This window comes from Lynx canadensis, chromosome C1 (assembly GCF_007474595.2).
Source record: "Lynx canadensis isolate LIC74 chromosome C1, mLynCan4.pri.v2, whole genome shotgun sequence".
Taxonomy (NCBI): Eukaryota; Metazoa; Chordata; class Mammalia; order Carnivora; family Felidae; genus Lynx; species Lynx canadensis.
The window spans coordinates 17,338,698-17,404,624 of record NC_044310.1 but is presented as its reverse complement, the minus strand read 5'-3'; the positions used below and the strand labels follow the sequence as shown (position 1 = coordinate 17,404,624).

General features: G+C 47.6%; 3 protein-coding genes across 3 annotated transcripts in view; all 3 read right to left on the bottom strand.

The window, feature by feature from the left end:
• The window catches only part of ELOA (elongin A), a 16,512-nt gene extending 14,665 nt beyond the window's left edge, over nt 1-1,847 (bottom strand). The window contains 2 exon segments of the mRNA XM_030324592.1: nt 1,696-1,820; nt 1,823-1,847. Coding sequence (XP_030180452.1) covers nt 1,696-1,820; nt 1,823-1,847 — 150 coding nt within the window.
• Nucleotides 1,848-32,121: 30,274 nt separating this feature from the next.
• On the bottom strand, nt 32,122-36,632 carry RPL11 (ribosomal protein L11). The gene is made up of 6 exons (XM_030324958.1): nt 36,608-36,632; nt 35,685-35,835; nt 34,152-34,258; nt 33,790-33,921; nt 32,631-32,741; nt 32,122-32,200 (listed from the first exon to the last, which is right to left on the bottom strand). Exons 1-6 carry the CDS (start codon nt 36,611-36,613, stop codon nt 32,171-32,173), a joined length of 537 nt encoding a protein of 178 aa, XP_030180818.1. The 5' UTR covers nt 36,614-36,632; the 3' UTR covers nt 32,122-32,170.
• Nucleotides 36,633-38,471: 1,839 nt separating this feature from the next.
• On the bottom strand, nt 38,472-63,859 carry LOC115520518 (elongation factor 1-alpha, somatic form-like). The gene is made up of 11 exons (XM_032594572.1): nt 63,797-63,859; nt 63,271-63,378; nt 52,391-52,626; nt 50,625-50,662; nt 50,262-50,413; nt 47,089-47,268; nt 46,694-46,990; nt 43,122-43,272; nt 42,779-43,035; nt 40,782-41,016; nt 38,472-39,208 (listed from the first exon to the last, which is right to left on the bottom strand). The coding sequence occupies exons 1-11, from the start codon at nt 63,857-63,859 to the stop codon at nt 39,087-39,089; spliced, it is 1,839 nt and encodes a 612-aa protein (XP_032450463.1). The 3' UTR covers nt 38,472-39,086.
• Between the last annotated feature and the right edge of the window lie 2,068 nt (nt 63,860-65,927).

Below are 65,927 nucleotides of genomic sequence, written 5' to 3'. Positions count from 1 at the left end.
AAGACCAAACTGGCAGGGAGGGGGTAGAACATAATACTGCTTTAAGGTTTTAAACATCAGTCACAAACCTACAGTGTTCAGGAAAACCAGCTAGTGCTCGGAAATAACGACCACTTATTAGATGTCCACAAAGGGTTATTGTAAAAAGAAACTTGTAAATACGTCTGGCCACTAGGAACTGAAGCTGCAACAGAATATATACCATAAACTGAAAGCATTTACGTTTTCACAGATTCAAAACTAAGATGGCTTCCTGAGCCATACCTCTTTGAGCCAGGTATGCATAAGAAGTTAAAGAGTGGCCTGATGGTGAGCTGCAGCGTACAGCTTTCAGAAGTGGAGAAAAAAAGCCACCTCGGCCAGGCGCCAGGCTCGAAACAAGGCGAAGAGAAAGGAGTCCTTCAAAAACAATCAATCTGTAGAGTGGTGACTAAGACCTACCGAGCACTTCCTATAAGACTGGCCTTCCCCCCCCTGAGTGGAGTCCTAGGAAGCAGGTGAGCAAACAGACTCGGCAAAGAAGTCCCCAGTGTCCATGGCTGGGAAATGGATTAGAACCCACACGTTACGGCCACTTCATCTCCACTCCTTTCCTCCATTACTCGGTCTTCAAAAGGCACTCTGGGGCTCAGAGATCCAACTCAGGACCTGCACACTCCAGCCAGAGTGCTCAGGGGGAACATCTGACACCTAAGTGTTTTCATCAGTGGAGTTCAGTTTTCAAAAAATTCTAACATCCAGACACTGTCCCAGACTCTGAGAAGCGGGATAAAGTCGAGAGAGTGGGAGGAATGCATTTAACTTAAGAAAAGTGTCTAAAAACAAAACAAACCCCTGAAAACTCGCTGAGTGCAATTAAAAATGGTTGCCCATCGTGCACAGCAACGAGGAAAGGTGGCTCTTACCTTTCCATCAAGGCCAGAAGGAAACGAGCTGCTAACTCCTAACCTTTTTTTTTTTTTTTTTTTTTTTTTTTTTTTTTTTTTGGTTTGTTCCAATTGCAACCAAGTTCTTAGGCGTACCTGCAGCTAGGGGACGCGAGGTTTATTTTGTTTTGTTCTGAAAGGATTTACTGAGAAAGCGAAAAGGTCCGCGTTCTCGCATCAAGCCGGAGAGCCGTACGAACGTCTCTGAGAGACGCAGGACCCCACACCGAGCCCAGACGCCACGGAGCCAGCAGAACCGGCTCCTCCTCCCTCCGGACAAACGTCCGAAGACACTGAGCCATCGCACACATTTTCGCAGCGAGAGGGCCAGCTCCAGCGAGCTCGCCCCGCGGGGGAAAGCTGGCCCGGGCCGCCTCCGGATGCGGCTCCGGGGGGCCCCGGCCGCTCGCCGCGTCCGCCAGGAGCGCGCCCCTGCCGCCCGGAGCCCGCGGGCGCCCCCGTCCCGGGCCCGGGAGGCGGGGGACGCCGGGAGCAGGGGGGGGGGAGGGGGGGGGAGCGGGGGTGGGGTGGGGAGGGAGCCCCGGCCGGCAGAGGCCCCGCGCCCTCCGTGCGCCCCCCGCCCTCCGCGTGGGCAGCGGCCAATGGCCGCGAACTTCCCGACCCAGGCCGCAGCCCCCGGAGGGGCCTGGCCCCGGGTCCGAGCCCCCGCGGCCCCGGCCGATCGGGAAGGGGCCGCGCCCGGGCCCCGACCGTTACCGGGCCGCGCGCCGCGCCCAGCGCCCGCCCCCCGCGCTGCCCGCTCGCTCACCTTCTTCGGGTCCGGGTTCGCGGCCAGGCGCGCCTGCAGCTTCTCCACAACTTGGAGCGCCGACTCCGCCGCCATCGCTGTCACTGGCGCGGCCTCCTCGCCGGAACTGGGCTCGCGTCGCGTCTCGGGCCGCAGCTCCGCCCTCCGTGCATCCCGGCGGAGACGGACGACTGGCCCCTTCCGGGCCTCGGCGGCGGCGGCGGCGGCGGCGGCGGCGGCGGTGGCGAGCGGGGGGGGGGGAAGGGGGGGGAAGGGGGGGCCGGCCGGCTGCAGGCCCCGCCCCAGGGCCGGCCGGGCCCCCAGCTCCGGCTCGGCGGCCGCGTGCGGGCAGCTGGGCCGCGTGGGCCCGGTAACGCCGCTCGGGTCCTCGGCGCGCGGAGCCCACGGCCGACCGACCTCTCCGCCGTCCGGGCACCGCGGAACGCAGCCCCCGCGCCGACCCTGCCTTTAAGGGCCACCCTCGCCACGCCCCCGGGCCGTGAGCCACGCCCCGATTCACACCTGTCAGCGGTTCCGGGCCGGCCCACAGGGAGTCCGCCGAGCCGAAGGGCAGCCACTCCGGGGGGAGCGCGCTGGGTGCCAGTGCTCCGTCGGGCTACCTTAATTTCACCCTCAGCGCAACCCCATTTTACAGATGAGGGAACAGGCTCAGGGAAACCAAATTAACCCGCATGTGGTCACACAACAGGCAAGAGATGAAGCTGGAATGTAACCTGAATGGTTTGGGTCAACCGTGAGGGCACGTCTCTGAGCAGATCGAGGAATTGCGGGCCACAGGGAGAAAGGGATGTGTGAAGTCAAAACAACTCAGCTACTTGAGGTCCTATAGGCACCACGTAAATACATCCTGAATGAATGGATGAAAGGCTGTTTCCTCTGAAGCGAGTAGGGCCTGAATCAGACCCGCCCAAGACACCATCCTAGAAGCACTAAATTATAATCACTAACAAAAGAACAAAGACGGGCGCCTGGGTGGCTCAGTCGGTTAAGCGTCCGACTTCAGCTACATCATGATCTCGTGGCTTGTGGGCTGGAGCCCCCCGTTGGGCTCTGTGCTGACAGCTCAGAGCCTGGAGCCTGCTTCGGATTCTGTCTCTTTCTCTCTACTCTCTCTCTCTCTCTCTCTCCCCCCTTCCCCACTCGTGCTCTCTCTCAAAAATAAACATTAAAAATTTTTTAAAAAAAGAACAGGGAAACAGCTGAAAACGAAAAATATCAGCATTGATTACATCTTGTTTAATTAGATCAGATTAGTCCCTAATCCAATCTCCAATAGTAACTTGGCGATGTACTTAGTCTGACCTCTCACCCAGTGTGGGAAAGCCTGGAGATTCTTCCAGATCTCTCAGCTCTGGACAAAGGAGTAAAATTATATACATGTATATAAAAATACATATAAAATACATATAAAAATACAATATAAAAATATGTATATAAAAATATATATGTGTATTTTTTTCATTCTAAATTCTGAAAATGAGCTTTCATTCACTCACTATGCTGAGAAGCCCTCCCTACTGTGCTCTCACCACTTAGCTTGGTGTCCCTCCCTTTACAACTGATCCTTTTCAGGGTGTAGATAGATTGTCAATTTATTCTTCTATCTTGCCACTGGGATATTTATCAAGCACAGTAACCGACCTCTCCAACTTTAAATCTCTGCTGCCCAGCACAATACAGGTGATATCATCAGCACTGTATAAAAAGTCCATACAAGGGGCTCCTGGGTGGCTCAGTCGGTTGAGCGTCTGACTTCGGCTCAGGTCATGATCTCACAGTTCGTGAGTTTGAGCCCCGCGTGGGGCTCTGTGCTGACCAGCTTGGAGCCTGGAGCCTGCTTTGTACTCTGTGTCTCCCTCTGTCTCTGCCCCTCCCCCACTCAGGCTCTGTCTCTGTCTCTCAAAAATAAATAACATAAAAAGAAAAAAAAAAGTCCATACAAGATTAATGACCACCCACTTGGTGCCCTAAGACTCAACCGTGGACTGTAACAGAAAAAAGGCATTAAACTGGTGAGGAGACTTGGATTCTGGTCCTGGCCCTAGAGTCTCCCTCCTCACCACAGCAAATGCTTTACATTTTAAATTCCTTCCATTTTGAATGTAATGGTGTAATGGAAACAGGCCGATTCTTGAAGCAGAATTGCTGACTAACCGACCTGGCATATACTCGGGGCACATGGAACATACTGCGCATGTTACCTAGGGAGATCTCAACAACCAGACAGAAAAGAAACAAGACACACCGCTAAGGATTGCTGGAGAGGGGTGCATCCCACTCTCTGCCCCCTCTGTGTCTATGTCAGCCCGAGTCAGGCTTACCTGCACAGTAAAGAACTCTCACACTTGGCTAAATGAACACTTCTCTGATCAGTCAATTCTGTGTCCTTCGGATGTAAAAGAAAGTTTTTAACCGGCTCTAAAAATGGGATTCTCTGTATGTTCACTAGGGATTACCATTTGTAATCCTTGGTTTACAACAGGGTGTTTCACACCCAGAAGGAGTTCCCTAAGGTCAGAGGCTATTTTGTCCATCTTGGATCAGCGACACCTAGCACACAGGTGACATCCCATAAAGGGTCTGTTGAAACTGGACACTTATTAATAACTTCAGGCCAGCCCAGATTATCATCTGAAAACTTGAGGGGGAGTTCCTAGCTTTCTTATCTCTTATCTGCGCCCCCCTGTGAAAGGAATTAAAAGATCTATCTTCTTCTGGTCAGAAGGCAATTTAAGGCTCTGCTGGGAGAGACAAGATGGAGTCTTCTGCTAGGCACACTTTTGAGTTTTTACAATCAAGTATGGTTCTATTTTTATAATGAAAATAACTTCTGATTTTAACAGATTTTATTGTTTTTAAGTAACCTCTACACCCAACGTGGGGCTTGAACTTACAACCCCGCGATCAAGAGGTCGCACACTCTACTGGCTGAGCCAGGCTGGTGCCCCACTCGCGAAAATAGCTTAAAGATATTTTAATTTTGGAAAAGGGCAATCTCAGGCTGATTGGTACTCCAGTCACTTAACACACTGGAAAAACAAGCAAAAGAATAAAAAACGACCAACCATCTTGTCCTCAATCGCAGAAAAGGAGTCCTTGCCTTCCGTGGAATGACTCAGGTGAGGTTCCACGGGCTTGAACAGTGTGCTGAGAAGGAATACTGGTGGATGGAGGGCCTCCGTCTTGGACCTCTCCTGGCCTGTGCTCTGTCACTTCTCTATCTCACTAAGTAGGTGGCATCTGAGGTTGGTTGGATGGCGGGTGTAAAGGACGCAGGGTTGAGACTCAGTGACCACCTGAGTCCCACCCCAGCTGTCCCAATGCTAATGGAGGCTCCTGACCCAGTTACTTACACTGGCTGAAATGGTTTCCTCCTACTTTACAGATTTCTTGCGAAGCTTATTAATATGTTAAGCAACTGACATAAAGTAGGGCTTTTTTTCTTTCTTTTTTTTTTTTTAGCAGCAATTATTAGGAAAAAATCATTGCCTTGGTAAAGAGAATATTGTGTTCTGCTGTAAAGGAGAATATAAAACCCTCCATCTGGGCAGTTTCGTTCTGCCAGCTGTAGCCACTGTCTCTTCCCCAATGGGCTCATTTTTTCTGAATTGACTACATTCATCTTTGTTTCACATCCTTCAAACTGCTCAGTTGGTTATTTACTTAGGGATGGCATCTTCTTGGTTCGCAGGCTGGGTTCACCCTCCTCAATATCGCAATGCAAGCAGAGACTCCTAGATCCAGGGAAGGTCTGAGATCGAAATCCACACCTCTCATAGACTGCCGGGAAGGTGGATTAACTCTCCACTAACAATTTAAGAATACCGGGCCTAGAAAATTGGAGGCCCTTTGTCCTAACGAGAGCTGACTGCAGCCTTCTCTAATGCCCGTGGACAGCAGCCCACTGGGAATCTGTATTTACCAGGAAAAGAAGCTACCATAAAAATTTCTAAGTAACAAGTTATACTTTGGTATGTTTACATTATATGAATTTGTTAGACTTGTATCTAGGTAGTGACCTAAATGCCCTCTCTTAGCCCTTTATTTTATTTTTTGCTGTAGCTTTTATCACAATCTGAAATGACCTTATTTAGTGGTTCATGTTTTTATAATCTCTTCCCATTATGTAAGCTCCATGAGGCACCACTGTGGATAAACAGTATCTAGAACGTAGCAGGCACTAATAAGTATCGACAGAATTGAATGAAGATCTGCCTGGCAACACCGTTGTGTGGATTAAATGAGATTGTGCGTGAACACCACCCTGGCAGAGTGCTATCAACCAATAATGTATCTTAATTAATCCTCACTATACATTTCACAAGATGAGGACATTGATTACCCTATGCCCCCAGCCCCCAAAACTTAGAATGTGGTTGTGGTCTTCGCTGAGAACGCCCTTCAAAGGAAGTTGTTTGAAAACCTGTGAGCCAAGGGCAGTGAGCCTGGAACTGACAGTACTAGACAGTAACGAGAGAGAAAAGGAAGAAGGGAGGATAAGAGATACACTGATTGGATTAAGTCCAGATTGATTAAATTATAAATAAATAAACCCACTGGGTTAAGTAGAGATTAAGAGGCAGCACCACACAGGGCTGGAAGAAAGGCTCCTTGCCTTCTAGGTGGGTGACCCCAGCTCTGCCACTCTTACATGTGTCACCTCTCCACCTCAACAATCTCGTGAGGCTTTTGTAAGGAGGGAGAACCAAGGCTCAAAGAGGTTGAGCAACTAGCCCGAATGTGGTTATGTGACAAACCCAAAATGTGCTCTGCTCAGCTCCAAAGCCCACACTGGCCTGCGCACATGTCTAAATGCCTAGTGCTGGTCACCTCTCCTCCATCCCTGACTTACTACCTGACTCTGTCCAGCCCAGTTTCCCCATCTGTTAACTGAGGAGGGCTGATCAAAATAATAGTGATAATAACAATCCCAATTCTGGGCACTTCCAACATGCCAGGCATTATGCTAAGCAATTTGCATTAACTATCAATTTTATCCTTAATCCTGCATATAGATCTCATGTAATCTCCATTTCACAGATGAGGGAACTAAGGATTTGGACCTAACAGATGTGTGAGCAGCACAGTCAAAGCCATGTTTGTCTGGCCCCAAAGCTCAGGATTTCTTGATTCATCTTCTCGAAATCCCTACTGCCACGGACATTCTTGGGCTCTTAAATGATGTCCCCTCTGTCAAACTTTCCAGCTGCAAACTTCTCTGAGAGTTGCTGAGACCCCTTTTATTTGTGGACAGTTTTTAGGCAGAACATGATGGGCGACAAGATCTAGTTTCGTTTCCAGAACTCTTTTTATGTCAAATGATTTTCCCCCCCATTTCACATAAATAAATTTAAGTAACAAAGTGATTCTCTTCATAAAAAATCAATAGGGGGATGTTGGGTGGCTCAGTCGGCTAAGCATCCAACTTGGTTTTGGCTCAGGTCATGATACAGTTTGTGAGATCGAGCCCCGTGTAGGGCTCTGTGTGATAGTCAGAGCCTGCTTGGATTCTCTCTTTCCCTCTTTCTGCCCCTTTCCTGCTCATGTGGCAAGCATACATGCTCTTTGAAAGAAAGAAAGGAAAGAAAGAAAGAAAAAGAAAGAAAGAAAGAAGAAAGAAAGAAAGAAAAAGAAGAGAAGAAAAGAAAAGAAAGAAAAAGAAAAAGAAAGAAAAAAGAAAAAAAGAAAAAAAGAAGAAAGAGTAGGGAGAGAGAAGAAAGAAGAGAGAGAAAAAAGAAAGAGAAAGAAAGAAGAAAGAAGAAAGAAGAGAAGAGAAAGAAAGAAAAAGAAAGAAAAAAATTTAGGATACTTAGGTAGGAACTCCTGGAAGGTTAAAATCATGAAGATGGTTCAAGAATGACAGAAGTTTGAGGGTGTCTGGGTGGCTCAGGACTGTTAAGCATCTGACTTCGAATTGAGGTCAGGATCTCACAGTTCATGACTTCACTTCCACATCGGGTGAGCACAAGCCCGCCTTGGGAGAGCTCGAGTACTGGTTCAGGTTAGCTAAAGCCCCACTTCAGGTAAAACACGAGGCCCCGGGTGAGCCCCACTTCTCTCTCTCTCTCCCTCTCTGCCCCTTGTGGGATTCTCTCTCCCTCTCTCTACCCCTCATTCACTTGTGCCCTCTCTCAAAGAAGAAGAAGAAGGAGGAGAGTGAGAAACACTAAGATTCAAGACCCTTAGGGTAACATATTTACTTGAACCATATGAAATTGATGATATCTGACTATTTTTGTTTTGACCTACAGAAATGACAATTTCATATGGTTCTAGAAAGTCCTGCATTTTCTGGCCCCTGACTATGTTCCAGCAAAACCAACTGCTTCCCTTTGTCCTGCACACACCACTTATTTCTTTCCTCTGTGCCTTTGCCCTGAGCCTTGTCCCTCCACTTGGACATTCACACACTCTTGAGACTCGGGTCACCACCTTCGGGAAACTTCCCCATCATCTGTCCCCCAAGGCTAGTATGGTGCTCCCCCATTCAGTGCTTCCCTAAACACAGTCAGCTTGTCCGTCTGCATGTTTGCCTGTGAACTTCATTGTGGCAAGGACTTCTTTAAAAAATTTTTTTTTTATTAAATAAAAAATTTTTTAATGTTTATTTATTTTTGAGAGAGAGAGAGAGAGAGTGCGCGCGAGCAAGTGGGGGAGGGGCAGAGACCGAAGGAGACCCAGAATCCGAAGCAGTCTCCAGGCTCTGAGCTGTCAGCACAGAGCCCGATGCGGGGCTTGAACTCACGAAGCCAAAGTCGGATGCCTAACCGGCTGAGCCACCCAGGAGCCCCTAGGCCTTTTTCTTTTTTTTTTTTCTCGACCCCAATAGCCTCTGCCTGGTACACAACAGACCTTCACTTAAGCTGTAGCTGACCAAGTGAGTGAGTGAATGAATATGTACCCAGAAGAGAGGCCTAACTTCCTGGAGGGCCCGAGGAGGCTTCAGAGAGGGATCATTTTGATCCAGCTCTTGAAGGATGAGAAGGAAGGAATTTGCCCGGGATGAAGTAAGTGAGCGGCAGAACCTCCAGGGTGAGACGACAGCAGGTGTAAAGGGACTAGAGGTCTGACAATCTGCAGGACTGGAGGAAACAGAAGTGTGCCTTGAGCGGAGGGTAAATGAAAGAGAGCCGAGGGAAAAGGCAGTGCTCACAGTGTGCTCCCCCTTCCCCCCAATCTTGGTCAAGACACCCTGAAACTGATAAACATATCCACAAATGCTTCCAGTGGGTACTGATTACAAGGGTCGTGAGACTGGCCTCTTCTACCTTGAAACACAAAAGCTGGTCATCTGAGCGCAGGTGCAAAATCAGCCATACAGAACCACCGTGTTCAAACCCCTGTGACCTCCCTGCAGCCCTCAAGGAACTTACTCTCTAGAGAAGTTGCTGTGAAACCAAGAACCGAGAAACTGCCGCACAGGACAAAGACCAAGACCAGCTTGGTCAGCAAATCCCTGAAGACCACTGATGGGAGCAGAGTGGCCTGAGACAGGCAGATCGATTCTAAGTCAAATAGCGCGTTACATCCTCCCTGCCAGAGAAGAGGCCCGCCCCTCTGACCTGGCATGAAGGAATGCTAGTTATGGAAATAGTAAGAGCAAAGCTTAAACAGGAGACTTGGTATTATTAACAGAAGTGGGTGCTTTCCATGTTTTCTCATTCAAAGAACAGCCTTATGAGTCGGGTTACTACTGTCCCCATTTTACAGAAAAAGAAACTGAGGCTTGGTGGGTTAACAGAAACCACTGGCAGTGAACCCAGGTCTCTGGCTGTGAAACAATGTTCTTTCTACTTCACCAAGGAGAGGCTGCACTTGGGATCCAGCAGTGAAGGAGGTGAGGACCCTCTATGTCATGGGGGAAAAAGGCACATTCAATTAATTACAGGGATTAATGGGATGCACCAACTACCAAGGGAGCACGCACCTCTCGAGGCTTTTTATTTTCAGCCTCGTGTTAGGATAATTTCTATGCCGATGATTATCAGCGTTCCAATCTTGCCCTCTCTCAAGCTTCAATGCTCCATTCAAAAGACACTTCCCTAATCACCTAAAAGAATCACAGGTCCCTGAAGGCCAGCTAGTTCCTCTTTTTACTCTTTGGTTTTAGCAGGCAAGACACAGAAAGTCTCCCTCGGTCTGTTTTCTCAGCAAAGTGGGGGAGCTCTGCTTGTTGGATAAGCGGATAGCTAAATCGATAGTACTTGCGCCAAGAACTGCAAAATAAATCAAGGAATATCATGCCTTTGCAGTAACACTTGATTCATTCAACTCCTCACCGAGCCCCTGCTTTGCAGCACGGCACTGTGTTTGGTGCTGGGCCTCCTGAGATGTGCAGACAGTCCCAAGCCCGAACAAGAAGGTCAGTCTAGTGGGTGTGAGGTTATTCAAAAGAAAAATTCCATTAGGGAAGACTTAAATCTATCAACAACCAGAGGATGATCCAAAGGCTCGAAACAAAAGCTCTGTTGAGGAAGAGGAAACGTCTACAGATACACAAAAAGATGATCAATCTTGGTAGTAATCCGGGAAATGCAAACTGAAGCCGCGATGAAATACCAATTTAGGCCCAGCTGACTGAATTAGTACCTGCTGGCAATACCGGGCCAGCAGACCCGAGGTGACGGGACAGTAAACATGACCAGGCGCTGAAGGAGCACGGGTACAGCAGGCACTCGGTAAATATTTGCTAAGCCGAACACAGAAAAGCTGGAGTGGAGATAGCAAACTGGCAGCCGGTGGGCACATATAACTGGCTTCCATGTTTTGATTGCATCATGGTGTTTTACAAAATTGAACTCTGCCAAGAGTAAAAATCAGGAGATTTCACAACTTCTCTTGAAAAATGGTAGGATCCGGCAGCTCTGGCCAGGTCTCCACCGGATACCAGGTGCTGGGGCTGAGTAGCGGCAAAACCCTGCCTCTGGCCACATCTGCTCTCCCGCCCTCTGGCACTGGGACTGCTCTACCCACTTCAATGACCTCTGGCTCCGAAAGCACTGAAGTATGCTCCCCCTCAGTTGGAGATTTAATGGGACCCACTCTCAGGGACAGACTCCGGAGACTGGTTTACCAACTCTGCCATGGGGCCAGGAACTAGAGCCAGAGACCATGTCTTCAGCGAGATATTGACATATTATGATCCCAAATCCTGACACCCTTGCAGGGAACCCAGGCTCAGAGGAGTGAAGAAATCTGCTCAATGAATGGCAAAGCTGAACGTGAACTCAGGATCTGATGTAGCTAATATCGGGCAAGCACATTCACAGTCTGAAGCCCTGTGAAGCGCTGTGCGTGAATTCAATCATTTTCACTTCAGCCCCGTGAGACAGGAAGTCATGAGCTCCCCCTTACTTGTGACAAAAGGAAGGCACAGAAAGGCAACGACTTGTCAAAGGTCACACTGCTGGTTATAGAAGCAGCACTGGACTGAACCCCATGGCCTCGCGGTAGAGCCTGAACCTCGGGCGATGCCAGCAGGCCTGTGGAGCTTCCGGGGGTCAAGTCCCTACCTCCCGAATCTCACCAGTTTACTCTTTGTGGCCACCACTGTTCACAGGTTAGCGGCTCCTCTCAAAACACAAACATTTTGTGTTTGCCTTTAATATGAAAAGGGAACACACGTGCCATCCTGCAACGCGCTGTCTGCCTTCTAACAACTCACCATGGAGCACTTTCCTTATCAGTGTGGTGGTCCATTTCTGTGGACTTAACTGCAATTTATTTAACTTAGCTCCTTACAGACATTTTGGTTGTCTCCAGTTTCTCCTTGTTTTATTAAAAACGAACGTATTAAGCACCTTGTTCACCTAAATGTGTGCACTTGAATATTTCTGTAGGATAATTTACTAAACAATTTTTTTAACGTTTATTTATTTTTGAGAGAGAGAGAGAGAGAAGAGAGAGAGAGTGCACAAGCGGGGGAGAGGCAGAGAGACAGAGGAAGACAGAATCCGAAGCAGGCTCCAGGCTCTGAGCGGCCAGCGCAGAGCCTGATGTGGGGCTGGAACTCACGAACCGTGAGATCATGACCTGAGCCAAAGTCGGACGCTCAACGGACTGAGCCACCCAGGCGCCCCTATTTCTGTAGGATAATTCTAAGTAGAATTATGGGGTAAAGGTCATGTATACATAAGTTTTTGGTAGATGTTGTCACGTTGCCCCCCAGAAAGGCTGAGTGTACCCAGAATGTACCAACGTATGTTCATTCCCACCAACGCTGTATGAGAGCCCACGCTGCACACCCTGGTCTGCACTGGGTATAGTTTCCTGCTGCTTTCTCTGCACCACCCTCAAGAGCTGCCTCCCCGAAGGTGCCCTCTCATTTTTATAATCAGTGCAGTTTCACTAATATGATTACAGCTATAAAAGGAACAAAACAGAATCACCTATCTCTAGTGAAATGGGGAAGGAGGGCAGGAAACACACCAGAATGATGGTGGCGACTGGGTGCATGTGGGCACGAATCGATTAAACTTTTTCAGCATTTTCCAAATGTTTTTACATGAGTGTTGCTTAGATAACAGTAGGGGAAACTTCTCCTTGACGCCCCTTATTCCTGTACCCTTATTACTTTTTTGTTTTTTTTTAAGGAAAACAGGCTCAGAGTGTGTTTTGGGGACAGCATGGAGGAGTGGAGCTACAGACCCGCTACCCAGTGAGTCAGATTCTGTGGAAGAAGCGTCATTCCCCCCCCCGCCCCGCCCCACCCTGCCCCAATGGGACAGAATGGGTAGTGAAGAAGAAAGAATTTAGCTGGCGCTATACTCAGGGCCTGAGGCAAGGTGAAGGAGATTAGGGAGAGCCTGGGGCTTAACAGCCACTCAACTAATGTTAAAGTCACACTTAACATTCACTAAATTGCCCAGCCTGAGGTGAGGGGGCCCATCCTAGATTGTTATCCATCCACCCCCAGCCACCAGAACCTCCTGACTCTATCTTCCTCAACTCTCTCCAAATCTGCTTGCTTTTCCATTTCCTTGAGTCGAGGCTCTCATCCTCTCACACCCGGGTCATCAAATAACCTTTAACGACCAGCACCATAGGCACCCAGGCCCCATTCATTTCCTGTAGAGCTGTCACTTCAGAGCATTTCTAACATGCAAATCTGATTTTGGGTTAAAACCCTTCCATGGCTTCCTGTGGTCTGCAGCCCCGATTCTCAGCCCTGGCTGCACTTTAGAATCACCTAGGGAGTTTTTAAGATGATCCCAAGAAACCAAGTCCCCATTACGCTGAGATTCAGACTAACCTGGTTTGGGGTGGGTCCAGATGGTTAGTTTTTAAAACCTCCCCCAGGTGATGCTAACATGCAGCCAGGGTGGAGAACCACTGGGCTCCAGGATATAGGGTGCAGGTTCCTCTGTATGGCACTGGGGAACTCCAGGTCACTCCATCTTTCGGTAAATCTTTATTAACTACCTGCTATATACCAGACACCTTGCTGGCCTGGAGGTTAAGCGAAAGAATAGCGCTTAAGCCCTTCATGAAGCCTATGGCCTATCAGGGTCAATCCAGCTCTTAGTATTTTAAGCCTTATTCTGCCTCCTCCTACCTCCCACTCTGTTCTATTAGCACCACCCGAAACTTGCCCCTTTGTGGCTTACGAACATGCCACTCTCTCAACCCAAATTCCAGCCCTCAGCCTTCTGGCCTAGTTAAGACTCAGCTTGTGAACCACTTTCTCTGAAAAGGCTCGACCTAACCCCAGCCCTGGATCTGCCCTGATGGTCATCACCACCGCCCCTGCAGCTATTGTCACTGTCCATTTCATTGTCTGGTGCCTCACTGGACTGGGAGCCCCTTGAGGGCAGGGTTGGTGCCTAAACCATCTCCGTATCCCCAGTGAAGGTGCCAGTTGTTTGGTGAATCCATAAATGAATGAATGTGAATGACCCAGAGGAGAGTCTGTGTAAGAGATATCACATAGGGTGATAAATGGTATGAGCAAGTATGAGCAGACTGGACACCCGTTAGAGGAGAACCGCAGCTTTGGAAGCTTCATGAAGCCAAGTTCTGGATGGAGATTAAAACTAGGCAGCCCTGTCATCACCAGGTGGGCAGAGAGACAAACACAGTATCAAAACTGAGTGAAATGGTGATGGGGGGCCGCTGTCTTCCTACTCTTTGTGCGATGGAAATAACTGAGGATCTGTGTTCTAACTCGAACACTCGCGACGTGATTTTGGGTCAGGTCTCCCCCTAATCTATGGCTGGTGCAGGAGTGCAAACGGAGGCCCATACATGGTACGTCTGAAGGGCTGAAAGTTATAACTAACAAACCATTACCTATAGTTTCTATTCCACTCTCCTACTTTAATAAATACACCTTCATAAGACCTGGAAGGCTAGGTTTGAATTTGGAATTCTGGAGTTGTTGGGATTATGGCAGCACAAGGAAAATCAGCCCCTGGAACGAACCCACTTCTCTTCCCACCCGTGGTAGGCAGATAATGCCCCCTTCGCTCAAGACATCCACAGCCAAATCCCTGCAGCCTGTGAATATATTATTTCACACAGCAAAGGGGAATTAAGATTGCTAATCACCTGACCTTGAAATAGGGAGATTATCCTGGATATCCGGTGGGCCCAATACAATCTCAAAGATCCTAACAAGTGAAAGAGGGAGGCAGAAAGAATCAAAGATGTGACACACAGGCAGAGGTTTGAGTCATATGGATTACTGCTTTGAGGAAAGGGGCCACAAGCCAAGAAACACAGGTGGCCTCTAGACCCTGGAAAAGGCAAGTAAATGGATTCTCCTGTAAAGCCTCCAGAAAGGAGCTCAGTCTGGCCAACACCTGGATTATAGCCCACTGAGACCCATTTTCAGACTTCTGACCTCCAGAAATGTAAGAGAATACATTTGTGATAATTTTTTATAATAGCATTAGGAAACCAGTGCACTGCCCTAGGCTCTGCCCTGCACCACAAGGGCCTCTGGTTCACCTGTGGGGCCAGATCAGCCACAAATCCAAAGTCACACTCCCACAAACAACTGTCCTTTGCCACCCCTTGGGGCTGAGGTTACACATACAGTGTTCTTAGGAGGAGGGACCCATGGAAGAGGCTCTGGAGAGAGTAGGGGCTATCTGAGAAGGGAAATGTGGCGTTTGGGCACTTACTGTATGGTCTGGAAGAGGTACAGGCTCTGGGTTGGCACAATTTCTGGACCCCATGGCCTTCTCACCCTGTGAGGAGGTGCACAGCTCCTAGAGGAGGTCCAGGGAAGGGACCCTTTAATGCACAGAGCCCAGGATCCCACACGCAGCACTGTCATGGGTCCAAATGACTTTACTTCCCCAAGCCTCATCTGTAAAGGTCAACCACTTGGATCATCTCCACTGGGCCAAGTGTTACTCGTAGTGAAAGCTGAACGGTAGGTAAAGCAGCTAGCTGATACAGAGTAATCCCTCAGTAACATTAATCTCCTTCCTTCCTACTTAATCTCATGGAGTCGATGGGCTTGCCAATTAGAAATAAAATCCCTTGCTCGGACTTTTTGGTGGACTCCATTTGCTCCTGGGAGGGAACCTAAAATCCTTTGCAAGGCCCTGCAAACCCAACCTGCCCGCCGCCCCCACTCTGTCTCCTCCTGTGCTCTTCTGCACAGGCCCTGTGGATTCCTCAACTGCCCAAGGGCTTTTCCTGCTCCTGGCCTTCTGCAGTGTTGTGTCCTTCACACTTACCCACCCCACTTTCACCAAGCTAACTCTTTTCAGGGCTGATGTTACTTTGATTTTTTTTTTTTAATGTTTATTTTTGAGAGAGAGAGAGAGACGGAGCGCGGGCAGGGGAGGGGAAGAGGACGGGGAGAGGGAGAGGGGACACAGAATCTGAAAACAGGATCCAGGCTCCAAGCTGTCAGCACAAAGCCCGACTCAGGGCTTGAACGGACCTGAGCCGGAAGTTGGGACACTCAACCAACTGAACCATCCAGGCACCCCTTTCAGGACTTAGTTTAAATGCCATTCTCTTGAGGAAGTCCTCCGGTCTCCCCACCCCCGCCTCCCACCACTAACCAGAGCTATTTTCTCTTCCCACTCCGGGGGCACTCTCTGGGCCCTTACCATGACGGCTATCATATGACGACACAGGTTCCTTTTTTTGGTTAATAGGAAGATGAATATGTTTGTTAACTTTTCATTTCACTTTTTCCAAGACGGAGCCCCAATATATTACTTTTTTATTGTGGCAAATAGACACAACATAAAATTTACCATTTCAACCATTTTTAAAAACGTTTATTTATTTTGAGAAACAGAGAGTGAGCAGGGAAGGGGTAGAGAGAGAGAGAATCCCAAGTAGGCTCCGTGCTGCCTGCACAGAGCCCGGTGTGGGGCTCAGACTCCCAAACTGTGAAATCGTGACCTGAGCCAAAACCAAGAGTCAGATGATTAACTGACTGAGCCACCCAGGCGGTCCCATTGTAACCGTTAAGTGCCCCCTTCAGTGGCGTTAAGTGTACTCATTGTCATGCAACCAGCACCACTAGTCTCCAGAACTTTTTCATCATCCCAAACTGACAGTACCCCTTAAAGAGTAACTCCCCATTCTCCCCTCCCCTCAGTTCCTGGGAACCACTGTTCTACTTTCTGTCTCTATGAATCTGACCACTTTAGGAACCTCACATGAGTGGAATCGGACAAAATTGGTCCTTTCGTGACGGTTTATTTCACTTAGAGTAATGTCCTCAAGGTTCCTCCAACTTGTAACTTGTGTCAGAACTCACTCCTTTTTAAGGCTGAATAACATGTATCATTAGGGATGTACCACATTTTGTGTATATACGCATCCATCCATGGACACTTGGGTCAGTTTCTACCCTCTGCCTATTGTGGATAGCGCTGCTGGGAACGTGTGTGTCAAGTATCTGTTCTCCCGCTTTCATTTCTTTTGTGTATATGCCTGGAAGTGGAACTGCTGAATCAAATGGCAATTCTATGATTAATATATATTGCTTTTCATCCATCCTTTTACACTCTCCCTGCTCCCTTCCTCCACTACAGCCTTTAGCCCCATCAGGGGAGGAACCATGTGTGTCTTAATTCTGTCTTCATTCAGTAAGAGCTGGTGCTTCAGTCAATGTTTGTTAAATGAATGAACAAACGGCAACGATTTGGGTGAAGGGGAAGCCGAAGCAGATGGAAACAGAAAAAAGTGGCAGCAGTCCCCGACAGGTTTTCCATCCCAGAAGTCCCAAAGAGGGTGCCCACAAGGGCATCTTGTTTGCCCCAGTTTTTAACGTTTTCATGCCTTTTTGTAGGGCTCAACCTTCCTCTGGTCTTATACTTGAAGCTATTAGGAGGAATCATATAAAGGGAGCCCAAGTATCCTTCCTTCTCTTTTCTTCTTGAGGGAACAGGGCACGATGTGAACGCTGCTCTGAGTCAGAAGGAACAGGGTTAGAATTCAAGCTCCCTCACATCCTGGTGGTGACTCAGCCTGTCTTTCCTCATTTATAAAATGGGAATATTATATAATCCCTAGGGCAACTGTAAAGATTATCTCAAATATGTAAAGGGCCTGGAACAAGGAGGTGATGTCAATGAAATGTTGGTTCTCCTTAACTCCCTCTCTAAGTGCTGCCACACTCACCATGTGTGCTCAGCTGGATGGGCGTGATAAGCCGTCTTTGAAAGCCTTTATAGTTTTGATCACCATGGGGCAATTTCTAAAACAGAGACCAAAAGGAACTGTTCTGGAGTACAGAGGAATTCATTGTACAGCACGCTTTCTCTCCAAGGAGGCTCAGTCCACAATTAGAACGGAAAGAAACCTTACTATTCCCAGATCAGAAACCTTACGCACATTAACATGGAAAACATCTAAATGACGAGGATGAGAACACCTCTCAAGGATACACGGTGCTGAGGTTCACACAGCACTTCCACATATGTTATCTCTTTGGGGCCTGGCAGGAAACAGATGGAGAGCTTGAGGATTTGTCTAAGGATACACAGCCTGCATATGGCAGTCAGGTATAACGCAAAGCATTCAAGAGACCTGGGTTCAAATTCTGACTCTGCCATTGATTCATGTTGTGATTTCAGGCAAGATGAAGTAAATGAGACTCAGGTCAGAAGTAATTATTACTGAGACATATGACTTTCAGTCATTTGTCCTCCAAAGTATGGTATTTTACTTTTTTTTTTTTTTTTTTTTGAGAGACAGGAAGGAAAAACTGAATACACAGGGGAAAAGGCCAGCATCAAGTTCTACTCAAAGTATGTTTGAGCTTGATCTTAGCCAAAAAGCCATGAAGTGATACTCAAAATATGTTTGAAAGACCAGATCATTTAGACATCTCAAATATAATGTGTCTAAAATCAGACTATCAAACTCTTGGTTTTCTTTCACCTGCTCCTTTTGCAGCCTTTCCCAATGGGAAATCTAGGGTGAACCCACCAGTCTGTAAAATCATATGCTTCTAGTTAGATGGATGAGGTGTATTAAGATTTCACAGTCCTGGGGCACCTGAGTGGCTCAGTCAGTTGAGCTTCCGACTTTGGCTCAGGTCATGATCTCACAGTTCGTGAGTTCAAGCCACGCGTCGAGGTCTGTGCTGACAGCTCAGAGCCTGGAGCCTGCTTCCGATTCTGTTCCCTCTCTCTGTGCCCCTCCTTGCTCATGCTCTGTCTCTGTCTCAAAAATAAATATAAAATATTAAAGAAAAATATTTCAGACAGTCCAGACATCTTTTATACTGTATACCTGAAGGCCTTCCTTTGACCTTACTTTAATATGTCAAGTTCTCTCTTATAATATAAATCTTCAGGGCGTCTGGGTGTCTCACTCAGTTAAGCGTCTGACTCTTGATTTCAGCTCAGGTCATAATCTCACAGTTTTGAGATACAGCCCATGTTGGGCTCCGTGCTGGGGCATGGATCCTGCTTAAGATTCTCTCTCTCTGTCTCTCTCTCTCTCTCTCCCTCTCCAGCTCGTGTGCTCTCTTTCATAAATAAATAAATAAACAAATAAATAAACAAACACTTTCCAACTGACCAGTCCTCTAGATATTGTCTAATCAGTGGCAAATATTTTGAAAGACTGGACCAGGGCACTAGATTGATGTGTCTCAGGCTAAGCTCCTTGGCCTGTAATTGCTTTTCAGATCTATGCTCGATTTCACTTGTGGATATCTTTGAAAACATGAGAAAAGGACAGCCTTAAAAATTACAGACAAAGCCTATCAATTCTATATAGAACACTTGATATTCTGGAGATATAGGTGACTTCTGAGAATTCTCTAAATTTATACTTCCAAATAATTGCCCCCAAAATATGAAATAAAGTGTAACTGGGAAAAAGGACCCTCAGATAACCCTGGTCATATAAACCCAGGGCTATAGTGTCTTTTTTTTTTTTTTTTATGTTTATTTATTTTTGAGAGAGAGAGAGAGAAAGAGAGAAAGAAAGCAGGGTAGGAGCAGAGAGAGGGAGAGAAAGAATCCCAAGCAGGCTCTGCACTGTCAGCACTGAACTCATGAAACACAAGATCATGACCTGAGCTGAAATCCAGAGTCTCACGCTTAACCCACTGAGCCAAGCAGGCATCCCCAGGACTACAGCGCTTTGTAAAGCTATTAAACTCTTTCTAACTTTTACCTGACCTGTCCCATCTCCTCAGATGTGGAATTTTTACACTGGATGAAAACAAATGGCTTTTCCTCTTTGCTGCAGGTACCCTGCACAGCATTCTGCTTACACAGAGGCCACACCACGGATCCAAGTCTGCTCAGTCTGACCCTTACTCTTCATCCTCGGTGGGTTTCTGTCTCAGAAACCATTTTCCTTAGGCTGCATTATTTCCTCTTCACTTCCATCACCCTCACCAGCAAGCGACTTTCATGAAAAATACCTCTTAGGGTGTCTCAGCAAAATTATAAAGTAAAATCTGGGGGCGCCTGGGTGGCGCAGTCGGTTAAGTGTCCGACTTCAGCCAGGTCACGGTCTCGCGGTCCGGGAGTTCGAGCCCCGCGTCAGGCTCTGGGCTGATGGCTCAGAGCCTGGAGCCTGTTTCCGATTCTGTGTCTCCCTCTCTCTGCCCCTCCCCCGTTCATGCTCTGTCTCTCTCTGTCTGAAAAATAAATAAACGTTGATAAAGTAAAATCTGTTATGGACTTTCAGGGTCACTTGCAAACAGCAGTAATTTTGGCTAAAATCTGCCAACATCAGATATCGCTCGGCTATCCCTACCTGTCTTCCCCTCTCCAACTGCCTCAAGTCAGGCTTCCTCATCTTCCATCAGGAAGGAGTATGACAAGATGTTCTGCTTTTGTCCCGTCTCGATGCCCCCTGTACACCGCTGAGAGCATGAGCTCTCTAAACACAGAGGTAATGAATAATAATGACCACTCATGTCATAATACTTACATTATTTCTGTTCCTCACAGTAACCAGATCAGATAGAAATAGTTATCCCTGTTTACCAGACAAAGATGACACGGAATTCAGAGAAATGAAGAAACTCACCAAGATTACGAGATTATTAATAGCCAAGACTGGGATTTCATCCCAGATCTCTGTGGCCCCAGAGCCCTCGTCCTCCCCATTCCAACCGACTGTCTTCCCAAAGCTTTCCTGTCAAGCCCCCAGCACCTCTCTCAGCTTTGTCTTGCATTCTTAGGGATCACTATTGTCTTGCCTGAAAAGACCTTCCTCAACCCTCTTCTTTGCCTGGTTCACTCATGATACTGAGAGTTACTTCCACTGAGCTTTTTGTCATCACCCCTCCCCGCCCACCCTCCTACATGCAGTGTTCACAGAACAGGCTAAGCAAACCTCTGGCCCACCACACACCAGTCTTCTAACCCACTGGATCTGAAAGTGTTGGGTGCGTACTACGGTGGCACACAGGATCTCTGCTGACACACAGACACAATCCTAATTACTACTGAATCACAAGGCAAGGGCGTCATTCTAGTTCTCTTTCAATCTCCGATTGCAAGGAGTAAGTTTCAGATGGGGGGGGTGAGGGGTGGTGATTAGGTAGGTGGTGCTTAAGAGCATGGCCTCTGGAGCTAGACTGCCCAGTTTCAACCCCTGCTCTGCCACATAGTGGTCGACTGACTTCTCTGTGCCTCAGCTTCTCCACCTGCACTATACAGAGAAATAGTATAAATGGAGTCATGCGAAGGATCACGGGAGCTGCGAACAGCTTGCCTGTGCGCGTAAATGCTCAGGGGCAGGAAGCCATCACAGTTCTCTTTAGCAGCTCTCTAGCCACTGCCACTTACCCTTGAGCAGAGCAAGCCTCAGGCCCAGAGCCTTCAGCAAGCAGCTAGTGATGCTCATGTTCCGTTTACAGTAGAATGTAGAGATGTAAAGTTAACAAGGTCCATGTAAAGTAAACATTAGGTAATAATACAGGTCATACCCAGATATGGCAAAAATACAAACACTAAAAGCAGTACTGGAATGAATAAAAGTAGAGAAGTACACTCAAGTGTTCTCACCAAAAATAAATAAATACGTATCTATGTGAGGTAATGGCTGTTAATTCACTGGATTAATGTAACGGCTGTTAACTTGACCGTAGGAATCATTTCAGAATATGTACACAGATCAGATCATCACCCTGCATACTTTAATTATAGACAGTTATTTGCCAATTATACATCAGGAAAGCTGGGGGGAATAACTGAAGCACATTGTTGGACTTATTCATTTGTCTCCCTCACTAAAACGCTAGTTCCTTGGGGACAGAGACAGTCTTCCATTGCTGTTATCTCCCAGATCCCAACATATAGCCACCGGGTATTCAATATAAATTTGATGAATGAACGAGTTCAGCAAACATTCTTAGAACACAGTCAGTGGGAGGTTTTCCTAAGACACAACAGAGGACAGATGCTTTCCAAGCTCACAAACTTCAACTCAATGGAGAAATGTGTAGTCTAGCTCTGTGGTTCTCAAAGCATAGTTCTTCAATCAGTAGCTTCAGCATCACCTGGGAATGTGTTAAAAACGCAAATTCTAGGGGCGCCTGGGTGGCTCAGTCGGTTGAGCGACTGACTTTGGCTCAGGTCATGATCTCAGTTTGTGAGTTTGAGCCCTGCATCGGGCCCTGTGCTGACAGCTCAGAGACTGGAGCCTGCTTCCGATTCTGTGTCTCCCTCTCTCTCTCTGCCCCACCCCCACTCATGCTCTGTCTCTGTCTCAGAAATAAACATGAAAAAAACATTTTTTTTAATGCAAATTCTTAGGCCAGATCTACTGAATCAGAGACTCTGAGGGTGAGGTCTCAGAAATCTAGGTTTTACAAATCTTATAGGAGACTCTGATGCACTCTTCAGTTTGATCATCACTGATCCAGAGGACAAAAATACAGAGCAGGGCTAGAAGACCGCCAAGACAGAATGGAGACACCAAGAGCAGAGATGAGAGAGAGAGAGAGAGAGAGAGCGCACGCAAGCGAGCTGCTCACAGGGTAGCTATTTTCGGAATAGTCCTGCAGGTTGACATGCTACCAGGAGAGCCAAGAGAATCCTATCTTGGAAAAGATCAGTTCCACGTGGATCTATCAAGTACCAGGCCAGGAGACTAGGCAATTTGGGTTAGGCTTGGCTCTGCCATTAACCAGCTGTGTGATCTCAAACACAGCTCTTTACCTCTCAAACCTGCTTCTTCGCCTGTGGGCGCTGTTGCAGGGCTCCTGTCCTTCAGTGGTGCCCCCCATACCTGGTGCGGAAACCCTCCCACTCCTCTTTCCCTGTTCTTTTTCTCCCCCTTCACACGGAAGAGAACTTCCATACATCTCCATCGCCCACATACACATCTGCACCCACATATGCAGCCTCCCAGCTTACTACCGTACCCCAGCCACACTGCCGTCCAAATCTAAACCCTCCCACTTAGTCAAGGCTGTTGCTACAGCAAGTGTCCCCCTCACCCACAGCAATTTTTCTCTCTACTGGATTTCCTCAATCACTGGAAAAAAATTGTTTCTCCCACCTTTGTCCCCTTGGGCAGCAAAACTTGTCAGAGTTGTTTCTATGAGCTGTCTCCAGTCACTGTCCTCCTGCTCTATTTCAGCCCACTCTCCTATCCCCCTCCAGCACCGCCCCAGTCCCGGTCACTAGGGCAACCCAAGTTTCTTGTTTTACCTGATGCGTCAGCAGCACATCCGGCCCTCCTCCACCACACTCTCACCTGACTCCCAGGATACCAAACACTTGCCTTTTCTCCAACTTGCCCGGTCCCTCCTCTTTGGTCTCCTTGGCCAATCAATTCCTTTTCTTTTCCCAGCCGTCCTCATGCTGAAATACCCTGAGGTTCGGTCCCGGGCCTCTTCACACTCACTCTCTTATTTCACCCGGTCTTCAGACTGTAAATTCGGGGTATCTCTACACTGAACACCCCACGTATCTGCAGCCCGAACTCCAGCCTCCAGGCTGCCTACTCAACATCTCCCTTAGATGATTAATAGCCACCTTGATTAAACACGTCCAAAATGGAACTCCTAGTTTTCTGTCAAATCTACTTTACATACTGTCTCATCTGAATTAACAGCGGCTTCGTATTTCCTAATGCTTAGGCCAGAAATTTTAGTCATTCTTTTCTTTCTTTCATAGCCCTCAAACATTCAAAGAAATCTTAATGTAAAAACAAAACAAAGTCCTAATGGTTTTCCTTTAAAAAGTATCCATTACCCGACCATTTCTCACCACTTCTAATGCTCCCACCCTATCAGAGCCAACCTGACTGCCTGGATTAAGTTACTAAATTTTCCTGCTTCTGCCCAGGCCCCCCAAATTCCAGTCTCAATGTAGCAGAGTTGTTTTTGTTGTTGCTGTTGTTGTTTTTAATGCTTATTTTGGGGGCGGGGGGAGAGAGAGAGAGAGAGACAGAGAGAATGAGCAGGGGAAGGGCAGAGAGGAGGAGACAGAATTTGAAGCAGGCTCCAGGCACAGAGCCTGATGTGGAGCTCAAACTCAGGAACTGTGAGATCACAACCTGGGCCGGAAATCGATGCTTAACTGACGAGCCACCCAGGTGCCCCCCAGCAGTTAGTTTTAAGTGGAAGTCAGATCACGTGATGCCTCTGTTCACAACTCTGGGAAGAGTGATTCGTTTCATTCCCAGTAAAAGCCAGGGTCTTTCTAATGGCCTACAAAGCCCTACACAAACTGCCCCCATGGCCCCCTTAGCTCTCTGACCTCATCCTCTCTCGCTCCGCCATAGCCATACTGGTTGCTGTGCTGCAACCTCCTCCTCCGGCTGATCCCTCTCTGGGAAGCTCTTCCTCAAGGATCCCTTTCGCCAACTCAGCTCCTTCAAGTCTTCTCAAACCTTACTTTTTCAGTGGAGCCTATCAGGACGAGCCCTCCCTACCCCTTACCCTACTCCTTCTTTTCTCCCACAGCCCACATCATCTTCTGGCATATGATTGACTCATGATTGTTCATTGTCCATCTCCCTCCATTAGAAGGGAAGCTCCATGAGGGCAGCGGTCTTGGTCTTTGTTCACTGATATACCTTAAGTACCTTAACAGTGCTAAGCATCTAGTGGGCACTCAAAAAAGTTATTGAATAAATGATTTTAGCAGGACACATGTTTTTAGACAGTTCACAGGTTTATTTTAGCACATTAAAAAATGTTAATATAATAAACATGTCAAGTCTGTAAGTTCAGTAGTGACAGGTTCTTTTAGGACTTTTAAGGAAAACATCTGGTGAATAATAGTATTTCATAAGTAATCTGAAGGTGATATACAAATTGAGAAACTCTGCCCTCTATACAGCACAAATTCAAATCCTTTGCCACTCTAAAGGGACTTCACAGAGCAGGGGTTGTATCCTACAATCTTAAAATCTGGCTGTGCGTACAAATCATCTAGGAAGCTGACTGAAAATATATTCCTGTGTTCTTTTCTAAGGTTTCTGGGGTTGGGGCCCGGACTCTGTATTTTGAATAAATATTTCACGTGATTTTCCTGTTAACAGTCCAGCACTTGGCAAGGATTAGGTCTCAGGGACTGCTGACTCAGATGATCACTGAGGGCTCTTCTAGCTAAGAAGTTCTGCTTTTATTATTGAGACATGATTGACTACACTGTACAGCAACATTTTTTAAACTGCATATTTAATGGGTTAGAACCAGCATTAGGAAAAAATATATACACACAAAAGACTATAAAATGCAAATGCATGGCCTATGGTAAGGATATTGTTTCATGAACCATTTTTCAATAGTGAGTATGTGCATAATGGTAACATATTTAGTTTTTATGTGGACTGTGGTTTAAAAAACTTTGAAAGCCACTGCTGTTGAGAACAATGAACCTTAACCTTCCCTGTGTAAGAACGCAAATTTCTGAGCTCCTCTAAGTTCAAGTGTGAGTGGAGCTTAGGAATCTGCATTTTTAACAGGTAACGAATGGAGACGGCCCTAGCCCACACATAGAGCACTGTGCTCTGTGAACTTATCCAGTGCTCTTCAATACTGGGGAGCTGGGTCAGGGGGTAGAATTCTCTCAGGGGGAACAAATCTCAGCCTCTCATTTTTGTAGTGGCCATAAGGGATGATTTGGAAAAGCACAGTTAATATCACTCTACTGTCATATTGGGCAGAAATCTATTTTCCTATTTATAACATTAGAGAGGGCACTGGATTTTTTTCTACCTGAAAAGTGGGGGAAGGAGAAGGAACACGTACTTTTTGCTCACTTAGCAGCAAAGACAGTATCTGTTTGGTCCAAGGTTGTGCTTTACCTAGGTTAGCACTCAGGCACGTTGAATGAATGACGAGAGAGAAAAATCCTGAACTGAACAGACAGGAAGCTGTAAGTGGTCCCTCTCCAAGTTGCTGTCACTTCCAAAGCCCGGTTCTTTTTTTTTTTTTTTTTTTTTTTTTTAAGACTTTACTTTTTAAAGTAATCTCTGCACCCAACGTGGGGCTCAAACCCACAACTGAGATCAAGAGTCGCCCACTCCACTGACTGGGCCAGCCAGGCATCCCCTCAAAGCCCGGTTCTTCAGATTTTAGGGACTTCTTGAAAGAAGGGGAGTCCAGCAAAAAATCCCCTGAACCCAAGCTTACTCAGTAACTTTGGAGGAAATACCCCCATCCTCATCTTTTTCTTTTTTTCTTTTTTTGTACCAGGAAAGAGTAGCACTCAAACCCCAGAGTAAAACTTACATTTAAGCCTACCATAGCACACAAATGGTTCTATGCAGGACATTTACATACAACAGCTCCTGCTATATGCCAACTGATTTATACATACTACCTTAACTCTTGACAATAACCCTACGAGGCAGGTATTGACTTATTTTACACAAGACCCAAGGCCCAGAAAGGCTGGCTGACTGGCCTAAGGTCTCACCCAGGTAGTAAGTGGCCATGTTGCTATCTGTGCCCAATCCGAGGAACGAGCTGGTCTGGAAGGTTAGACACCGCAAACAGTGAGACACAGTCTCCTGAGAGATTACAGAACATCAGTTACAACATGTCCACACTCCCCATTTTGAGGAACTGTGTTCCTTTAATTGTAACTCAGGGGCACCTGGGTGTTTGTCCCTATAGACTCAACTGCTGACAAGTAAAGACCAACTCCAATTCTGAGTGCTGACCCTCCTTGGGGAACTTGGGGGACACAAGCTAGAATGATGAACAGCATTTTGTAGTCGGTCACCTGAATTTCAGGGAAAAACTGATGGAAGTATATTTCAAGGGGCAGATGTGTGGTTTAGCCTTATTACTTAAGAGCTATGTCTGGAGGAGCTAGAATCTGGACCCTCTTGTCTGAAGACTGGCTCCATCACCACTACTGTGATTCACTTCCCTGTGCTTCTCTGTCTTAATCATTGTTAACAACTCACAGAATTATGAAAATGAAACGCACTAATAGATGCTTGTCAGAGAATCCTGACCAACTTCCATGAAAGCATGCCTCTCCCCTGGAGTTTGCTTGGATGACCACTCCCAGAGCAACCACCATCGTAGGACTATCTGCTTTGGCAGTTAGTGGGACTCTCCATGGAATTGAGCCTATGCTATCTGCCAGGGACCTGCAACATACTTGAGATGCTTAAATTCTAAATTGTGTGTGTGTGTTTAATGTTTATTTGAGAAAGAGCAGGAGGAAGGACAGAGAGAAAGAGAGAACGAATCCCAAGTAGGCTCCTTGCTGTGTGCACAGAGCCTGATGTGTCGACCTCATGAACAGTGAGATCATGACCTGAGCCAAAATCAAGTCAGATGCTTAACTGACTGAGCCACTCAGGCATCTCCCCACGCCCCCGAATTCTGTGCTCTTATCCACTATGATATACCATGTAATGTTTGAACAGAACCAATCTTTAAAAGCAAAAATAGAAATTTGTTGTAGGAAAACACTTTCAGGGGCAGTTACCATGGCATTAAAAGGGTTAGAATTCTTCTTATCAGAGCAGTACATTCAGCAGGGTAACTGAGGGGAGTCTAGAACAGCATTTCTTCTTTAAGTTGTTGAATGCCTCTGCCTCCCAAGCTACTTCAAACTCTAAGTAACTACTGACATTAATCCAAAAGCAAATTAAATCAGTAATGATAAATATAATTACATAACACCTGAAACTCATGTTATATAAGGTCCTCAAGTGATACAATCACAACTGATCACTTTTGTTCAGGTTTGTGAAAACATTAGCCTTCCTGCACCTTGAGCAGAGTGAAGCTCTGTCCTGGTGCCCCCCGGGTGCCTTAAGCTGGATTCCCCTCTGACAACCACACACTGCCGTTTCCATAACAAGCTGCTCTGCAAGTGGTTCTGTACCCCCAGGCACCAGTGAGGTCCCTAGTGACTGGCAGCTTAAACTACCTGTGGTGGTTCCAAGGCCCTGAACTTGCCACTCCCCTAGAAAGCCCGGACTCAGCCACTAGCAGCCTACTCACTGTGGTCTTTACCTACCAGTTGTCCGGAGCACAACCTACATGTGAAGTTGAACAGACTGGGACTAGCAGGTGGTTAAACTGCACAAAAAGGCCAAAGCACAAAATGAGAAGATAAGGGGTCATACGCAAAATCTAGCAGGCCATTCTGTTCTAGAGGGCCAGAGAGCTTGCAATTTGCCTTGTGTCACCTGCCTATGGTCACGATGCTAGCAGGGGAAGCAGAGCAGAAAACAGATCACATTTCTCAACTATACCACACCATCAGATAACTTGCATCAGATAAGATGCAAGGACCTTACAGATACCACACCGTCAGCCAAAACAAGAGAGAGCCTGTACTGGCGCATGGAGCAGTCTTACGGAACTAACATTCCAATTATTTAGCATTGGCTGTACAGATAAGGCAACATATCCTGGACCTCTAAAAGACGGCATATTACATTAAAATAAAATTTAAAAGGGGGGGGCACCTGGGTAGCTCAGTAGGTTAAACATTCGAGTTTGGCTCAGGTCTTGATCTTGCGGTTTGTGGGCTTGAGCCCCACATCAGGCTCTGTGCTGACAGCCTGGAGACTGAGGCCTGCTTCGGATGGTCTCCCTCTCTCTCTGCCCATCGGACACTCAAAAATAAACACGAAAACTTTTTTTGATAAAAAAATAAAGACAGCATATTACAAAGCCAGCATAATCATATGAGAATACACTTGAGAAAAAAAAGCACAAATTAAAATTGTACCTCATTTCCTCTCAATTATGTTAAAAGTTAACATTAGTTGGGGCGCCTGGGTGGCGCAGTCGGTTAAGCGTCCGACTTCAGCCAGGTCACGATCTCACGGCCCGTGAGTTCGAGCCCCGCGTCGGGCTCTGGGCTGATGGCTCGGAGCCTGGAGCCTGTTTCCGATTCTGTGTCTCCCTCTCTCTCTGCCCCTCCCCCGTTCATGCTCTGTCTCTCTCTGTCCCAAAAATAAAAAAAATAAAAAAAAATAAAAAAAAAAAAAGTTAACATTAGCTATGTTTGCTAGTTTCCAATGGGGGAAGAAAACCTACTGCCCTTAGTCCTGTGATTATCACGTGCTTTTAAGTTATCTGGCAGAAACACAGTCCTGTGGGGATTGGTATTTTCTACCAACCAGCTCAAAAACCGTAACATATCCATATACATACACCATTCTGAAAAATGTTGGTCACATCTTTAAAAAGAACCCTAGACTACTCTTATCTGGATTTTGATCTCTCCCCTTTGGTCATCCTATGTGGAAGAAAATGCCAAGCACTCTGGTACAACTTAAGCAGTTTCCCCGTTTCTGCCCCGATTCCTTTTAAAAATCTGTCTTGCTGCAGCAATTATAATCTTCAATGGTAGGCTGTGATCTGGCCCTTCACTAGCCTGATCTCATCTACTTACTACTCACTGCCACTTTTGCTCTCTAATTAGTCTCCTTGCTGCTTCTCAACCACACTCGTACCTTCAAGCCTTTGCACAGCTGGCTGGCCCCATCACCTGCTCAAGTATCAGGGACCACCCTGTATCCATCCACATAGCTACCTGTACAATTATCCTGAATGGTAGAATGTTGGACACCCCTGACCTATAGGCCTAATACCAAGAGCAGCCCTATTTACAGGGATAATTGAAAGGCCTCCCTCATAAATTTTCAAATACCCCAGGATGGGGACAGATTACTGTCCTGGATCGAGAACTCTGTCGTAAACAATAGCTGCAGGAAGAGAACATTCACTCAGCAAAGTAGCATCCAGTACTTCTTGGCCTGGTACTGGGATACAAACAGATGCCTGCTAGAACACAACCTTATTCTGAAGACAACCACAATGTAACATGGGGCAGAGGGCAACCTAATGTCAGTCCATGTTTCCATGGACAGCAGCTGAAGAAATCAGAAAAACAACCACACAGCAAGAACTTCACAAAACTAAATTTATTAAAGAAATTTCCTTAGGTATTATGTCCTCCCTCCCTGTTTTGGCATTAGCATGTGGGTAGTTCCTAGGCTTTAGTGTGCACATACAAATCACCTACAGATCTTGTTAAAAAGCAGATTCTAATTCAGTAGGTCTGAGGTGAGACCCAAGAGTTTTAACAAACCCCAAGGGAACAGTACCACTTAACAACAAGTGAATAGATGCCAACTCAAACTGTTGTGAATTTGACAACAGTCTGACATCCGTTTGGAAGCCAAGCTTCTAACCAGGACAGGGGGCAAGCTTTCTGAACACCAAAGCTCTAAACTGGTTAGTAAAATCTCCCCACTAGCCCCAGGGCACATGTTCCAGGACTCACCCAGAATACCACTGAGAGCTGGGACTAAAATCCGGTCAGATCACTAAACTCCCAAGAGTCCTTTTTCTACTAGGCCAGGAGCCCAGGCAGTTTCATTTTAAAACGGGAAGTCATGGGGCACGTGGGTCGCTCAGTTGGTTAAGCATCTAACTTTGGCTCAGGTCATGATCTCACAGTTCTTGAGCTCAGGCTCTGCACCCTCTGACCGCCCCTCGCAGGATTCTTTCTCTCAAAAAGTAAAAAAAGGGGCGCCTGGGTGGCGCAGTCGGTTAAGCGTCCGACTTCAGCCAGGTCATGATCTCGCGGTCCGTGAGTTCGAGCCCCGCGTCAGGCTCTGGGCTGATGGCCCAGAGCCTGGAGCCTGTTTCCGATTCTGTGTCTCCCTCTCTCTCTGCCCCTCCCCCGTTCATGCTCTGTCTCTCTCTGTCCCAAAAAATAAATAAACGTTAAAAAAGTAAAAAAAAAAAAAAAAAGTAAAAAAAAAAAAAAAATAATAATAACAACAAAATAAAATGGGGACTCAACTCAACTGAATACACATGGCAGGACCAAATCAAGGATAGGCAGGTTTTACTGCTAAACAGGAACATAAACATAAAAACATACAGATACACGGCAAATGGCTAACAGTAAAGTGCACAAGGACGGTGGTGGCATTAGAGGGCCTTTCATTTTCTACATTCTGTATTTCTGGAACAATCTATCTTTTTACAGTAGGCTCCATGCCCGACATGGGGCTTGAACTCACGACCCTGAGATCAAGGCTTGGTTGCTCTATGACTGAGCCAGCCAGGTGCCCCTCTGAATTGCTTTATTTAAATGAAACAAGCGTTATGCTCTCCATCTCTGTACCATATTACTGACTTCCCATGGCAGCTAGCACCCACGAGCACTAGTTAGCTACATATTCACCAACAGTTTGTTCTCACATGTGTATTCCAGTTGTAGTTGTTATTCTAATTATAGAAGTTAGGACAAATCAAGTCCTCCCCTATAAAAATAAAGCTGAACCACAAGAATCACTCCTACACAAGTTTCACTGTTTACAAGGTGATAGCCCTAGCCCTAGAGTCAGACTGAAAAGTGAAAGCATACTGATAAATTTTAAGTGAAACAAAAAGTATATGGTAACACGTTTCATGATTCTCCACTTTAAGCAACTGTATCTGATCTCACTAAGATTTTATTATCAGGAATACAAAAATAATTATGTTTTCATAACAACTTAAAAACACCAAATAATCTCTGGGTTTTAAAATAACTACAAACGCAGCTAACAAATTAGAACCATTTAATGGTAGTGAAAAGGTGGCCAGAGAACAACTGAACTCAATAGTCACAAGTTATTGAACTAAATTAACATGCTCAAAATGTAAACCCTAAATTGAAAATTATGAACCATCAACCAAGTACTGTGTCTAATGGTCAGAGAAATGGTGGCTTTTGAATGTCACTGCTTCAGTGACACGGAAAAGATAAGGAAATTCTACTTTCACACCAAAGGAAGAGCAAACTTTGATAAAAGGTAACATTTCTCATATACCAAAACACAAAATTAACCCTTTTTGAGCACTGTGTGCCTGGTACAAGTCTAAGTATTCTAGCCGTATTAAACTTTAATCTTTAACCTCTGAGGGCTATCACTTGCCACCATGATACAATTGAGAAACTGAGGCAGAGATTAACTAGTTTAAGGTAACATAGTGGATAAAAGGGAGGACAGGGAATCACATCCAATTTGGCTCAAAGACCGTTCTCTTCTCTGCTTATATTGCCTTAACAACCCTATACATCCTCATTTTAAAGGAAAACTGAATCTGAACAGTTAAACCAAAATTTAATCCCAAGCATCACACGCCAAAACCTGTGATTTCCTTCAACAGATACAAGTGCTGGTATAATCTCTAGTGAAGAGCAGAATTACTGAATAGAGGGAGCTTCCTGAAACATGGGAGCCCTGCATCCCACCTTTAACCAAGGCTCTATATTCAAACCCCAGCCCCAATCATACCCTCCCCTCTAACATCAGTTTCCACGTGACTACCGTACCACCACCACAGCCTAATAACAAGGGTATGGTGAGCACAGGCAATGCTGCGAAACTCAGGCTTCGATCTGCCAGGAAACACTGGCATCCAGAGGACGACAGGGTTGTTACCAGCCATTCCCATTGTAGCTTTAAGTGGCTTGAGGTCCAGGGACTTGAATATGGCCAGGCTCCTTTCACAGAACACACAACAGTAATATATACATTTCACTGAAAAGTTTTTATTGGCCTTTTGGATAGAAACGGGAATTTATTTGCCAGGAAGGATGATCCCATCATACTGAAAGAGAAGAGATTTTATTTTTTCACAACAGGAGGCAACAGCAAAGATTGCAGCAATGGCTAACGTTTGAGACTCCAAATCTGACACATGAATTCAGCTCTGAATCCCACATCCCTTCTAGACTGAACAGGAAGCTGGCCAGTTTTAACAACTACTACATTGTGCTCAAACTGTGCTTGACCCTGAGAAAAGGGGGCTCCTATTAAAGCCATATTCCTCCCCTTCCAACGACCTGCATTTATGGGGATGGGGAGAAAGCCTGATTCTAGGTGTTCAAACCACCAACCCTGGAAGCCCACGTTTGCCAAGTTGCCCAAATATACTACCTTTAAAGAAACTACCCACCAAATGGTGCTGGATTTTGCACCCCCAAATCCCAACTCCAACACCACATTCCACCACTTCACCTGAGATAAATCAGCTTTACCTTCTGTTGGAACCAGCGCATGGCCTCCTCTTTGCTGATTCTGTGTTTGGCCCCAATGCAGCCTGTCCTGCGCTTCTTGTCTGCGATGCTGAAACCTGGCCTACCCAGCACCTGTCCCAGGAATAACCAACAGTCACCTAGCCAGCTCAGAGTCAAGAGTACACGGACAAGACTCACACATTTGAGACTGATCATCAAGAGTCATTTGGTGGCCCCAGCGAATTCTGGAGCAAGAGACCCACGATCTCAGGGTCTGATAAAACTGTTAGCAGCATCCAGGACAACATACCACACTTTAAATCTGCTTTGGAGGCTGGAACTTGCAAGCACCTCCCACCCTCCCTGCCTGACTTCCAATGGTAGCTAAGGATTCTCCACCATCGCTCCCCAGTCTCCAAAGCACATTTTTAAAAGAACATTAAATTAAAAAAAAAAAAAAATCTTACTATAATATATACATTATAGAAAATTTCAGATTCTGAGAAGCACAAAGAAATAGTTATTCGCTTTTTCTGCTTCAGTTCAAAAGTGCTTCTTAAAGTCTTGCTTCTCCCAAACTTCCTGTGATCACCAGATTCTCCTTAGCATTTGGATATTCAAATCTAATGCGGGTGCTGCCATTACTCAGGTTCCACACTAGTCAGGACTTCTGGTTTTTGCTATTTAGTTTCACGGTTGGACAAACACACAAATGGTCATTTGTACATTGAAATCCCTATCCTGACTGAGCAAACAGCCACATCACCAAACATGTATCTACGTCCTCTGGATGGAAGCCACCCTACCTTCCCTAAGGGAAGGAGCTGGGAAAGAGCGGTCTTAGTACAGCCAACCCACACGCCAAATACAGCACCAGAACTCACTCAAATTTTCAATTCAGTGGGTGGAATAGTTCCTTCAGCCTCTAAGTCGTAATGGTGCTTGTTAGATCCTAGACTATAATCTTCACAATAGCAGCATCCCGTCTATCTAGTTCAGTGTTGTATTCCTACACCTGCCACAAATGAGGCACATCTTCCCAAGGGGGACAACACAAAGCAGACAACACTCAAAGCTTCAATCCAACATCGTAACATCAAGATAGCACATACGAAATAAAGGAGTAGGCAGAGTCTACTCTCCTCACAGACCAGGACTGGAAAAGATTAAATATCCATACCACATAGAAGTCCAGGCCATAGATACCAATGCTTGGGTCATATTTGATCCCCAGATCGATGTGCTCCTGGATCCCAAAACCAAAGTTTCCAGTATCGGAGAAGTTATTTTTTCTTAACTCATACTCTCGCACCTAAGGAGAAAAATGCAATTACACCCTGTGTCAACTCAAATTCTCCCAAAATTACTAGCTTAGTCCACAACACTCAGCACCCCAGAGATACGACTCGATTAACTTGATCATGGATAAAATCTTATTTTCCCACAACACAAATCACGTCACAACTGTAGATTTCGTAGAACTTTCCCAACATGTAAAGGGCACAGGAAAACCCAGAGAAAGCATTCAGAGATCAGCCTCACCTTTAGACCTTTCTCCAGGATTTCTTCTGCCTTGGCCCCACGGACCGTGCAGTGGACAGCAATCTTTTCATTTCTCCTGATACCAAAGGATCTAACGGTGTATCTAGCTGCAGGTAGGGAGAAACAAGGAGTCAGATATCACACGTCCACCCCACTCACCTCTTCCCCAGAACATCATCTCCAGGTCTAAGAGACATGAAGCATCCATCCACATCCTAAGTGGTGGCATTCTAACTGGTGTCGCCCACATCTGTTTCATCCTTAACACAGAAAATAGATTTCCCAATTCCAAGTCACTCAGTCGTAACTTCAGCAATTAAGAGCTTCCAAGTCATAATGTCGAAGTCTCAGGAGGGGCCAAGTACACGGCCAGAATAGGCCACTAGAAAGGAGTATGACCATTGTGTTCTAAACAAAACATTATTGATAGGAGCTAACATTCTCTAAAGTCTTATTGTAATATCCTCCTATCACAGATGAAGTTCTGGGAGGTTAACGTGCCCCAAATAAGAGGCAGGCTCTGAACCCATGAACTTGCCATATTCCAGTATCCTAAAGCAATGAAACTTCAAAAACAAAAAAATCAACACAATGATAGTATCTACACTGGGCGTGGCAGGCAGCAGGCATTTCACACAATTCATTCACTCTATCCATCACAAGCTTATTAACATCCCCTCAGGCCAATGAGGAAACTGAGACCCAAAAACACCAAAGTCAGACCAGCAAGTGATGGAGCTACGAGCTGAACCCCATTAGTCTAGGTACACAACTCTGTGTTTTACATTATTTTTTAAAAAGTTTATTTATTTTGAGGGGCGCCTGGGTGGCTCAGTCGGTTAAGCGTCTGACTTCAGCTCAGGTCATCTCACGGTCTGTTGGTTCTAGCCCAGTGTCGGGCTGTGCCGACAGCTCAGAGCCTGGAGCCTGCTTCAGATTCTGTGTCTCCCTCTCTCTCTGCCCCAATCCCGCTTGCTCGCTCTCTCTCTCTCTCTCTCTCAAAAATAAACATTAAAAACAAACAAAGCTTATTATTTTGAGAGACAGTGCCAGTGAGCACGCGCATAGCAGGGGCGGGGCAGAGAGAGGGAGAGAATCCCAAGCAGCACATGGAGCGCGACAGGGCTCGATTTCACGAGATCATGACCTGAGCAGAAATCAAGAGTCCACCACTTAACTCACTGAGCCACCCAGGTGCCCCACACAACTCTGTTCTTAATGTAGCCCCTAAATTCTAAATGTGAATCAAGCCAAATACCATTTACTGCATTCCCAACATTTCCACTCTGCCTGTAAGATCTCTCCCTGGACCAGTCCTAGCTTCATCCCTCCTAACTTAAAAACCTGGTATCCCAACACCAAAACCAATTTTGAAACGAGGATATGTCTGGGGTACTGCAGGAAGCTAATGCTTTTGAGGGATACCAACTGTCACTTGCAAAACGGGGCCCTCAACAGGCTGGAAACCTAATTTATAGGAAACACCCAGGCATACTCGGCCACCGGCCCTCTCCCCTGACTGCCACTGCTCACCTTTGGAGAACACAGGGGTCTGGCCTGTGAGCTGCTCCAGCACCTTGGCTGCCCTGGTCAGTCTGTCTCCACTCTCCCCCACACAGATGTTGAGGCAGAGCTTGCGGATGCGAAGTTCCCGCATGGGGTTCTCCTTTTCACCTTGATCCTGCTGCAACACGGGAAGCGCAGCAGTCAACACACAACCCCGCCACAGCTGCGAGTCCAGCATTTGGATACACAGCATTACCGATCTCTGCTCATCCCCATTCCTAACGGAGGCCCTAAGGGTTCAAAAAAGTCTGGGAGGCACCAAGGCAGGCAGCTCGGGATCTGGTCTCTTCCAAGACGCACGGAACGGGTGAATGGAAACTCAGGACGGGTATCGGGAGTTAAAATTACAGGCAATGGATGAAGCCCAAGGGACTCAACGTGTACGGTGTCGGAGCGCGTTCCCATTACAAAGCTAATGGGGGAGAAAATCGAATTGAAAAGCTGGGGAAACGGGAAACACGTGGTTGTGCGACGTCCCCGTTCCGTTCCGAAGCAGCCCAGCGGCTGCGGCAGAAGGCGAGCGCCTTCCCCAAGCGGACAAACAGGCTGAGCTTCCCCAGCGCCGGGGAGGTCTCAAGTCCTCAGAACGGGCAACGGGTCCTGACACCGCGTGCCAGCCCCTCCGTTCGCTCCGCTCGCCCTCCCTGCAGCCTACGGGCTATGCTTCTGAGCCCTCCCGGCGCCTGCTCCGAGCCCGCTCCTGAGAGAGCGGAGGGGAGGCGACAGGGTTCAGCTCCGCGCCCTGCGCCCGCATGGCTCTGCCAGTTTCGGCACGGCCAGCACTGCGGGCTCCCTTCTCCTCCAGTCGCGGACCAGGCAGCTCCCGCGGGCTCGGCCGGCCGTGGATGAACGCGGATGAAGGGAAGCAAACCGAGGACTCAGCTACTCACCGCCATGGTAGAGGACAGGAAGAGAAAGTGGAGCTTCCGGCCCAGGGCCTTATGGGTCAGGAGGCGGGCTCTTTTCCCAGGCCAAAGGGAGAGCTGAGGAGCAGCAGGAGGGGCCCGAGCGACGCGACGCAGCGTCCGGCGAGGCCTGGTGGGAGCTGCCGGCAGCCGCGGGCGACGCCGGCAGACCCCCGGGACCTGGGTTTTCCAAAAGCGGTTTTTAAAGCTCCCGAACGGACTTTTCATTGAGCTTCCGGTCTCCGTTGACGCTCTTCCCTCCCCCCAGGCTCCGGACCTGGTGGTTCTTGCGTGATGAGACTTCCAGAACTACATGAAATCAATTATGCAAACTGTGAAGTAAAAATTTTATTTTATTCGGTAAAAATGTGAACAAATGGAATGTATACAATTAGAACAGTGGTGGCTTAAGAGTCCTGAGCTGTGGAGACAGGCAGCTGTGCTCCTATCTTGGCTAGCTCATCGCTATGCGACCCAGGGCAGGTTACCAATTAGACCTCTTTCAGCCTCAGTTTCCCTCGGCTTTAAAATGGGTACCTAGGGGCGCCTGGGTGGCTCAGTCGGTTGAGCGTCCGACTTCAGCTCAGGTCATGATCTCGAGGTTCGTAGGTTCGAGCCCCGCGTCGGGCTCTGGGCTGACAGCTCAGAGCCTGGAGCCTGCTTCCGGTTCTGTGTCTCCCTCGCTCTACTCCTCCCCCCCCTCTTCAAAAACAAACGTTAAAAAAAATTAAAAGATAAAATGGGTACCTAGATCATGTGCCGTTGTTGTGAAAATCAAAGGTAATTGCGTAGGGCACGCAGTAAGCTTGCAATACGAGGTTGCTCTTAATATAAACCCACTATAGCCAAGCAAACTTACACACTCCGCCCTCCCAAAATGTGTTAGACACGGTGTATAGTCAAGAGTCAACCTGCAGTCACAAAAAGGGCTTGCAAGATCGGTCTCTGACGAAGGCTCCAATCGCAAACAGTAATAGAGCTTCCTGGTTTACACTAAATCCTCGAATCGGGACTCAAGGGGCTGCCAGGATCCACAACGGAGGTAGAATCTCGAATCAGTCAGTTTCTTTAACAGGAATAAATGGACAGAAGGCTTTGGTGGCAAAAGAGACAAGCCTATTACTGCTGCCATAATTCCCTTCTCCCACTGCTACAGGGGAGGTAAAATCCCCCAGGCTCTCCTTGTTTCATCCAGTAGGGTCAAAGGGGACTTCTGGGAAGTGGGGTTGAGGGAGGAGAGTAAAAAGACCCCTCGTCCCCCTCCCCCCCCCATCAGTCACCCCTGCACCCTTGAGCTTCCTCCAAGCACCCACTAGCTAGCTCAGAGCTGAGGCCTCAGTCAAACCTCTCAGAGAAACCAAACCAAGGGAGGGGCGGCTCCAAAACTCGGAATAAAGAGACAAGATAGCTTAATGCAACACCTGATCCTGGGTTTTCTTTTGCCGTGAAGCATGTTTTTGGAGTAACTGGTGAAATCTGAGTTAGACCTGCAGATTTCAGAAGTGGACCCATGTTAATTTAACACCCTCATTCTGATCACTTTACCTTGGTTATATCAGAATATTCTTTTGGATTTGAGAAATACACCTGCAGCATTTGCTGTAAATGGCCATCATGTCTGCAGATCACTCTCAAATAATTCAGGGAAAAAATGTGGTAAATAGGATTTGGGGATTCTGGGTGAAAGACACCTGGGGTTTCTTGCAGCTTCGTAACTCAAATTGTCAAGCTGAAGTTAAAATAACCTGAGGGAGACATGTACCCTGCAGATCTAAAACAGAGCTTGCCCTACAAATCGCAGGGCTCACTCTCCCCCTGCCAACTTTTTTCCAACAGAACTTCCCCAGTTCTGGATAGTGCTATCCCAGAATAGTGCTCACTTGCCTCCAGTGCCCACACCGTGTTAACGAGAGTAGCTAATTACCATGCCCAGCAAGTACCAGCTTGCTCAAACTTCAACATCCCTGTGGAGGCCGACATTGTTTTCCCATTTTACAGATGAGCAAGGCACACAGAAGTTTAGTAACTTTTATAGACCCTAAAGTCAGGCTGTTTAACACTAGAGTCCTGTTCTAGGAACTGATGAACTTGGCCGGGGCCAAAAGCTGCCCTGGACTTTTCTCTTTACACCTTTTCCTCCCTGTGACCCCAGCTCTCTGGTTCTTGCACCAGCCAGGCACCAGAAGGAAAGCAAGGGGTAGAGTTAGACTGAGCACCCCACCTGCTTCCTCCTTGCTTGCAACATCAAGGCCAATAGAGGCGGGGGCAAAAAGTCTTGGTGTGCTTTATTCCCATGCCTCAAGCTCCTCAGCAAAAAGAAAACTGCATTAGCAGGGGGCAGGTTTAAGACAGTTAAGGCAAGAGAAGAGTAAGTCCAAGGCTTCTCCTTGAGCCCATTCTTTTCCAGCTGTGGCTCCTCCTGGGCCGCTCCTGGCCTGGAAAGGCCTGAAGTAGCTGTCACCACTCACTTCCTGGCTGCTTTCATGGCAGATTTGGTGACTTTGCCACCAGTTGCTGCTTTTTTCTCCACAGCCTTGATGACCCCAACCGCCACCGTCTGCCTCATGTCACGGACAGCGAAGCGACCTAGGACACAGGACATGAAGAAACAAATGGGGAATGCTACCAAGGCAAGAGCTAGGACACTTGCACGGGAGGCCAAATAAGTAATACCCTAAATTATACATATGAGTGCATTTAATTTTCATGTCTCATAGATCTCCTATCTACTTTATAGTTGGGAAAGCTGGGGGAAAGAAGGAGGTCACTCTGCTGTGATGGTTGAAAACCCAGAAAGTCTCAAACCAACACTTACATTCTTAGCCACTGGACTGTCATCCCATTTCCATAAGTAAAGGTCACAGGGAAAAACTTTGCTTTTGGTGCAACTCACCAACCTACCATACCGATGCTCCAGCTGCCAACCAGCTAGCTCTTTCTCTGTGCCCACCACAACAACCCACAGGACGGATCTCATTTACATTCAACTGTGAATCTGGCAGATGCTTCTCCTAGGGGAGGGGAGTTCTTGAATGCTCTCTGACTTCAAGTGGTGGAGGGAAAGGCTTATGGCATCTGGCTTCAACCTCATAGTATTTTTGGCAGAGATAGGAAGTACTAGACCAGCTTTGTAAGATTCATGTGGCAGCCTCTGTGGCCCGCCTCTAAAATTAGCCTTTTGAAATTCACACTCTGGGAGACCCTGAAGGCCGGGGCTTGTTTGTTTATAAATCTCTATCATCTGTGGGGTGCCTGGGTGGCTCAGTCGGTTGAGCGTCTGACTTCGGCTCAGATCATGATCTCACAGCTCGTGAGTTGGAGCCCCGCATCGGGCTCTGTGCTGACAGCTCAGAGCCTGGAGCCTGCTTCCGATTCTGTGTCTCCCTCTCTCTGCCCCACCCCCCACTTACATTCTGTCTCCCTCTCTCAAAAATAAATAAACGTTTAAAAAAATTTAAAAAAATCTCTATCATCTAGCACAGAATAGGCACTGTACAAAAGTGCCTACCCCCTATACGTTAGAGTTCAGAACATTCTAGGTTAGTTGTTCAAACCTAGCCATGTATAATATACTTGGGGAATCTAAGAAACAGACTCCTAGGCTGCAGCCCTGACCAGGTGAATCTATCAGGGTCTGAGCCACTGGGTTTAATAGGGTCCGTCGGTGGTTCTGATTATCCGCCAGGTTTGAAAACCACTGCACTAGAGAAGATGGAAAAAGAAGATCCCTAATAATGTCTGCTTTATTCACCTCCTCTGGATCAGAGCGTCTCAAGTCGATATGCATCCCGATTACCTGGGGATATTGTTAAACCGCAGACTTGAGTTCAGCAGGTCTGGGTGGGGCCTGAGGCTCTGCATGTCTAACCACCTCCCAGGGGATGCCCATGCTGCTAGTCCACGGACCCTGCTTTGAGTAACAAGGGCTCTAAAGTGGCCCCTGCCTTGCTGTATGACACTAGACAGAAACCATTTTCCTTTGTTGTTGTTGTTGTTGTTGTTGTTGTTGTTGTTGTTGTTGAGCCCCTCTAACCTGGAACTCAGGTCCTTCTAACCAGGTTCTGCAACCTGGCTTGGATGTGACACATTGGCTAACTGGCTCCCTGGAGCCAGGAGGAGGATGGGGCAGCCCCACTAGCCAGGTGCCGTCAGGACTTACCAAGGGGTGGGTACTCTGAGAAGCTTTCTACACACATGGGCTTTCGTGGGATCATCTGAACAATGGCCGAGTCCCCAGACTTTAGGGCTTTGGGATTATCTTCCAGCTTCTTGCCTGAGCGCCGGTCGATCTTCTCCCTGAGCTCTGCAAACTTACAGGCGATGTGGGCCGTGTGGCAGTCCAGAACTGGTGAGTAGCCAGCCGCAATACTGCCAGGGTGGTTGAGAATGATCACCTGGAACCCAGGGTGGGATGGGAGCCGGGGAGGGGATTAGCCAAGCATCCTCCAAAGGAGGCAGCCCTGACCAGCCAAGGGGTCAGGCCCCTTGGACACATTTTAAGTCACAGTGAGCATTTGAACGTTTATTGAGTATACCAAGTTCTGTGCTAAGTAGATCTCATGCATTCCGATTTAATTTTCACAGCAGAGAGCCTGAGTAACTTACCCATGATGGAACAGCAGGCAAGTGGCAGAGCTGGGGGTGAGTGACACTAAAACCAACACATTTGTACGTTATCTACGTACTACTTTTCCCCACCATTCAGAAGATGGATTATGATAGCAGCTAGCTAACTTGTTAGGTGACCTGTTGGCCCCAGGTCAGCTGTTTTACATATCACCGCCTCATTTAATGTTCCCAAGCTCACTACAAGGTAGCACCAGCCTCCACATGCACAAGTAAGAATGTGCCAGACTTTGCATCTAGAACAGCCTTCACATTCTAACTCTGGGCCAAGGAAACACCTGAGAGCTCTAACGTACAGATTCCCAGGTTCCACCCATGTCTATTGCATCACTTCCCAGAACCACTGAGAAGAGTGTTAGGAATCTGCATTAAAAAGTTATGAGGGTGGGGGCACCTGGGTGGTGCAGTTGGTTAAGCGTCCGACTTCAGCCAGGTCACGATCTCTCGGTCTGTGAGTTCGAGCCCCGCGTCAGGCTCTGGGCTGATGGCTCAGAGCCTGGAGCCTGTTTCCGATTCTGTGTCGCCCTCTCTCTCTGCCCCTCCCCCGTTCATGCTCTGTCTCTCTCTGTCCACAAAAAAAAAAAAAAAAAAAAAAAAAAAAAGATGAAAAAAAATTATGAGTGTGGGGGGAGGTGCCTGATGGTTCAGTCAGTTAAGCTTCTGACTTTGGCTCAGGTCATGATCTCACGGTTCGTGGGTTCGTGAGTTTGAGCCCTGCGTCGGGCTCGGTGCTGGTAGCTTGGGGCCTGTAGCCTGCTTCAGATTCTGTTTGCCCCTCCCTCACTTGTGCTCTGTCTCTCAAAAATAAATAATAAAAAAAATTTTTTAATGTTTATTTTTGAGAGACAGACCGAGAGTGAGTTGGGGAGGGGCAGAGAGAGGGAGACACAGAATCTGAAGCAGGCTCCAGGCTCTGAGCTGTCAGCACAGAGCCGGAGGCGGGGCTCAAACTCATGAACCATGAGATCATGACCTGAGCCAAAGTTGGACACTCAACTGACTGAGCCACCCAGGCACCCCTGGAATCTGCATTTTTTTTTAATGTTTATTTTTGAGAGAGAGTGTGCGCCAAGTGCGCCTGCAAACGCAAGCAGGAGAAGAGCAGAGAGAGAGGACAGAGGATCTGAAGCGGGCACGGATAGCAGTGAGCCGGTGGAGATCATGACTTGAGCTCAAGTCCTAAGCACCAGGCGCTAAGTCCCAGCCACCCAAGCGCCCCAGGAGTCAGCATTTTTGTAACACTCCCCAGGTGATTCTAATCCACCTGGTTTGAAAACTGCTTTAAGACATCAAGACCATACTGTGGAAGCTAAGATCAGCAGAGTACATTGTTTAGTTAAAGGGCAAAGTAGCAAATAAGCTGCAATCAGGATCCTAACCCGGACAGTTGGACTGTACCTACACTGCAGGCCAAGAGCCTAGCATGGAGCATATGCTCAGGGCCCACTTCCTGAATGACCCAGTGGGCCATTCTTCTCCTAGGACAGTGTGGCTGTCTCAGGAGGACACCCCTTAAATGGTCCTCCTCACCTGGGAGACGAAGCTCCCCACCTCTGAGGGCGGGTCATTCTTGCTGTCTCCTGCCACATAGCCCCGCCTGATGTCCTTTACTGACACGTTCTTCACATTGAAGCCCACATTGTCACCGGGCAGGGCCTCAGCCAGGGCCTCGTGGTGCATCTCTACAGACTTGACCTCTGTGGTGATATTGCAGGGGGCAAAGGTCACCACCATGCCGGGCCTGAGGAAGCCTGTTTCTACCCGGCCCACGGGCACAGTGCCGATGCCTGGGGGACAGAGCAACCACAGCTGTCAGCAGCCAGACCTCCATGAGCCCCCAACCCCAAGCACCCCCAACACAGCATGTACTCACCCCCAATCTTATATACGTCCTGCAGAGGCAGCCGCAGGGGCTTGTTCACAGGGCGGGCAGGGGGCATGATGGAGTCTAGCGCTTCTAGCAGGGTCATGCCCACCATGTTTCCTTCCTTCCTGGTGATCTTCCAGCCTCTGAACCAGGACATCTGGAAAAGCCACCAAATGTGCAGCTCACTTAGGCTTGAGGGAGCCTGTCCCAGGTGCCAAACTGGTTTTAACATGAGACTTCAAGCAATTTTTTAATGCATTTTGAGCCTCAGCTTCCTCATCTATGAAACGTATCCCCACCTACCTTGCAGGCTCAAGTAAAACACAAAAGGCCACATGCAATCCACCAAGCACAATGTTCGACATGTACTAAACACCCACTAAGTGGTGGCCATTCCTCTAAATCTTGTGGTTGTTGCCCAACTTGAGCCAATATTTTTAGGAAGCAGAGATTCCTAGAGTCTGATTAGCTCTTGGGTCTCATTCCATCTTGTCATTCCACAGATGGGGAAACAAAGGAGCAGAAAAAACATACAGCAGAATTAAGTAAGCATCAGGAGCGAGAATGAAGATACAACTCAAATACTCTAACACTTACACCTTCTGAACACTAGATATTCCCCAACATCTTAGGCCAGGAGAGCATTATTGAGTGTGAGGCCTTCTAAAAGGATAACTAAGTATGACAGTACATCGTATGCATGCCTTTTAAGCAGACACTTTATTTACTTCTCTAAAAACCCTCGCCAAAGCTCATCAGAAACGTCATCTTTGCCTGCAGAGATGTATCAGTTAACTGGAAATCCAGGACAGAGGAGGTACAGAAAGAGCCAAGGAGGTTGATGTGAAAGGCCAAGTGAGCAGCCAGCCATCAAGTGGCAGAGCTGATCGGCATGTGGCCTTAGCTCAGGCCTAAGGCAAACTGGTGGAATCCCAGTCACATGTCTCCTTTCCAGTCATAGACCCTTGAGAAAATCCCTAGGCTTTGAAATCTCAGTCTACCATCAGTGTTAAAGCAATAGCAGCCCTTACCTATTGATTAAAGGCAGGACATGGGAGAGGTGCCCTGGCCTTGGAATCACACACAACAATCTCTCAGTCCTTAGTGAGACTCTCAGAAGAGAGAGGAGCAGGGACTGCCGTGGGTGAAAGGGTCGGTAAGGGGGATCAGGGATGGCTTTGGTGGGTAGGGAAGAAGGCTCCAGTCAAGTAAGCCCTCTTCTGTGAGGGAGAAGCAGAGCTATGCAGCACAGAAGCCACACAGAACACGTCTTGCCTAATGAACTAAAAAATGGGTGACTCAAGGAATAAAGCTATAATTTCTATTAATACTCAACTCTAGTAAGCAGGGGGCGTGGGGTGGAAGGGAAGCAGGAAGCTTTGAAGAACTGTAATAAGCATTTTTATATAAATAATTCAAACGTTAAAAAAAAGAACATTTCCTCTTTTTACAGAGGAATAATTGAGGATCAAAAGTAGGTTGCCCAATGCCCAAACAAGAAGTTGATAAGGAGGCCAACGCCCCACTCAAACAGAACCTCATTGTGAGGATAATCTCTTCTATTAGTTTGATGAATTTGGACACTAACTTGGCTCTATGCCAACTCAGAGGCCTGCATAATAAGCCTAGGAGGTCAGCATCACCCCCCATCTTAAAAATGGGAAAACTGATGTCTCCAATGTCACAGGTATTTCTTGAGAGTGGAGGCTAAATCCTAAATGTACTGTCTAGTCCACTGACTGCATGTTTTGTTCTTTTAGCATCTAGAACATACTAGGTGCCCAATAAATGCCCGAAGGGACAAGAAGATAAAATCCCCTTATTTCACTAGCTGAACTATGTGCTAATACTTGGGGAATGGGCATCAAAGCTTTAGGTTTCTGTTCTATGGTCATTTTAGAAGAGCCCGCCTTCACCACCCAATATAGAAGAACTCTCTCATACCATGCCCCCCTCATCCTTAAGTTTTTCTTAGCATTTGTCATCATCCACTATATTACCACCCCCCTGTCTCTCCCACCCAAGACCCAAGACTGCAGTGCCACGAGCAGGGCTGGGTCTCATTCCCCAACACACCCTCAGCACCAAGGACAGTGCCCAGCATGCAAATGTTGAAGTACCATCCAAGTGAACACACTGCCAATGGTAGTTCTAATCTTTCCTAAGGACAGTTGGGCAATATGTGTCAGAAGACTCTAAAATAATGCCTACCCTTTGTTTCAGTAGGAATTTATTCTAATTAAATTATCGAGGACACGTGCAAAGATTTATTTACCAAGATGATTATGGTGGTTTTTAACAAAACAAGAAACCATATTCTTGGAAGCTGGTGATCTTGGGCTATTATTTAACTACACTGTGTCCCAGTTTTCTTATTTTCCATGGGAATAAAATGCGTTCTTCATGGGGTTGTGTCCATTAAAGTGTTTAGTCTGGTGTCTGGCACATGGTAATTTCTCAAATACCATTTTCATTTAATAAGGATATGGCTAAACTGTACCTCTGTGATCTGCAATATAAAACACCCATTAAGTATTAAACAGGTTTAAATGGCAAAGAAGATTCTAAACAAAGAGTTTCTAGAAAAATCACATACAGTTTAAGTCCAGCTGTGAATATCTAGAAAGAATTGCATGAAAACCAGGTTATCTATAAGCTATGGGATTGCAGTTTATGCTTCATATCTACATGAAAGGCTCATTATAAAAGTAATGTCTAACATTTTTACAATCAGAAAAAGGTTCTGATATGTACATGTGGAGGAAACGGCTAAGAATCCTCAAGTCAGTTATAGAAAAGGTAGGCTTTAGGCAGTATTAGTGATAGATAGCAGTTAGCATTTGAGTTAGCATTTGAGCACCAACTGTACGCATGAACCCATGTGGAGTCTGTCACTTAATTCTCACAGTCCCATGAAAGGAGTCCTTAGGCAGAGAGTATTAATTCCTCTCTTACCCCTTTACTCTGGGTGAGGGAGAAAGCTGGGGCTTGAACCCAGGTCTGATGCCAGAGCTAGACTTCCTTTGTAGGGAGACACTCATTTAAGAATTTTAAACTCTGTTAGGTTCCAGGATCCATGAACACAGTGACCATATCTTAGACACATTTATATTGCCCCCACACTTCCTAATCTGCCTTGAGAGGTAGCTTAGATGCTATAGGCATGGACTAGAATTCTAGACTCTGCTGGCACTGCTTAACAGAACTTTCTGCAAAGGTGGAAATATTCTGTAACTTCCCTGTCCAATATGGTAGCCCCATATGTTTGTTGGGCACTTGAAATGTAGCTAATACAACTAAGGAACTGAAATGATTTCATTTGGCTTAACTTTAATAATTTAATAGCCACATGTAACTACTACATTGTACAATGCAACTCTGTGCTTACTCGTTGTATAGTCTTGAGTAATCTCTGTTTATCTGTAAAATGGGGATCAAATTATGTAACCCTTGGGGAAGGAGACCCTGCACAGTGATTGGCCCATAAGCGTGCTAAAAATGCTGGTAATTCTAGGAGAAGCTCAAAGATTTGAGTGGGAATGTTGCATTGAATTGGCCCTGTCCCAGTCAGCTCTCACCTTGTTGCTGGGTTCTATCATGTTGTCTCCATGCCAGCCGGAGATGGGCACAAAGGCAACAGCCTCAGAGTTGTAACCGATCTTCTTGATATAGGCCTTCACCTCCTTGCTGATCTCCTCAAAGCGTGCACTACTGTAAGGAGGCTCCGTGATGTCCATCTTATTGACTGCCACGATGAGCTGCTTCACACCCAGCGTATAAGCCAGCAGTACGTGCTCACGGGTCTGCCCATTCTTAGAGATGCCAGACTCAAACTCACCTACACCACTTGCCACAATCAGCACAGCGCAGTCTGCCTGGCCCAAGTGACAGAGGCAAGAAGGCCCAGCTCAAATTTGGCCTGGGACACCCACTGCCCACCCCCAAAGCAGAGCCAAGACAACTCTAGTGGTACCTGTGAGGTGCCTGTGATCATGTTCTTGATGAAGTCACGGTGACCTGGGGCATCGATGATGGTGATGTAGTATTTTTTGGTCTCAAACTTCCACAGGGAGATGTCAATGGTGATGCCACGTTCCCGCTCTGCCTTCAGCTTGTCCAGTACCCAGGCGTACTTGAAGGAACCTTTGCCCACCTGGTCCAGGAATAGGAGGGAAGACCCCAGGGTCACCCCTGTATCCAAAGCTGCCCATGAACCAAGAAAGAAGTTCCCAAACGAGTTGAGAGTGAGAGGGATGGTAACAAGGCAGTCAGTGTATGGAGATGCCTTTGAATCTTTCAAACAATAGAATTTATTACTTATATAATTTTTTCTTTCAGAGCATGTTTTAAAGTCAGAGTGATGCAGGGCCAAATGACAGAGTGCCTAGGCAGGCATATGGACCACTGGCACATGGTCAGCAAGCCCTCAATCAGTAGCAGCAAACACCTAAGTAATTCTGCGCATGGGCTCAGTGCTGTTTTAAGCATTTAACATGGGTTATCTCATTTAATCTCCCAACAACTCAGTGAAGTTTTATTATCTTCATCTTGCAGATAAAGTAACAGAGAAATTAACTGACTGGCCCAAGATCATATAATTAATAAACAGCAGAGTCAGGATTTGAACCCAAAGCATCAGACTCCAGTTCAAACTCTCAACCACTACCTTATGTTAAAGGTTAAACCAGTATCTATGGCTGATAATTACTCGTGACACCCTGGAAAAGTTGAGCTTCGTTCAGCACTGGTGAAAATGAGACTACCTAAAGGTGGTAGCATATTCAAGTTAGCATGCTTGTTCAGGGAATACTCTACCGCTTGCCAGCTCACGGGACCTGGGCATCTGTTCATTTTAGCTCTAATTAGAGGGCAGAGTGGAGAACAAGAAAGACCAGAGACCAGGTGGCACCCCCCAGGAACACTAACTAGGTTATTAAAAGATAGAATTAGAACCCAGGTGTCCTAACTTTTGTCACTGTAGGAACGTCTATAAAATCCATTGTAGTTAAGAACATTTATTAGATAAGCAGCTATCAAAGAGTGGTCCGGAGACCCTGATACCTTTTAGAGTTTGCAAGGCCAAAACTGTTATTTATAATATGAAGACATTATTTGCCTCCCCCGCCCTCACTCTCTCACCATTGTGTAGTCTTTTCTAGAGGTTACATGACATGTGAAATCACAACAGACTGATTGCAGAAGGTGAGACTCCAGCTGTCTTCTATTAAGCCAGGAATTAAAGCTATCAGCAAAAATGTAAAACAGTGCCACCCTCCCAACATTTTCTGTTTTGGAAAATAGTTAAGTATCACACTTACTCTGTATGAAAAATATGTTAACATATTAAGAGTTTATTACTATTATTTTTAAGTGAATTAAGCATTTTTTGAGAGAGAGAGAGCGCACATGCATGCAAATGGGGGAGAGGAGCAGAGGGAGAGAGAATCCCAAGCAGGCTCCACACTCAGCTTGCAGCCCTACACAGGACTCGATCCCACAACCCTGGGATCACGACCTGAGTGGAAATTAAGAGTCAGACACTCAACCGACTGAGCCACCCCGGGCACCCCAATGAATTAAGCATTTTTAAAACCTCACTTTCAAATTTGAATATCATAAATATATAATTCACATAAACTCTTTTGGGTGGCTTTAAGAATGTAAAGAGTTCTTGAGACCAGAAAGTTTGAGAACCACTGCATCAGACCATTTGTTTTTTTCTATAACCCTGGTTATGCTTCTGTCATATTGACTGTGGACCAGTCTCTTTCTCAAAGTTCTAAAACTTTCCTTAGCAGCCCCTGGCACATAAGCACTCCCACATCCAACTATACCCAAGGAAGCCAAGATTAGGAAAATAGCTGATGGCACTGATTTATGACCTATTGCTTTCTCTTTTCCATCTGTTTATACCTTTACAGCAGCTGGTTCTACAGACTATTCCCATCTTGTTTGATGCTTTTTCAACTCCAAGGTTTTCCACCCACCTCCCTGGGTCTCCCTTCTCATTCCCCTGCATGGGCTCTTTCTCCACCCATCCCAGGACTCTGTCCCACATCCTTTCCCACAGCGTGTACCCAGCTCACTCCCGTGGTTTGGTCTCCAACCTGGGTTTCTGTCTTGAGCTCTGGACTCCAATACTCAGCTGCCCTCCTGGACATCAGCACAGAAAGCCCTGTGGACACCTCAAATTTCACACATCTAGAGCAGACTCCAGACCAGCTCTGCTCCTGATATTCACCAATCTTCCAGTTTCCAAAGTGAGAAACTTGGGGCTCACCCTCAGCTCTTCTTCCTCCCTTACCCCCTTCCCTACAGCTAACTCCTAAGTTCTGTGGATTCCCCAACTCCAAGTCCCTGGACTCCATCCATTACTCTTCATGCCATGCCCACTGCTGCCGCCTGAGCCCAGGCCACCATCTTTGCTCCTGTGGGTCAGGAGCAACAACCTCCCAACTGGCTTCCCAGCCCCCACCGTTGGGCCCTTGGGCCTGTTGTCCCTGTGTTGCAGCCAGTGTGATTCTTCTGAAAAGATACTGTCTGATTCTTGTCACCCGCATGCTTGAAACCCTTTAGTGGCTGCAGGGAAAGTGGCCAGGCTCTTTACCAGGGCACTCAAGGCCTACTACACCTGCTGTTCCAATCTCCTGGTGGCTCACGGACACCTGCCCCATTTCCTCAAGGCTCAGAGGAGGTTTCTTCCTCGGGGAAGCCTTCAGGGCCTCTCAGGACGCGTTCATTGTTCCTGACTGGGCTTCCTACAGCACCCATGCTGTTGCAGAGCTTATCGTGTAACAGGAGGGTGTGTGACCAGGAGTTTCTAGGGGGCAGTGCTTGCCAAGTTCAGCATTGTATCCAGGGCCCTAAGGTCCTGGCAAATAAATCCTTTCCCCTTTTAAATGGCAGCTTTACCTTCTGAGAGACAGCGTGGCATCTGAGTCACACTGACATTTAAACCTTGGTGCCATCCCCAGGCAAGCGCTGTCACCCTTTGGAGCCTCATTTGTCTCCCCTGGAAAATGGCAGCCACACCACCTGCCTGGCATGATTGAGCAGGAAAGCGCCTACCAGCCCACAAGAGGCATCCCTCCCAGGGAAACCAAGGCTGGAAAGGAGGGCAGGGAGGCTCAGATAGAGCAGCCTCACCTCCGCGGCCTCCTTCTCAAACCTGTCGATGGTCCTCTTGTCGATGCCCCCACATTTGTAGATGAGATGCCCCGTTGTGGTGGACTTGCCCGAATCCACATGGCCGATGACCACAATGTTGATGTGGGTCTTCTCTTTGCCCATGCTGGGAGCTGCTCAGAGAGAGGGGAGGTGTGCTCAGTGCATGAACTAACTGCCTCCTGCCCCAAACTCAACTTCCTTGGGACTGGGGCGGTTCAGCCGGCCGAGGGTGAGGTAGAAGAGGAAATCAGTTCGCCGAGGGGGCAGAGAAGGGGCCTTTCCCACACCTCACACCTGAGGATGCTCTTGTCTCTCCCCCAGCCCCAAGGAGGACGTGCCTACCTCCAGAGCCCGGAGGAGCCCCTGGTACCTCCTCACACCTAGAACAGACCAACAGGCACTGGGCCCCACCTCCTTTTACGGAGGACTTCTCAGGCCCGCCCCGGAAATCCCGTGTCCCTATTGGCTGGCCGGGATGTGTGGGAAAAACACACACCCATCTCACAGGGGGTGGGCTCTCCCTCTCCAGGTTGGGAGAGGAGCACCCAAAGGAAGCTCCTCTGGGCTTTGAGATGCTGATTGATACCCCCTTCCCACCACCTCTAGGACGCTAAAAGTGGGCCAAGGGTCAAAGGCAGGCCTGGGGTGGGAGGTGGTCCCTGGGTAATCAGGCCTGTGTGTTTGGGGGGCCGGGGAGCGTGCACAGGAAAGGGTGGGGAAGAGAAGGATCAAGTGGCTGGAGCTCTAATGTTTTACCTATCTGCCTCCTGGATCTTCTTGGGCCTCAAGAACCACATGGATTAAAAAAAAATTTTTTTTTTTTTTAATTTTAAGTAGGCTCCGCACCCAATGTGGGGCTTGAACTCATGACCCTGAGATTAAGAGTCGTATGTTCAGGGCACCTGGGTGGCTCAGTGGGTTAAGCATCCGACTTTGGCTCAGGTCATGATCTCGAGGTTCGTGAGTTTGAGCCCCGTGTCAGGCTCTGCGCTGATGGTGTGGAGCCTGCTTGGGATTCCCCATCTCCCTCTCTCTCTGTCTCTCTCTGCCGTTCCCCCCACTCTCACATTCTCTCTCTCTCTCAAATAAATAAACTTAAAAACATTTTTAAAAAGAGTCACATGTCCGACCAACTGAGCCAGCCAGGTGCCCCTCTGAGGACAAACCACATGGATTTATCCCTGCCTCCGGCAGCCTGCACACAGCCTGACTTGTGGCAAACCCTGAGTGTGGTGAACGAACGCAGAATGGCCACTACCTTTAGGCCCTGAGCCCTGTACGCACCATCACTCTTATGCCACTGCTATTTCTGCCTGGGACATGAGGAAAATGAGGCTCAGGAGCCGGATCCCTTGGGAGAAAGTAGCAGAACTCAAATTGACCCCAGAATCTCAGCCAGAGTCCAGCACTGCCTCTCAGTGAACTCGTGCCTGAATCACTCCCTGCTCATTTCTGTGGTCCCAGCACTGGGTCGCTGGATGAATATTTAGGGTAGGACATGGGAAGAAGATGAGCGAGAGGGGCCAGTCTCCCACACAGAAGGGCTGGCCCCAGAACTGAAGATCAAGCTACCAGACTGTAGTCTGAGGCCGGGACACTTACCTCTGAGTGTTGTGGTCTTTCAGGATCAGCTCCCACACTCAAATCCTGATGATGCTGATGACTGGTCCTTTAAAAAAAACTTATGACAAAGTAAAAACACATGGGGACGCTCTAACCACATGCCACAGATTAACCTGTTCTTACATCCAGGGCAGCTGGGAGCCTGGGGACAGCTGGAGGGTATTCTTACTGGCCCCTCATCTTTGGATACAGGTGGTGGTAGAGAAATGATTTGTGAGTGGTTGGATCGTGTAGCTAATTTCGCCTCCATCTAAGCCTGGCTTTCCGCTAGTTATGTGGCATCTTGGTGTGTTAGCAGTTTCTTAGCTGTGAGTCCCATGAGTTCGTAAAAGGCAAAGTGAAGCCCGTGGGATGGTTGTGTGTATCACCCCTCCCGGGACTCTCAGTTCCTGCTTCTGAGGATCTGTGGAGCATTGGGAAGGACACTGGCTTTGGAATCCAAAGACCAGGCAAGTCTCAGCTCTGCCTCTTGGTGGCTTGCTCACCCTTCCTCCACCTCCTCTTCATTTTCACCGGGGCTGACCTTACTCTCCCTCTCTTCTTGCAGGACGGAGGGGAGCTTCCTCCTCATGGGCGGCAGCAGGACGTGCCAGGAGACCAGCAGGTCCCTCAGCAGCCCCACCAGTGCATAGCCCAGGCAGCTCTCAATGTGTGGAGGGGCGCTCAGGAGCCAGGTCTGAGGGACTATCCGGTCTAGACACCCTACAGAGTCACCAGGGTTCTAGAGGCAAAGGTAAAAGGAAGGAATGAGTCGGGGGAGAAGGGAGGGTTCTAAGGGACCCTGAGCCATATAGAGACAACTTAGAAGAAGGCTTTGGAGCCAGAGAGACCTGAGTGGGAATCCTGGCTCCAGCCCTTACTCGGTGGGCAATGTGGAGCAAGTTGGTTGCCTCTCTGAGCCTCGTGTGAAATGCAGATAATAATCCCAGCTCACATATATTGAGCACCTATCACATCCAGGTCTGTGCTGAGCCCTTTACATGCATTTTTCCACTTGCCCCTAGAAAACACCCTCTGAGGTAGGTAGTAATATTAATAACGGATCAGGGGATAAAGTCACAAAGGGTGGAGACATGATTGGCCCAGGCATTCTGAGAACACTTGAAATTATTATTTCACAAGGTTATTGGGAGATTAAATGGTATAATTTACATTTGTTAATTATGTTCACCAATTTTATAGGCAAAAAGGAGAGAGCTTAAAGCAATTTTGTTTTACATTTCCATAATTACCAAATACTTTTACAAAGTAATGGTCTTCTCTATATATTTGCTTGCATGGATTATCTATTTTTATCTTCTGATTCTTCATCTAGTGGGGATTTGTTGTCTACTCCTTTCCTGAGTGATCAGAAGGCTTCAAGCTGTAGGACTGTCCTGTTCAATACGGTAGTCACTATCCATATGTGGTGACTTAAATTTAGATTAATTAAAATTAGGTAAAATTTAAAATTTCTCAACTATAATGGCCATATGTGAAGTGCTTAAGAGCCTCCATATTGAACAGCATGGATGTGAAACATTTCCATCATCACAAAGAGTTCTATCGGAGAGCACTGCTCTCAGAGAAATCAAGTCTGGCCTTCTGAAACCTTGAGATTGAACCATGAAGCCAGGAGCTCTGGTTCCAGGGCAGTCACTGATTGGCTTGAGTGCCTCTCAGAAAAACACATACCTCTGGACCCCATTCCTTCCCTATAAAATGTGGGAAGAGGTTAGACTAAGTAATACATGAATGTCTTTTTTTTTTTTTGAGAGAGAGAGAGAGAGAGAACACTAGTGGGGGATAGGGGCAGGGGGGAGAGAAAGAGAGAGAGAGAGAGAGAGAGAGAGAGAGAGAGAGAGAGAGAGAAGGAGAGAGAATCCTAAGCAGGCTCCACATTCAGCTTGGAGCCTGACATGGGGCTCGATCCCATGACCCTGGGATCATGACCTGGTCGAAATCAAGAGCTGGATGTTCAACTGACTGAGCCCCCCAGGTATCCCTGCATGAATGTCTTTTAAGCTCTGACCTTCTGGGCTCAATTCTGGGAGCTCTGGATTCAATTTCTGGTCATCTCTACACTAATCCCTTTGAGAACTCAAGCTTCTCAGTTGGCCCAGTCTTTCCCTGCAACAGAAGAACTTTGATGAACTCATTGGCCCTCTGGCAGTTACTTACTGCGTATTTCTGAAGGGACAGCATCTGCTTGGATGTGGCCAAATCTGGGCCAATCAAAATCTCTCTATCCGGATCCTGGCTTGGGGATTTAGGGTCACTTAGTGAGTCTCTGCACATGGTAAAGACTGTAACTGGGAGAGGCAGTTGGTGGTGGCTACAATGGTGGAGAAAGCCAGTCGAGAGAGAGAGAGAGAGAGAGAGAGAGAGAGAGAGAGAGAAGGAATCAGGGAGACAGAATGAGAGAGAGACAGAAACACAGCACACCTTCAGGGAGAAACAGGGAGAAGAATCCCCATTTCAAGCTCTTAGAATCTTTTTTTTTTAATGTTTATTTTTATTTTTGAGACAGAGAGAGACAGAGCATGAGTGGGGGTGGGGCAGAGAGAGAGGGAGACACAGAATCCGAAGCAGGCTCCAGGTTCTGAACTGTCAGCACAGAGCCCGACACGGGGCTCGAACCCACAGACCGTGAGATCATGACCTGAGCTGAAGCCGGACGCCCAACCGACTGAGCCACCCAGGCGCCCTCAAGCTCTTAGAATCTTTGAGACACTCCTGAGTCTTTGTCATAGATTTCCCCCACTTCCTTCTTTGCTAATTAAGCTCCAGTTAATTTCTATTGCTTGTCACCAAAGGTTCCTATCCCATGGAGTTGAAGGCAAACGGGTTTGGTATATTATTGTTCCAAAAAGTTGAAAGAGTTTTCAGCTGAAAAAAAGGGAAAGCTAAACAAAAAATACATCCACACACAGGCCAAGAACAAACTGAGAGGAAAACACTCATCAGTTGTTAGTTTGACAGGTGTTTCTTGAGCGCCTATGCTGTGTCCAATGCCTTATATACTTTATCTAATCTTCACAAAAATCCTTGAGAGGTAACACTTTCCCCATTTCAAAGGGAGTTGAGACACAGCGAGGTTAAGGGACTCATGCAAGGACACACAACCAGTCAATGGCAGAGACACGGTGCATCAGGGCTTGGCGAAATGACAGTGGGTTGTGTCTTACCTGCATAAGCACAGCTTGTGAGTGAGGACGTTTCCTGGGTGGGGACCCACTTGGCCCAGAGAGTAAAGCAAGCCAGAAAGATCACACGAGGTATGACTCAGTTTTTCTGGCTACAAAGAACACAGCAACCTTTCCACAGTTGGAAGTAGGGAAGGGTAGATCAGAGAGCAAAATCCTCCCAAACAAAAAGCACTTGTAGTCTCAGTATCTCTTATTTTCCATCTTGTTAAGATTTCTTGTATAAAAAGCCTTCCCAGATTGGGTAAAAATTATTCTTAATTCTGTGGAAACGTTAGAGGGGGTAGGAGAGGGAGAATCAATCCCCCAAACCCATTCTGGAATTAAGAGTTTACTTTGCAATTCCATCACATTCATATACAAAGATTTGTTACAGATCCATAAGAAGAGGCCCTACCAACACGCATATAGGCACAATTGCCAATAAACCAAGAAAAATATAAACATTTTGAGGAATCAAGAAATCAAATTGAAGGTAACGTACTGTTTTTTACCTTCGAGGTTTTCACGCATGGAAAAAACTGTAAAAAACGTTGGGGAGATGTGGGAAAATGGGCACTTTCTTTTTTTTTTTTAAGTTTATATTTTAAATAATTTTAATAAATTTTAAATTTAAAAAAATGTTTAATTTAATAATTTTTAAAATCTTGGGGCGCCGGTGGCGCAGTCGGTTAAGCGTTCCGACCTTCAGCCAGGTCACGATCTCGTGGTCGGGAGTTTCGAGCCCCGCGTCAGGCTCTGGGCTGATGGCTCAGAGCCTGGAGCTGTTTCAGATTCTGTGTCTCCCTCTCTCTCTGCCCCTCCCCCGTTCATGCTCTGTCTCTCACTGTCCCAAAAATAAATAAACGTTGAAAAAAAAATTAAAAAAAAATCTCTACCCCCAACGTGGGGCATGAACTCATGGCCCTGAGATCAAGAGTCACGTGCTCCCCCAGCTAAGCCAGCCAGGTGCCCCAAAATGGGCACTTTTCATACTTTGTTGGTGGGCGTTTCAGTCAATATAAACTTTCTCCAGGGCATTTTTGGAAATCTGAATCTAAAGCATTGAATAGCTGTATCCTTTTCGCTCAATTTGATTCTAGGGATTTATCAAAAGGAGGTACAATTTTGGAGCATTCTTTCTAGAATTATTTATGACAGTGAGGGCCTCTGGGGTGGGCTGAGGCTGCACAGTGCCGAGGACCCTCACAGGGTTTAGGGCAGCTGCTGCTTTCAACTGAAGGAGAAATAGTTCCACAGATTAGCAGCTGGTATCAGCATTCTGCATATCTGTACTGCTGGTTTTAAGCACACACACGCACAAAAATTCAGTAATCTCTGTGCCACCATGAGGCTTGAGGTCATGACCCAAGATCAAGAGTCACATGTTCTACAGACTGAGCCAGCCGGGTTGCCCCTAAAATATCGTGTGGTTTTTCTTAATCTAATAATTTATTATGTTTTATATTTCCATCCAAGTTAGTTAGCATAAACTGTCAACAATGATTTCAGGAGTAGATTCCTTAAGCCCCCTTACCCCATTTAGCCCATCTCCCCTCCCACGACCCCTCCAGCAGCCCTCTGTTTGTTCTCTATATTTGAGAGTCTCTTATGTTTTGTCCCCCTCCCGTTTTTGTATTATTTTTGCTTCCCTTCCCTTATGCTCATCTGTTTTGTCTCTTAAAGTCTTCATGTGAGTGAAGTCATTTGTCTTTCTCTGACTAATTTCGCTTAGCATAATACCCTCTAGTTCCATCCATGAAGTTGCAAATGGCAAGATTTCATTCTTTTGATTGCCGAGTAATACTCCATTGTATATATATCCCACATCTTCTTTATCCATTCATCCGTCGACGGACATTTGGGCTCTTTCCATACTTTGGCTATTGTTGACAGTACGGCTATAAACATGGGGGTGCATGTGTCCCTTCGAAACAGCACACCTGTATCCCTTGGATAAATGCCTAGTAGTGCAACTGCTGAATCATAGGGTAGTTCTATGTTTAGTTTTTTGAGGAACCTCCATAGTGTTCTCCAGAGTGGCTGCACCAGTTTGCATTCCCACCAACAATGCGAAAAAGATCCTCTTTCACCGCATCCTCGCCAATATCTGTTGTTGCCTGAGTTGTTAACCTAAAAAATTGTTTTTTAGGTTAAATGTTTAAAGGTGGCTTCTGCTTCCTCATAAAGTTGGAGCTGGGAGCTGGGAGCTGGGATTTTGTTTCTCACTTTTCTGGTTCAGCACGGGTCTTGGGGCAGGTTTATGTCATTACTCTAATGGGAAATGGAATATACATGTGTTCTTGGGTGTTAAGGATTTCTCAGCTTTAGTTTCCAACACGGTAAATACTGAAAGAAATAACTCACATTAAAAAAAAGATCTGTAGGGTCTTCAAGAATGATAAAGAGCGTTACGGGGTCCTAGGAGCGCCTGGGTGGCTCAGCGGTTGAACACTGACTCTGATTCCACGCAGGTCATGATCTCACGGTTCCTGAGTTTCAGGCCCGCATTGCGGCTCTGTGGTGATGGTGCGGAGCCTCCTTGGGATTCTCTTCTTTTCCTCTGTCCTCTACCCCTCCCTTGCTTGTTCTCTCTCGTCTCTAAAAATAACGAAGTCAATTTGAAAGGAAGGAAGGAAGGAAGGAAGGAAAAAGAGTGGTAGGGTTTCCTGAGACCCCCAAACGTTTGAGAAATGCTAATCCAACAGACAGACATCAGGACCATTTTCAAGATAAAACAAAAAAAAACACAGTGGGGCGTGTGGATTGCCAGGATCATCCACTAATGAAGGGTGAGGCTGGATTTGCATTCAGGCTCGTCTGATCTGAGTCCTCCCTTTCCCACTACTGCCAGGGAGACACTCTCTTTCAATCCAGTGTGATGGCTGGTGTGGTGTCTCCTGGTGGGGGACGCAGGCACCTGCTGTGAGGTCCTAGCACCTGGCCCTAGGGCCCCGCCCTCACTGGGAGAGCAATGGATGTTTGTTGCTGAGTAAATGAATGACCCATTCCCAGAAGACACCGTTGAAATTCTCCCTGGGAAGGAGGTAGTGCAAAGTCAACCCTTGGCCCTGCTCTTTGGCCTCCAGCCTCCTGGAAGGGCTGCCAGGAACGAGAAGCGAGGGACAGGAAAGATGTTCTCCGGTAGCTGGAGAAGGTATGTCCCAACCACACAGGGCCACAAAGCCCATGAACGGAACCTCGGCCGTGGGGAGCTGTGTTCGTCAGCACAGGCCTGCCATGGCAGCACCACAGGCTTACACGACAGAAGTCTCTTTTCTTATAGTTCTGGAGGCCAGCAGCCCAAGACCAAGATCAAGGTGGCAACAGATTCCGTTTCTGGTGATGGCCTCTTCCTGGCTTGCGGATGGCCACCTTCTTCCTGGGTCCTCAGGTGGCATTATTTCCTCTATGCCCTAGCTGGGCAGGGGGTGGGGGCAAACTCACTGGTGTCTCTTCTCATAAGGACACCCGTCCAATCAGATCAGGGCCCCACCCTATGACCTCATTTCATCTGCATTACCTCTTAGAGGCCCTATTTCCTAATACAGTCACATCGGGGGCTTAGGGCATTACCACATGAATTGGGGGGGGAACACAGTTCATTCCATTGCAGGTGCCATTGGGAGGTGACTGGGACGGTCAAGGTGGCCTGTAGGGAGCGCTCTCTCTGGCTGCAAAGGGAAGGATGGGCCGGAGCAGGCAAGACCGGAAGCTGTTTGAATGGCTGCTGTTGTCCAGGGGTGAGAAATGCTGCCTAAACCCGAGGCATGGCGTTCGGGGCAGAGAAGGGGCAGAGAAAGGGCAGCCGTGTACGAGTTCGAATTCACAGGACTCGATGTAGGCGACTCAGGGGAGGGAGAGGTTGCAAAATGGCAGCCAGGTCTCCAGCTTGGGTGTTGGGTGATTGCAAGGCTGGCTTCAGAGGCGTGTGACCATCCCACACTCAGAAGGGCCCAGTTCTTGTTTCAGGCCCTGCTGTCACTGTCCTGAAGTTATTAATAATTTTTAAAGAAGCTCCGAGCCCTGCATTTCCATTTTGCACCGGGCCCTGGGAATTAGGTAGCCTGTCCGCGTGGTTGGGAGTTCATGGATCAAGAAGGGGCATCTGGAGAAGGCAGAAGCTTGAAGAGAAAGATGCAGAGTTCAGAGCGAGCCCCCTGTTGTGCCAACGTTCAGAAGCTTTCCGGTCTTTTCTACAGGCCTCTTTTTCGTGGGCAGCAGGGCAAAGGGGCCACATCCCCCGGGGGGCTTTCTCCCTTAGAGACCTTTCTCCTGAGGGGTTGCCTGACCAGGAGGGGCCCTTCTTCTCACCCTCCATCTCTGAGGCCTGTTACCCTCCGATCCAGGGTCCTCCAGGCTCTCCATTCTTCCTCACAAACCCCCGCTTCTCCAAGATCCCTGGGCCAGAGCAGGGGGGAGCTGGCCTCTGGTGGTCCCAGGAGGATGTCCAGCCTGTACCCTCTCTCTGGAGATGGCTGGGTGACACCAGGTGATCCCTGCCAAGGAACCTTTCCTATTTCACAACCACCAAAGCAGCAGTTGAGGGCAAGGGCTTTAGATCCTCAGGTGGGTACAAATCAGGTGCTGAGTGTATTCCCTTCAGGACTTTTTAAGGCCTCAGCTGCCTTATCTGTGGGGTGACCACATTCTTCATTAACCCTTCTAAGAAATAAAGGGGAGCGTGAGCCTGACATACACACTCATTATACTGGGACAGTGGGCACAAACTGAGACCGTCCCTGGCAAATCGGGACATACAGCTCCCCGACTTACCCATAAAGTCGGATTAAGTGGAACCACACACAGAAAGCAGGGGGCACAAAGGAAGTGCTCGGGGGACAGCACCTGTTGCCATGAATACCCTCTGCATTCACCCTCGACCCACGTCTGAATCTCGGTCACCCACCAGTCAATCACTGACACCCAGCGCGTGTCAGGTGTCCAGCGTTGGTGGCCCTGATAAAGATGGACGGCCGTTCACCTATTCAGCCAACGTGTCGTGAGCAGCTCATCTGGGCCAGGCCCTGGGCCAGGTTCCAGGGACCCACAGATAAGTGACACTGCTTGCCTTTCTGGGGCTTGTGGTCATGTAGGCTGTGGTGGGTTGCATAGGGTACTCCCCGAAATTCATATCCACTCAGAATATGACCTTATTTGGGTCTTTGCAGTTGTAATTAAGGATGGAGATGAGATCATACTGGGTGACGGTGGGCCCTAAATCCAAAGAGAACGTCCTTATAGGAGACAGGACACAGAGGGACATCGAGGGAACAGCCTTGTGGAGGCAGAAGAGACTGGAGGGCTGTCACACTCCAAGAACGCCAAGGATTTTGCCCGTGGCCACCAGCAGAAAGGAGAAAGGCATGGAATGGATTCTCCCTTTGAGCCTTCAGAAGGGAACCAACCCCATGCGGCATTTTGATTTCAGACTTCCGGCCTCCAGAACTGTAAGATATAAATTTCTGTTGTTTAAAGCCACCACTTTTGTAGCAATTTGTTACCGCAGCCCAAAGAAAGTAAACACATAGAGGATACAGGTGCTAGGACATTGATAAACAGAGACTTCTCAAACAGCAGCTACCTCTGGGGGAAGGATGACTGACTGGGAGGCCAGAGAAGGGGGCTTCTGGGGACTGGTCATGTTCGTTCTCGATCAGGTTATGCAGACGTGTTCACTTTGTGACAACGTATCAGCTGTACGCTTAGGATTGTCGGGTTTTTACCCATTAAAAAAAAATTTATTTAGAGAGAGCGAGAGCACACCAGGAGGGGCGGATGAGGAGGGGAGCGAGACGAGAATCCCCCTCCAGCGGTGAGATCACGACCTGAGCCAAAATCAAGAGGTCCCGACGCCAACTGAGCACCCAGGCGCTTGTGTGCTTTATGTGTGTTCCTATCTCGAGAAAAGGTAAAAGATGAAAGTGCACAGATACATAATGATAGCTTGTAATAAGTGCTTTGAAACACTTTGAAACAAAACCCAGGGTTATTGGAGACATTGGGTCTCTTCCCATGTTTCCTGCTTCTGGACGCTCCTGGGGGTTAATATAAAACTGTGAACTTTGCCTTTAAGTCTGAAGGAGGGAGATTCTGTGCAAAGAATTCAACGTTATTAATTCAGTATGTGCTGGCTAATCCATTAAATTCCTTGTCCACTTCTGGGAGTCCATCTGAAAAAGGGAAATTGGCTTGTTGCTTTTATTTTTAAAGTCACCGCTTTATACATATTCATAATAGTGACAGCAGTAACAGTAACAGCAGCTAGCATTTAGCGAGCACTTACTTTGCTTCAGCCACTTAACAGAAATTATTTCGTCTAACCCTCACTAGAGTCCTCTGAGGTAGTTTATATCAATTATACTCCAGTTTACAGAAAAGAAAGTAGCGGTTCAGAGAGGTTAAGGAATTTACCTAAGTCCACACAGCCGGTTTTTAAAACATTGCCCTGTAGAAGGAAGGAGTCGTGGGGATGAAAGGTACAGCCTGGGGAATATAGTCAGCGGAATTGCAATAGTGTCGTATGGTGACAGACGGTAGCTACATTTGTGGTGAGCGTAGCATAAGCTATAGACTCGTGGAATCTCTGTGTCGTGCACTTGAAACTATGTAACATTGTGTGTCTGTTGTGCACTTGAAACTATGTAACATTGTGTGTCGGCTATATGTCGATAGAGATGTAATTTGAAAAAAAGTACAAACCACATTTATCTACATTTTTATGATTAAAGAAATTATAACACAAGAATTTGGGGGATACAGAACTGTGCAAAAAAGAAAGTACAGGTCACCAAACCAGAGAAACAGGAACAAAACCAAAACACATTGCCCTGGAGTGCCACCATTAGCTCCCCCGTGAAAAAACCCTGATTCCTGGAAACAGCCACACCGCCTCCTCGTCTTTACCCTCCAGTTTGATCAAATGATCGCTTCCCTGAACCTACTGTGGCACCTTGCCTTTGAACCTGCTGCTCCTTCTCTCTGGAATCTTCTTTCTCCCTCTTTGCCTGTCAAACTCCTATTCATCCTTCAAGACCCTGCTCGGCTGACAAATATTCATTCTCTTTCAGCCAAACATTCTGCTTTTGGTCATCTATTCCAAGGTTTGATTTTCCCTCCTCTGTGCCTGGTAGAAACACTGCCATGGAACCTATCGCCTGCTAGTGTGGATTTTCTCTCTTTTTTTTTTTTCAGTGTGGATTTTCTTAGGGCGTCTATCCCCAACCAGACTGGGAGCCCTTTGTTGCCCCCTTTTCTATCCCAGCACAGGGCCTGGCAGCAACGAGTGATCAGAAAATGCTGAATGGCACAAACTGCAGCGAGGCAAATATGGTGACCCTTCCCAATGACAGAGTGACACGGAAACCGCTTACAACTCGACCATACAAGTGTGCTGCAGAGTGGTTAGGGACGTCCAGCTCGAATCCCAGCTCCACCCCTTACTCGCTGGGCACCCTGCCGTGCCTCAGACTCCCTGTCTTTGTTGTAAAACAAACGCAAGGACACGGGGAGGATTAGGTGACTGGGTACAGGTAAGGTGCTAACAATGGTATCTGGCTTATAGTAAGTGCTCAGTGAATGTGAGATGTTAATGTCAGCGAGGGATGAAATACGAAGGATGGTGCTTCCCTATTTAGTGTCAGTAGGGGCGGCATCTACTGTTTATTGGACACCTAACGATGTTCCAGAACTTTATGTAATCTTCACAGCAAACTCTGAAATCGGTACTGTTATTACCCCCTTTCCGTATGAGGAGGTTGAGGCTCACGTGCCTCTTAGAGGTAAACGGCAGGGTCTGTCTAACACCCTCCCACGCCCTCTTCCCCCACTGTCACTATTCCAAGCCCTGCTTCTGGATGAGGCTTGCAAACGCAGAGGAGTTTCCTATTTCCGTTACCGTTACCGCTGTTCCCAGGGATGCTGAGGGAACAGTCTCGAGGGGGGGGGGGTACCTGGCCAGGTGCCTGGTGGGGTGGTCGGGCTCGGCTGCCCCAGGATGGTTTACTTAGCCCCCTTGATTCCTGGAGAAGGAGGGTGTGGGCAAAGAGGAAACCAACAACCTGGGGCAGTGGTTGGGGAGGGCAGGGGACATGCTGCCTGTCTTCTCCAGCCTCGTCCTCCTTCCTTCCTGTCCCCTGGGCCTGGCCTCAGTGCCCACCTCCCAGGACAACCAGGAGAAGGGGTCAGAGAATCAGACTTACCTGATTTCTGGCTGGGCCAGAGCAGCTGGGGGAGAAGCCACCTCGATCAGCCTCTCTGGGGTCAGCTTCCCAGGGCAGGTGACTCCTCAGCTGAGTCGAGAAGGGTGACTAGGAGTCAACCCAGAAATGTGGGGGGACAAGAAACCTGTCAGGCTCCTCATGGCTGTCGCCAAGACATGGCAAGAGACTCTCAGACCCTCTCCCTCCCCGTGACACATGCACATCCATACACTCAGTGACAAGACCCCCCAGCAGCAGGACCCCTTTGCTTCCTCCCCACACCCAGCCTGATCTCTGTCCCAATAACTTGTTTTGCCTCTTTCTCTCCACTTTCCGTCATTCCCTTTCTCCTGGGAGTCTTGCTTCCTGGGTTTAGACTCCAGCTTCATATCTGCTTGCGTGTGACCTTGAGCACATTATGCAAACTCCCTGATATTGTCCCTCAGTTGTACATGAGGGTAATAATCCTTCCTGTCTGTCGGGGTCATTGAGGGGGTTAAGGGTCATCTCCCCATAAAGCACCTACCTCAGTGCCTGTCCCTGAATAGTGGCAGCTCAGCTTAGGATCTTGGCTGTCATTATCCACCATCTTGGACTTTCTCTGGCCCCATCCTCTGCCCTCTGCAGGTGCCTTGCCTCTCTCCCAGCTCCTTGTCCCCCCTGCTACCTGGACCTCCTTTCTTTTCTTCCCCTCCCTCCTTTCTGAACCCGAGACTCAATATCTGACGGGTTCGGGAAGGAGAAAGGGCAGTCATTTCTCCAAAGAGAAACGCTGCCTGGCTTAGGTTCCCTAGTGGAGAGGGGATGGGACTTCTTCTGCCCAGCCTGAGAACCCAGCATCATTCCAGCAGATCCCGGAGTAACTCTGCCAGCGGAAACACCCGCCTGCACAAAGACGCACCTTGGTAGGTCAGGCCAGGACCTGAAGCTGTTTTCCCATAAGTAAGGCCGCAAGGGAGGGGATTGACCTTGAGGTCCCTGGATGCCCTCAGTCCACCCTGGGGGCAGACAGGATGTGGAGAACTTCTCATGAACATGGATGGATTTGAATCCTGGGTCCTCTGCTACTCCGTCACTTTCTCCTCTCTAAGCCCTGGTCTCCTCACTGGTAAACTGAGGCCAGACAATAATCCCTGCCTACTAGCCTCTCAGGGCTGGTGGAAGGAAACTTGAGAGAATCGCGCCAAGTTGGGGAATGAGCACCTGCCAATCTGGGCCAGCAGATGGCGCCATTGTAGCGCCAGGGTCTCAGCCCCAGGTCTCCCTACATTGGTTCCACGTTCCAGCCCCACTTCCTGCCTCTTCTTGGATGGGGACATTTGTTGTATGTGGCCAAACTTGGTCCAGAGTGTTAATTAAAAACCAAAATTTTGGGACCAACAGGCCTGGACTGAACTGATTCTACTTCTTTAATAAAGGCAATGTCTCTTTGGGTAACTTGCTTAACCTCTCGGAACCTCAGTTTCCACAAATAGAAAATGTGGATGGCATCTCACTTCTGGGGTTGTCAGGAGGATTGATTCAACCTAGGATGCAGTGGGTCAGTGCTCAATAGCCTGGTTATTCGTGCAACTGGCCTGTGAGCAAGGCACATGTCCTTCTGTTCCCTCACAAGTTGCCCAAATTCAGCCACACCATGTTACCCCCCCTCCACACCCACCATCCAGTTCTGTTACCAGACCTTCCCTCCTGTCCTCTGCCTTCCCTCTGGGATGTTCGCCCCCTCCCTGTTTCATGACATTTTGAGACTTTTTTTTTCTAATTGCATTTTTGAACTTTATTGAGATCTAATTTATGTCATAAAAATTTACTCAGGTTAAGTGTACAGTTCAATGATTTTCAGCAAATTTACGAAGTTGTGCTCAAGACTCGATTTTCAAAATCCTATATCTCAAATGTGCCTCTCTCCCGAGTCCCAGGCCCTTTATCCGATGCCCCTTGGACATTGCCACAAAGCTATCCCCCACCTCACTCACTCAATACATCCCGGACCAAACTCATCATTGTCTCCTCTCCCTTCCTCTCCCTGCCTTTCCCACCTCCCTCGGTTACCAATTTCATTTTTTTCCCTCTATGTTCTCAGCACTTTGCTCAGAACCTGGCACTTAGTAGCTGCTCAGTAAAAGTTTGCTCTGCGCATGAAAAAATAAACAGCATCATCCTGTTACCCAAGTTTGATTGCTCACCCCTCACACCCCACCTCCCAACCACCCTGTTGACTGTATCTGGAACTGTCTGGAGTCCACTCCTGCCGCCCAGCGCCCTTCTGCTCCAAGTGTCTCCCCCTCTGGAATCCTCCCCCCCATCGGTTCCCCCTGTGTGGTCACACAGAGAGATTTCTCCAAAAAGCACATCTGACCTCATCACCTCTTCCCTAAGAACGTGCTACCCATTCCACCACAGCCGAGTCCAGATCCCCTAACCTGTCACGGGCAGCGCGTCAGTGTTTGGTGAGCCCAACTCTCTAGCCTCGGTCTCATCCCTCCCCCTTCTCTGACTCTCCCAGGCTCTAGTCACCGCAAACCACAAGAGCAGTAATGACACTGTGGTGAGAAGGTGGGACTGGAGTCAGCCTGGCTGGAGTTCACAGGCCAGGGGCGATGCCTCTTTGAGCCTCAGTTTTCTCCCTCTGTAAAATGGGCGTTGTAATAGCACCG

Coding starts and splice junctions, on each gene's coding strand:
- RPL11 (XM_030324958.1), bottom strand. Junction 34,259..35,684: donor GACCCCTGTGTTCTCCAAAG/GTGAGCAGTGGC, acceptor CCCTACCTGCAG/CTAGATACACCGTTAGATCC. Junction 32,742..33,789: donor ATGGCCTGGACTTCTATGTG/GTATGGATATTT, acceptor TTCCTGGGACAG/GTGCTGGGTAGGCCAGGTTT.
- LOC115520518 (XM_032594572.1), bottom strand. CDS start 63,859: ATGGTGGATAATGACAGCCAAGATCCTAAGCTGAGCTGCCACTATTCA. Junction 52,627..63,270: donor CTGGCCCAGCCAGAAATCAG/GTAAGTCTGATT, acceptor CTTTGCCTCTAG/AACCCTGGTGACTCTGTAGG. Junction 47,269..50,261: donor TTGAGAAGGAGGCCGCGGAG/GTGAGGCTGCTC, acceptor TTCCTGGACCAG/GTGGGCAAAGGTTCCTTCAA.